At 48.8% G+C, this 69,433-nt stretch overlaps 3 protein-coding genes across 9 annotated transcripts in view; all 3 read left to right on the top strand.

The window, feature by feature from the left end:
- Window positions 1-11,762: 11,762 nt before the first annotated feature.
- On the top strand, window positions 11,763-17,019 carry LOC108499682 (tetraspanin-3-like). Its single transcript, XM_017819814.1, has 6 exons — window positions 11,763-11,967; window positions 12,547-12,621; window positions 12,920-13,015; window positions 13,630-13,782; window positions 14,709-14,792; window positions 15,590-17,019. The coding sequence occupies exons 1-6, from the start codon at window positions 11,902-11,904 to the stop codon at window positions 15,674-15,676; spliced, it is 561 nt and encodes a 186-aa protein (XP_017675303.1). The 5' UTR covers window positions 11,763-11,901; the 3' UTR covers window positions 15,677-17,019.
- Window positions 17,020-18,782: 1,763 nt separating this feature from the next.
- SKA1 (spindle and kinetochore associated complex subunit 1) lies at window positions 18,783-34,025 on the top strand. Of its 2 annotated transcripts, none has more exons than XM_017819812.1 (7): window positions 18,783-18,962; window positions 19,672-19,775; window positions 20,415-20,539; window positions 21,517-21,608; window positions 25,135-25,272; window positions 29,291-29,460; window positions 33,560-34,025. In XM_017819812.1, the coding sequence occupies exons 2-7, from the start codon at window positions 19,676-19,678 to the stop codon at window positions 33,706-33,708; spliced, it is 774 nt and encodes a 257-aa protein (XP_017675301.1). In that variant the 5' UTR covers window positions 18,783-18,962; window positions 19,672-19,675; the 3' UTR covers window positions 33,709-34,025. The 2 variants fall into 2 exon arrangements, with proteins under 2 accessions (XP_017675301.1, XP_017675302.1); XM_017819813.1 differs by lacking the exon at window positions 18,783-18,962 and adding an exon at window positions 19,011-19,133.
- A 19,566-nt stretch (window positions 34,026-53,591) lies between these two features.
- Window positions 53,592-69,433, top strand: part of MAPK4 (mitogen-activated protein kinase 4) — a 45,791-nt gene continuing 29,949 nt past the window's right edge. For 3 of the 6 annotated variants that reach the window (XM_017819806.1, XM_017819802.1, XM_017819807.1), the window contains exon 1: window positions 54,720-54,765. The gene's annotated coding sequence lies outside the window, so the exon portion shown is untranslated. The other 3 variants (XM_017819805.1, XM_017819804.1, XM_017819803.1) reach the window with 3 other exon arrangements.

Here is a 69,433-nt window from a genome sequence, read left to right as displayed (position 1 = left end):
GGTGACCCAGACCAGCCCTTTGGGTTGTTTTTTAATCCAAGGAAGAGCAAGGCAGCCCCAGAGCTTGTGGCATTTAGATGCTGCTGCCACCACTGTATGTGGTAATCACATTCCAGCAGCAGAACAGTAGAACCTGGAATTCAGGTTTTAGGAGGGTGGAGAGGGAGGGACTGATTCTTTCATTCTCCTTCAGAACATTTCTAGCAGTTGGAGCTCTGTAAGTACAAGGCTCCAGATGATTATCAAAACACAAGATTTGCAAAGAACTTGGAGCCCTTCTCTAAGGAGTAATTCATGTCCAGGCATTGTATGCTGCAGATCTTGCCCGGCTTGGAAGTGATTATGGAAAATAATTCACCACCTGCGTATTCAGCAGCTGATGCAGCTCTTGTTCTTTGGCAAAAGTTATTACTTAGGAATATCCTAAAAAGGCAAAAAATCCTCTTTCGGCTTTCTGATCTTTATCGTTGTGCAGGAGTGAGGAAAGTCAGATCTTCCAGAATGACAAATAGAAGCTCCCTAAATGAGGTGAAAAAATCAGCTTCTCTCTTACACCAGGCTCAGCATCCTATTTGCAGGTCATTCCATTGGTGGAGAGGCTGTAAATGTGCCCAACCCCCAAACAAGGCATTGACTGAAGGGTTTGTAACTACACAGTTGCCATTGTGGTGCTTCAAGCTGTGGGAGTTCTGTCCACCTCCAGTTTCGCTTTTTAGCACCTACTAATTAGGCCCGAGTGCATGGTTGTTTTGGTGTGTGTTTATCTCCTCTAGGTGAAGAGTGGCAACGCTGGTTTAGCTAAAAGAGGGAGAGGAAGGGTCAGAGGAGACTCAGGTGTTCTTGGCAGTGTCTTTTGAGGGGATTTGGCTGGGTGGGATGTGTTGATGCTCTCTGAAGGAGAGAGGTGAAATGCTGACGTTCACTTGCTGGTCCAAGAAAACAAGCTGGGAATCTGGAAACCAGATGGAAAGTTTCGTGGTCCAAAATTTCTGTATCATGTGAAGTGAACACCATCCCAGGGTGCTTTCCTTCAACCCCCCTCCTTCAGCCCTAAAGCTGTGCTGCTGAACCCAGCGCCTGCCCCTGCTCACCTTCAGCTTGATTGTCACTGAACAGACCTCTCTGCCTTCAGAGAGGGTTTGGCATCCACTGGAGGTCCTGGGCACTGGGATGTGGACTTCCTTGATCCTTCTGGGTCCCTTCCAACTCAGGATATTCCATGATTCATCACCAGAAGGCTACATGAGCTGTTCCTGCAGTGAAAATCCTGTTTGCCCGCATTTCCCATTCACTTTTAACCAAGGGTGGGCACATTCCCAGTCCTGCTTCACTTGCCCAGCAGCAGGGAGGAAGGTAAAGATAAGTTATGGCCTGGGTGGGTTTAGCAGGACCGGGGAGAGAGCAGAATTTGGTCTGTTGACAGCAACAGGACTCCCCAGGGAGAAGCAGCCCAGGAGCTGGATCCTGTACAGGGTGTGCTCTCTCCACCTGTGAGCAGTGAAGCCAGACTCTTGTTTCCCCAGCTCATCCCGAGCTCCCTCCACACCCACACATCCTTAGGTTGCATTTGAGCTGATTACAGGCCATTCAGGAGCTTTACTGACTCTTCAGAAGACGCAGCTGGGTTTTGCCTCCTTGCCACCAAGAGGTCTGAACTACAATTTCTGGGCTGGGATTTGACTCCGTAGCGTCACAGAATCACAGAATGGTTTGGGTTGGAAAGGACCTTAAACTCATCGACTTCCACCCCCCTGCCATGTGTAGGAACATCTTCCACTAGACCAGGTTGCTCAAGCAATCACAATATTGCTGTGGTATCACTTTTAAGTAGTTTTTAGTAATGGGGGGGGGGGATAAGCTTACCCATAACAAAAATGGTTTGAAATCACTCGTGCCGTTGATGGGTGGTTTGGAAATGCTTGCTCTGAAGCCCAAATCAGAGAGAGGAAAAAAATAAAAAAAAAAGGGGGGGAAGGGAAAGTTTAATCCCTCAATGAGATGAAAAATGTAGTGAAAAGCAGAGGTTGTGTTGGAGATTATTGCACCAATAATCTCCAGCTTCATTGTTATAGGTGGGGGTATTCTCCAAGGAGTCATTAGAGGTCTTGGGTGTCTGTGACCTGTTTCTCACCTTTCTTCCATCTGTTCTTAGGCAAATCCTTAATCCTGCCTGGAGCTGCCTTCTGTACCTGACAGTGGGGGACAGGCAGCTCTGCTGGGTTTTAACACTCCCTGTGATACTGGCAGAGAGATGGGAGAGCTGTGGGAGCAGCGTCCGTGGTGGAAAAAGCTGCTTAACCAAGAACTGCGATGAGGTTGTTTCCTTTTAGTACATCCAGCGAGTGAAACTGGTTTGTTCATTGGCTTTTGAAAGGGCTCAGGACCAAGTTTCCCCTTTAGATTCCTTATTTCTGTTCCTCTGATGGAGCTTCTGAGTCCCCCAGGGCTGAGGGGGATGTTTTGACCCAGCTCAAGGAGTATTGGGTAGGAAGGGGAAAGCATTGATGGTTAGAACAGGGTGATCTTTAAGGTCCCTTCCAACACAAACCATCCTGATTTCTACCTCGTTGCTGAACTGTGGTGGAAGAACAGCCACATGATCCAGAGTGGTCACAGGACAGAGCTGATGTCAGGGCTTTCTTACAGGGTCTGGACACTTTGGGGTGATCCTCTTGAGTGTGCCTTGAAAGGGTAAAGTTCCTCCTTGTTTTAGACTATTCTGCCCAAAATCAGGAAGCGGAAGTACACTGACTTCCAGGAAAATCTGCTTTGCTGTGCGCGTAGGGGCCTCACGGACAGAATGAAAACGAGGAGCTGGTGCTGTGTGGTCAGGACAGGGCAAATGTCGGGATGGGGATGTGGATTCTGAAGAGTAAGCTCAGTGGGACTGTCCCCAACGGTCCCTGAGGCTGTGGAATGACCTGCTGGAGGACACTTTGTTGAGGGGGAACAGAAAGCAGCTCTGCTGCAGATGATATGAGTGGAGTACTTCCTTCCTTTTCCCTGAAAGCACTGTCAAGCTTTACCGTGGAGCTGGCAGGGTCCCTTTGCATCAGGAGAATCCCAGCCTGCACTTCTCCTTACAGGAGGAGGCACACAGCAGCCACATGGCCCTGCTGTCCTCATCCCTTCCCTCCTAGCTGGATGACAGGCACTATTTCAGGGTGGATTAGAGGCATCTTCCCTGTCACCAGCTCCCGGTTTCCCCGGGCTTCAGGATTAGCTCCACTGTGACTTAGGTGCACCTTTGGTTTAGTCTGAGCCTGGAAGAGCTGGTTGAGAAACTAGGGTGGTTCTGGGGTTAAATATTGACCTAGAGGGTGTTCTGTGTCCAAACAGGCTACTCAAATCCAAACCAGCCTGGCACTGGCTGATAAATCCATCCATGCTCCACTGGAGTTACAGCAAGCTTGTGCCCACTGTGTTTTGGGAGAATACAAGTAAAAAGGGTGGTGCTGCTTTCTCCTTGTCATGGTCCTATTGTCCTCAGAGGTGTGTGATGCTCCATGATGGTGATCAGCAGCAGCATCCTGACCCCAAGGCAGGGATTTAAGCATTAGAAGTTGGAGGATTTTGGGCAGGATTCCCTGCTTTGTAGCGGTGTGCAGTGTCTCCATGAGGACATCCCACCCTTTATGCTTTGTAGGGTACATGCTGGCTTTTAGGGATGGGAAAATAACCCTGAAATTAGGCTTGGGGAACAGAGGAAGATGTGCTAGGGCAACTCTTAAGGAGAACATTTATTTAATATAACTTGCAAACAAGCTCATTAAACCCAAAGTCCACTCTTGAGTGTGTGAGTTTGCAGCATATAAAAACTGCAAGTAAATGTTGGGTTAGGTTTGGAGGTTTTTTCCTCCTGAAAAGGGAGATACAGGTTGTCAGGACATTTTGACTGCTGCTCATTGTTTTCATTTGAGGAAGAGAAGGGAAAAGCAAGCACTTCCCACCATAACCACGGAGCAGCCCCGGGGTGAGTTTTGAAGAAAGGCTGAAACATGTCCCATATGATGAATATTAAGGTATAACATGCTTTGAAGAGTCTCCAGTGGCTTTGTGTCTCAGAACAGTTGCCTTGGTTATGTCCCACCTCTGTACATCATGTGAGGAGACCGTGGTTTGAAGGTTTTAACTGATGGGTGAGGACTGGTGCAGGATCAGTGGGAGGTCTCTCCCGGGGCTCTTGGTGCTGCTGGAGATTGAGGGCAGCTTGGGAGGGGCTTGTAGCTTTGGTGCTCTTTGCTCCAATCCAAAGCCAACTTGCCAAGTGCAGTATTTTTTATTGTTTTGTGAATCAGTGTTTTCACAACTCGAGGGTCTGAGGAAACACAGCAAGTGTGTGTACTACTGTGAGACCCCATCCTGCCTCCAGCCCCGGGGTCCAACATCTCAAGAACGTGGAGCTGCTGGAGCAGGTCCAGAGGAGGCCACGGAGATGCTCCGAGGGCTGGAGCCCCTCTGCTCTGGAGCCAGGCTGGGAGAGCTGGGGGGGCTCATCCGTAGAAGAGAAGGATCCAGGGAGAGCTGAGAGCCCCTTCCAGTGCCTAAAGGGGCTCCAGGAGAGCTGGAGAGGGACTTGGGACAAGGGGTGGAGGGACAGGACAAGGGGGAATGGCTTCCCACTGCCAGAGGACAGAGTTAAATGGGCTGTTGGGAAGGAATTGCTGTCTGTGAGGGTGGGGAGGCCCTGGCACAGGTTGCCCAGAGAAGCTTTCCTCCACGGCTGTCCTTGCCCAGATGATGCTGTTTCAGCTCTTCTCTCTCATGCCCAGTGACAGGACCAGAGGTAGTGGGCACAAACTGGAGTGTGGGAGGACCCCTCTGGATATCAGCAAACCCTTTTCCATTGTGAGGGTGATCTGAGCAGGGGACACAGGCTGCCCTGAAAGGTGGTGGAGTCTCCATCCTTGGAGATAGCCAGAAGCCATCTGGACCTGGTCCTCAGCAACCAGCTCTGGATGGCCCTGCTGGAGCAGGGGCTTGGACCAGTTGATCACCAGTGGTCTCTGCCACTCCAGCTCTTCTGTGAGCTTGCCCTGCACTGGTGCATGTCCTGCCTGTCAGGCAGTGTCCGTGAGGGGTGTGTGACCAGGAGCTGCAGCAGGGGTGGGTCCATCCCCTCCTGGGCAGTGTCTGAGGGACACACTGCAGAGCCTGCCTTGTGCAGGTGGAGGGAGGGTCACACGCTGTCCTGGGTGAGGCCAGAGAACACAAGTATGGCAATAGCTGATTGATCATTCGGAGAAATGAATAGCATAAGCAGGGTAGGAAATGGTAGCTGAGGCCAGGAGGTGCATTCCAGCTGGCGGAGCGTTAAATCCGGAACGGGAGAAGGGAATCTGTGCCAGTGGAATGGGCAGTGCTGAGCTGGGGTTGACCTAATTGCTGGGGAGAAAACAGCTTTGTTTCGGGCCAAGGGAGACCTCCAGGCCTGGGGAGCTGCATGGTCTGTATGGGCTAAGAGGAGTTTCAGACAGGAGCTGTGAAGTGGTTGAAGTGAGCAAGGTTTTCTGAGGAGTGCCCAGTACCTTTGTGTTCACCTGAAGTCAGTCTGTAGAAAACCTGTTGCCTCCGTGGGACTGGAGTAGTGCAGCAGCCAGGGAGGACTTGAAAATCTGGTGGTGAAGGGGGAGAATAAATCTTGTAGCACAACAAAGCAGCAAGGGAGCCAGAAAGTAATCCCCCTTGTCATGCAACCTGGCTGCTGGGTAATAAAATACATTATTTATGGAGGAAATGTACAAACCCTTTCGAGCAGAGGATTTACCTGTCAAGGTAAATAAAAAACGCTTTTTGTACACAGCAAGAAAACCCCAAACCCAAAGATATGGAGTGTCTTCTGCAATAAGGAGGGGATGGGGAGCTGTAACTGAGACCAGTGTTGCTGGTATTCAGTTCTTGATATGGTAGGCATGGGAGCAGCACAGTAGAGGGAAACACTTGGCAAACTAATAATTGGAGATGATATCCCGTTCTGTCCTGTGGCACATAAAAACTGCTGAAAAGGTGATAGCATCGTAGGTGTTGGATGGGAACGCAAAACGTCAGCATCAGATGTTGCATTGGATGAGGTGCCCGTACTCAAATCACTGCTATGCAAAGACACTGCTGAAAAAAGCAGTTTCCAAGCCTTAAAATTACCTCAAACACCTCCATGGGCTGACTGTGGAGTGAAGAATTAGAAGGGAGTGGTTTGGAAAGGGTTTTTGTGGATATTCGTAAGCTCTCCCAGTATGTATGTGTAGTAGTCTGCGGCAGAAGGCAACTGGTATTACTGTTTCAGGATAAATAGTAGTATTTATCTTGTCTGGTTTTGCCTGTAAAAAGTTAATGACATGTGACAAAGTCATACCAGCCCGAGTCTCGTGCTGGAGCTGACATTAGTGCTGGCCCTGGGAAAGTCCCGTTTGATGTCTGGGGGAGAGTCTCATGGCCTCAATTTTTTACTGTGTAGAGGCTGCATCTTGCTGGACACACAGGGTGAATTTGGAATTTACACCGTTCTCAAGCTTCTCCTTTTACCCTTACAGCTTTGTTACTCTGCATTTTTAACTGACTAGTCTTTTAAAAAGGAAGTCTTATGCCAGTCCACAGTAGCAGACCAAGTCGTAGAATCAACACTCTGAAATAGGAAGGTGGTGGGAGAAACCTTTAAAAAAACCCCACAAAACCTCCAACCAACAGACACTGCATTTTAGTTTCATGGTTAGTAGTTTGGCCCCTTTGCTTTATTTTATCTGGGTTTGGCAGGGGACAAAGAGACCTGTGCTGATAGCTGCAAACAAACACAAACCTCTGTTCTCAACCATCACATACGTTTGCCTTATTAAAACAAATAAGGGAAAGTGGAAAAGTATCTGTTCTGCCTGACTGAGAGATGCAAATTTTATATCTAAATATATATAAATATTTTTTCTATTTCAGAGGGAATTTTAAGGGGCCCCTTCTATGGCTGTGACAGTGATAAGGTGTTGCAAAGTATTTGCATGGCCATAAGTCTGTAGAAAGGCAGGTGCTTATGGTCATCAGCATGCAAAAACAGTGGAACACAAAGTAAAAGTCTCGTTGTACTTTAAAAATATATAATATCTACTATTTTCCAATGGCTGTCCTGTTCTGTGTCAGTGAGACAGCCCAGACTTCTCATAACCATCCTGTCCCATTCTGTTTTGTGGGGGAGACTGAATATTCTTGGGGCTGTTTGTGCATTAGGTGGTTGTTGTATATATAGCTGTGTGTGCTGGCTGGGTTGAGTATGGAAAAGGTGTGTGAAGTCAAGAGTGGCCAGCCCAAGTCCTGCCGAAACACCAGCCTGGGAAGATGTGGTCATTACAGCTTTACTTTCTTTTCACTCAGCCCCAAGGAGTCCGTTTTTCACACCGAAATAGTTTCTCTGCTTTCTGTCAAGGACATGGAGTATCAGAAATTCTGGCATTAGGTCGCTGAAGGGCGGGAGCTGTGGTGGGTGAGGCAGCAGGGGCGGCCGCAGCTTTGCTGCTCAGCTGTGGAAAGGGGCTTTCTTGCAAAATTTCCACTCGCCCCCTCTCTTCATCTTGTCTCAGGGGAGTCGCCAGCGTTGTAACCAAGCACCAGCAGCATTTCCGGGCTTCCTGACGAGTCAGCTGGGGCAGTCTGGGGAGGAAGGGGTCAGGTCTGGGTGTCCTGCTGGCCTTTGGTGGACCAGGGGAACTGGTTCTCCCACACCCGCCCTGCGTCACTCCTTGGCTGCCCTGGGCTGAGCCTCACCCCTGCACTGTGTGATCCTACTCTGCACTGAACTCCTCTGAAACACAGCCTCCAAGCAGGACAGTAACAACAACTGTGAAGAGCAATAACAATTTCTAGTGTGAATTTCTTGGAGTAATCATGGCAACCTTGGACATAATTTTGTTTGAAAATGTGTTTGACTAATCATGAAGGAGGAGGTATTTGATCTCTTCCTCCTCAAAAGTAGCTGCTCAAACTGGCCTTTGTGTTTGTGAGATTGTTTTGGTTTTGTTTTTGTTTTTTTCCTTGAGATCCAACAGAAACCTGTTTATTCTGGTGTACTTTCCTGGGCAGATGCTTAACAATTTTCAGTCAAGGTCTAGCTTCATCAGCACAATGGACATTTCTTGTTGTACTTCTCTTCTAAAGAAGCTTCCTCTTAGATCTAGGATTGGGCTGAAGGTTTTGTGATGTTGAGGTGAAAAAACCCTCCACCAGATATTTGACCTGCCTTAAGTACTGGGAAGGCTTGAGGAGAGAGTTCTGACTTACGTTCCGATGTATTTTTCATCTTTGCTTTCAAAGTTTGTCTGTGGGACTCATCTGCAAAAATAAGTCAGGGAACAGATCATTATCGGCGATACCTTCCACTCCTGAGTGACCCTGCTCTTCAGAGTTCTTCACTTTGAATTAAAAACCATAGGTGAAGTCGTGGCTGCACCTCAGTTTGTGGGCCAAAATGGCAGCTTGCTGTAAGTCAGATCTTTACCCAAAGTCTTCTCGTTTTACCTGAGCCCATTTCCTTTTTCTACTTGGAAGCAGAAGTTTGGAAAGCAAAATAGACCTCTTGCTGGCTGTGTTTTGTCTCTGGACAGAAACCAGGCAGTCCTGAGTACTGCAATAAAACCTGCTGTGAAAGTGCTTTATATTTGATGTCCTTGAACTCAACGCTGGACCCCATGATGTTTGATTGCTGTTGTGGAGCTTTGCTAGTCCTGGCTTTAGGGGACTTCTGTGAATTGGCTTCACAATCTATTTTTTTTTTTTTTAATTTGTGGTAGCCCTTCACTTGCAACACGGTTTTTCTTAGTTCCCCGCAGTTGGTCTGTTTAGCATTTCCTGTGCTGCTTCCTTTGCGTGTTGAGCACGCTGGAAATGGGTAGAAAATGGGGAATATGAGTGAGAGATGAAGAATGTGTCTGTTGTCTAAATCGATTGCAGATGGATAATGGAAATACTGAGGGATTATTTTCTGTCAGACACCCTGTAGGAAGATTAAATTATGGAGGAAACTGTCTTTATAAGTACAAAACTACTTGTGGAGGCCGGGACCAGAGGTTTGCAGAAGAACAGGGCTGTCCATTCTCTGAAGATGAACACTCTAATGTTTATACATTCACTAAGTCACAAGGCAGTTTAGTTGTGCACCTTTTGACACGACATTGCTCCCCAATGCAGATGACTGATTTACTTGCCAAGGACATTGTTTATCCCATTTTGTACCGCAGCTGTTCAGTCTTTGCTGCCTTTCCTGTGATTTTGGGGTACAAGCACAGTGGCTGGAAGCATCACCATGTTGTGTCTGTGATCATGGTGGAGGAGCTCTGGGGCCCAGGATGTGAAGCTGCTGGAGAGAGTCCAGAAGAGGCCATGGAGATGCTCCGAGGGCTGGAGCCCCTCTGCTCTGGAGCCAGGCTGGGAGAGCTGGGGGGGTTCACCTGGAGAAGAGAAGGATCCAGGAGAGCTGGAGAGGGACTTGGGACAACGGATGGAGGGACAGGACATAGGGAATGACTTCCCACTGCCAGAGGGCAGGGTTAGATGGGATATTGGGAAAGAATTGTTGTCTGTGAGGCTGGTGAAGCCCTGGCACAGGTTGCCCGGAGAAGCAACTTTGCTTCCTTCTCTGTGGCTGTCCTTGCCCAGACGGTGCTAATTCAGAACAGAGAATAGGTGGATGTGCATCCAGCCTTTCAGGCCAGAAATACAGGATATACTTTGCTCTTTTTGTGCAGTTTAAGGCCAAGCAGGATGGAGGTGCTGTGTCCCCAGCCCCAACTTTAGTGCTGCTGCCACTTTTGAGTTCAGGAACACAGTGTTGGAGGAGGAGAAGCTGAGGCTGCTCCTCCTGGACACCTTGCTCCTCTGGTGAAGTGAGAAGGCAGCGGTGCCTTTTGAGGTAAAGTGGTCTCACCCTTTCCCTGCATTCCTGAAAAGGGGTGGGAGGAAGAAGCCTGGGTTGCTCTACACCTGCAGACAGGGAAATGGGAAAGATTTTCCTCAATGAGAGGAAATTTTAGGAACTGCTTTTAATCATTAGCACCACTTGAAAACCCAGTGCATGTGGAGAAGAAAAACAAAAACCCCCTGAGAACTGGCGATCCTGTTCCTTTTCCTGATATTATTTGTAGATGACCTGCTGCATGAACCCCAGCACAGCAGGATCTTGCATGGCATGTACTAAATGTCTCCAAGGGTTAGTTTGATCCTGTTTTCACCACTTAGTGCATATGATTCCAGTAATTCTGAGGTACAGGCATCACCCAGGAATGCGACAGTGTGGGATGGGAGCTGTCTGAAACAAAGGATGTTCCTGCACTTGGAGTTAATTGAAGGGCAGGCAAGAGACTAGGCTGGAGGGGAAAGAGCTAAACAAGGTAAGGGAATTAGTCCTAGCTCCAGCATGAGGAGTGTTTGATTTAATTAAAAGGTACAGTGCTGGGGAAGTAATGAACTGTTCCAGAGCTAGACGATGAAGTCGTGCTGTGGCCTGTTGAAAACAGACTGGTTTCCCTCAAGTTTCCAGAATGTGAATATGGATGGTGCTTCATTTTACTTGTGCTGCAGGATTATAGAGGGTAGATGAGCTTTCCTAACTCTTGAGAGGTTTTTTTATGCCATTGACGAGGTTTGGCAGGGCATGGCTGAGTCTTTCAGTGTTATTTCCAGGCCTCTACTGTGGATAAAAGTCTTCAGTCTCCAGGGTGTCACTGGTGTGCATTGGCCTCAATCAGCAAAACATCCTTCTGAGGGAGAGATTAATTTAGAGGCTGCAGAAATTTGTTTCCTGCAGGAAAAGGAGGGACCATGTTTTGCTGAGACCAGTGGTTTGCCTTAGTGGTTAATGCTGTTGACAGAGTGAGAAGGATGAATTTTTCTCAGGGGGAAAAAAAAAAGCCCCAAATCCACAACACATCCCCCTGAAGGTGTCCAAGGGAGGCCTGGATGTGGCACTCAGTGGGGCTGGGTGACAGGGTGGGGATCGGGCACAGGTTGGACTCGATGGTCTTGGAAGGCTTTTCCAACCAAAATGATTCTGTGATCCTGTAAGTTGATTCCTGCAAATGCAGCATAGGGTGGGTGACCTTGAGTGTAGTAGCAGCTAACCAAGGCAACACCAGCCACCTGGATGATAGAAGAAGAAAATATTAAAGCAAAAATATTGTGGTCCTGAGTGAGCCAGAGCTAAGATTAGTATATGTGTGAAAAGAATCGCAAGGTCAAGCTGGAAAGCTGCTTTTGAAGCATGATTGTTCTTTGTGGCTGAAGGCAGCCACGGGAGTGTCTGTGTGGAATGTGTGCAGATAAGTAACACCTGGCCTGGCTTGATAGCTCGGACCCTCATTCTGTATAAAAATGGAGTAATAAAGTTACAAGAGAGCTCTGCCTGGACAAAGTCTGTCTCCCGTGGATTCATTCGCCCAAAAGGGTGCTGAGTGAGGGACCTTTGCCGCACTTGGGTAGGCAGTTTGAGCTTGGCCTTCTGCAGAAACACTGCCTGATACGTGTTGATAGACTCCAGCATTTCAGCTCGGCTAAAGAGGTGCCTTATTAAGTAGAGGAGCGATCCAGTGAATTTTGTCTTCTCTGTGTTCAAGTTTGAATGGGTAGCTAGTTTGGTCAGTAGTTTCAGACGCAGCATTTTTTTTCCCTCTTCTTTGCACGCTGTAGTCGCTAGTTCTAGAGTTGCAATATAAATTGCACTATTGCAGAACGACACGTGTTTACTTTCCTGGGCAGATGCCTAACAAAAAAAACAGCTAATAACTTTCTTCCCTTGCGTTTCAGGCGGCAGCAGCGGGTCTGAGCTATGTTGGGGCGTACGTCATTAACACCTACAAGAGCTATGACAACTTCCTGCAGGACAAGTACGCCGTGCTGCCCGCCGTGATCATCATCTGCGTGGCTGTGGTGATGTTCGTCATTGGGCTCATCGGCTGCTGCGCCACGTTCCGGGAGTCTCGAGTTGGTCTGGGGCTGGTGAGTGTTGCACGTTCTTGAGTGTCTTCTTCTTCTTCACGCCGCTGCATGGTGTGGGAGGTGCTAGGCTAAACCTTGGGATGCAGGAAACAGAAAGTGAGACATTATTGGGACGTACACCACTGAAGCACTGCTCGTTTGCGTGAGTTGTGTACTGCTGTGACACACTGACTGATGGTGAGTGAGGCACAGCCTGAATTATTAGTGACACCAATGCCCTCTGGCGTGGACAGTCTCATGACTCTGCCTCTGATGAAGAGGAGTCTGGAAAGCACTGAGTTTTGAGAAGGTTTGGGTTGGAAGGGACCTTAAATATGTTGTTCCACCCCTCCTGCCATGGGCAGGGACACCTTCCACTAGATCAGGTTGCTCCAAGCCCTGTCCAGCCTGGCCCTGGACACTTCCAGGGATGGGGCAGCAACAGCTTCTGTTCTAAATTATTTTCTGTAAAGTACTTTGGTTGTGGAGGCCACAACAGATAACAATAACTTACTGCTATAAACTAATGTGAAGAGTAATGTGCAGTTGAATTCAAATGCTGTGGAATTCTTCCTTACAGTCTCTCTCTTGTATTTGCAGTTCTTGGCCATTATCCTGGTTATCTTTATTGCAGAGGTATCCGCTTTTGTCCTGGGATTTGTTTACAGGGAAAAGGTAAGCAAAGAATTAGCATCTCTCTCTCAACCTAAAAGTAAAGAAAAGCTCTTGCATTGTTGGATCATTTTTAATATATCCAGTTTTCTGGTGCTTCATCTCCTATCCTGCAACCTGCGGAGCAAGTGGAACCAGCAGGGGAGACAAAATATGATTCTGGTTCAGTGTTACCTGAATTTTATCCACATAGCTTGGTATTTGTTTTTGTTGGGACAAAGATCTTTTGCATTTTCTGCCAGATAAAACTCTTATGGCTCATGTTAAAACCATCTGCATATTTTTTTCTTTCTTTAAATAGGTAAAAACTGACGTGCAGGGCACGATGCGCTCGGTCTTTGAGCAGTATGATGGGAAAAACCCAGAGTCTACAGTTGTGGATTACTTGCAGGAACAGGTAAGAAAGTATTTAAATTGTCCTGGGAGTTATTTGGAAAAGAACAGTTGGGTCCTAAAGAAGGAATTTAGGCTGGAAAAGGAGGGGAGGAGATGTCTGGGGTGGTATCCTGGAACTCGGCTCTGTGTTTAGCATCTGGTTCTCCAAGGCAGCTGAGGGTGCTCCCCACTTTGCAGAGGTGATGTTTTCAGGCTCCTGGTGTGAAGTTCACATGGTGAATGATTGTGTTGACAGAGTGGCATTTGGATCAGACCAAATAAGCAGTACAAATGAGTAACTGCTGCTGAGAACACTGCCCCACGAAACAGAAAGGTGACAGAAGACTCTGTCCTGCAACTTGTCACTTTCATATTGGAGCTTTCACAAAGAGTAAACCATGAAGGATGTAATGATGTATGAAAGGAGGTTGATTTATTGTATTTGTGATTGTTTTCCTGAAGCACTGCTGCTTGTAAATCTGCTGCATACGAAGGGCACCTCTGGTCCACTATGCCTAAGAGAGGCTTAACTCAACATGAACCTTCCTATATATATATATATATATATATATAATCAATATGAATAAATGTAATACATATATTCATACATCCCTGTAACTGCCCTGTATTTGGCAGCTTCACTGCTGTGGGGTGAAGAACTACAGTGACTGGACGACCACACAGTGGTTTAATTCCACTGGGAACAACAGTGTCCCTCTGAGCTGCTGCCAGCAGGATGTGAAGAACTGCACAGGGCATCTGGATCAGCCACAGGAGCTCAACACTCGGGTGAGGATGAGGGGCTGGGGGTCACTGCTGGGCCACGATCACTCTCAGCCAGCAGGAACCACGGAGGAAAGCACATCACGCTTTAGGGATATGCCCACAGCTGTCTGGGCCAGGGGAGGAGACTCGTGTAGGATTGACCATGCTGAATCTGGAGGATGAAGATGCTCCAAGGGCTGGAGCACATCGTGGTGGAGGCAGGCTGGGAGAGCAGGGGGTGTTCAGCCTGGAGAAGAGGAGGCTCCAGGGAGACCTTGGAGCCTCTTCCCATGCCTAGAGAATACCTGTAAAGAAGATGAGATCAAACATTTTAGCAGGGTCTGTTGTGATAGGACAAGGGGTGATCGTTTTAAACTAAAAGAGGATCAATTTAGGTTAGATATAAGGATGAAGTTTTTTACAATGAGGGTGGTGAGACACTGGCACAGGTTTGTCCAGAGAAGCTGTGGCTGCCCCATCCCTGGGAGTGTCCAAGGCCAGGTTGGATGGGGCTTGGAGCAACCTGGAATAGTGGAAGGTGTCCCTGCCCATGGCAGGGGGTAGAACAGGATGATCTTTAAGGTCCCTTCCAACCCAAACCATTCTGTGATTCCATGAACTCCATAGGAGGTTTTCCAGTCTGGAGAAAAGCCCCTAGGTTGAGTTTTACAGATACCATTCCTGCTCTTCCTGTTTTTGCGTTTTGGGCACTTCCTTAAGTGACCTGAGCTAGAGGAGATTGGGAAGCAGCAAATGTCAGTGGATTGTGATTTGTCAGTGCTTCTCCTCAGGCCATCAGGTCTGGAAGACAAGAACAGAGTCCCTCGGGTCTGCAGTGGTTGATTAGGCAGGTCTTGCTTCCTTTAAGGGGTTGGGGAGGAAAAGAAAGAAAAAAAGTCCAGCTGAATTAACATCATTTAATAGGTTTTCACCTCCCTCTTTCCTGGCAGGGCTGTGCAGAGGAGCTGGAGTCTGGGCTGCAGAGCGTTATCAGCTATGCCATGCTCGTGATCCTGGGGTTCGCCATTGTAAAGGTAAATGTTTCTGTCTCCTCCCTCATGGAAAACAGTACTGCCTGCCCTTTGATCTTGGGGCTTTTTCTTCTGCCATGTCCCATCAGCCTTTTTTCTGGCTCTGAAGTAAGACTCTGTTCCTCACTTGTGTTTCCAATTGTCTCCATTCCATCTGCCTAACAATGAGGGGAGGGATCCAAAGAGATAGTAGGGGATTTGGGATGGCAAGTCAATGGAGAATCCATTTCATCATAGTATCATAGAATGGTTTGGGTCGGAAGATTTTAAAGATCTTCCAGTTCCACCCCCTGCCATGGTCAGGGACACCTTCCACTAGCCCGGGTTGCTCCAAGCCCCATCCAACCTGGCCTTCAACACTTCCAGGGACAGGGCAGCACAACACAACTGTGCCAGGGCCTCCCCACCCTCACAGACAGCAATTCCTTCCCAATATCCCATCTAACCCTGCCCTCTGGCAGTGGGAAGCCATTCCTCTTTGTGCTGTCACTCTGTGCCCTTGTCCAAATGCATGCTTAAATACTTTGCAGAACTCACTTTTTAAGTCCAGAATAACCCCAGGCTTTCACTGAAAGATAACTAGGAATTAATGTGGATGTGTAAATTAATGGGGGAAACCAGGGAGGAAAATGTTGAGCTGGAACTGTTACTGGAAATTGATATGCAAAAATGCCGCTTTCTGTAGATGTATTTCTAAGTGTTTTTTCAGTATGATGGAGTCCTCTAATATACAGGTGTTGAGTCTGGTGACTGAAACAACAAACACAGCACTAAATCTCTTGGGCACTCTCTCTTCCCAGTTCTTTGGCATGCTGAGTGTCTGTGTGCTGACTTGCAAGAAAGAAGAAAGTGGATACCAGCCTCTTTACTCGGGGGTGTTTGCTTAATAAAAGGCAAAGATCAATTTTTCTTTTGCTTCCTGATGACAAAATAGACTCGTGACCATACCACAGCTTGGATTTGTGACTTCAGATAGCACCAGATGGTGTTACAGACTCCAGAAAGAAACGTACTTCTGCCCTTCTTCCCTCTGCCCTGAAAACAGAAACGTGCAGCAGAAACTTTACATTTTAATCACTAGACTGATGGAGACTGCAGGAGGGGTTTCAGTTATCTGCACAAACCTCAGATCATTCCCCTGGCGAGGTTTAAACAGCAAAAGAAACTTTAGAATGCCAGGCTTAAATATGCTTCATAGACATGGGGATTTGTAATATGTTTTCTCTATATCTGTACAGTTGTGCAGTTTGTTTTTATTTTTTTTTCCCCTCTTTCTTACGGTCATTTGTTGTAATGCTGTTTACTGCAGAGGCTGTTAGTGCAAAACAACCCTGTGTTTAAAGTCTAGAACAGACATTTGGGTTGTTTTTTGAAGCAGCTATCAAATGTGAACAACCCCAGGTTAGGAGGGGATGTGTGTTTTGAGCTTCTGGGCTCAGAACATCTCTGTTTGCCTTATTTTTTATCTATTTCTTAGTTATTGACATTAAAAAAAATTTTTACCTCCTTTTACTGATGCTGTTATGGTTTGCCTACACAAAGACAGACTGTGTCAGTCCATTTAATGTGGGAGTTGTCAGAGTTAGGGGATGAATCCAGCATGGAAGATGGGAGTCACAGGACATGTTGTCTCCACGTGGTTGTGTAGATGGGACCGCTGGAGGGGTTAGTGCTGCTTTCACTGTCCCATGGAAGCTTTGACCACCTTTCTCCACTAGAAAATGTTTAAAAGATGCATTATTTTACAGAGCAGTTTCAATAACCTGCTGTAGCTCTGCATTCGCACATTTTCCTTTTTCCTTAATTCCACTGGATGCGGTCACTGTGTGGATTTAACATGGTCCTTGCTTTAGTTCTTTAACTTGTTTCTACGTTAATCTGTTTATCAGCTCTTAAGGATTTGGGGAGGGCGGGAACTATCATCTGTTCTGTATCAGGGAATTGTGGAAAAGCAACACAATTTTTGCCTTTTTTTTTTTCCCCTTGGAGAGATAAGCAGCCTGTCCTTACCAATAAACCTTTATATTTGTAGCTAATTAGAAAAAATTAGTTCGGGGTAAGTCTAAACTGTTATCTCCATCCCTACCCCGAGAAAGAAAAAAAGCAACGGGTGACGTTGTTCTATGGGAAACAGACCATGTATATGTTGAAAACTGACTTAATTGTTATTGAGGGCTCTCTCTTCTGTTGAATGCCGAAATAAACTGAATTTGTGTAATCAAGTAAAAAACGTGGTGGGTTTTTGTTGGTTCCTGGCGGGGGGAGAAGGTCTCTGGGGTGCAACAGGAGCGGGCGCCCCTCACGGCGGCCTCAGCCACGCCGCCTCCCTTCCCTGCTCCCCTCAGCGATCCCACCTTCCCTTCCCTGCTCCCCTCAGCGATCCCACCTTCCCTTCCCTGCTCCCCTCAGCGATCCCACCTTCCCTTCCCTGCTCCCCTCAGCGATCCCGCTCCCTTCCCTGTTCCCCTCAGCGATCCTGCCTTCCCTTCCCTGCTCCCCTCAGCGATCCTGCCTTCCCTTCAAGCTCCCCTCAGCGATCCCGCTCCCTTCCCTGCTCCCCTCAGCGATCCCGCTCCCTTCCCTGCTCCCCTCAGGATCCTGCCTTCCCTTCCCTGCTCCCCTCAGGATCCTGCCTTCCCTTCCCTGCTCCCCTCAGCGATCCCGCCCCCTTCCCGCTCCCCTCAGCGATCCTGCCTTCCCTTCCCGCTCCCCTCAGCGATCCCGCCTTCCCTTCCCTGCTCCCCTCAGCGATCCCGCTCCCTTCCCTGCTCCCCTCAGCGATCCTGCCTTCCCTTCCCTGCTCCCCTCAGCGATCCCGCCTTCCCTTCCCTGCTCCCCTCAGCGATCCCGCTCCCTTCCCTGCTCCCCTCAGCGATCCCTTCCCTTCCCGCTCCCCTCAGCGATCCTGCCTTCCCTTCCCTGCTCCCCTCAGCGATCTTGCCTTCCCTTCCCGCTCCCCTCAGCGATCCTGCCTTCCCTTCCCTGCTCCCCTCAGCGATCCCGTTCCCTTTCCTGGTCCCTTCAGCGACCCCGCCTCCCTCCTGGCTCCCTTCAGACCTCCCGCCTCCCTTCCCGCTTCCCTTCTCTGCTTCCCTCCGCGATCCCGCCTCCCTTCCCTGCTCCTCTCAGAACTCCCACCTCCCTTTCCGTTTCCCTCAGCGATCCCGCTCTTCTCTCCCTGCTCCCTCAGCGATCCCGCCTCCTTTCTCGCTTCCCTCAAAGTTCCCGCCTTCCCTCCCCTCTCCCTTCAGGGATCTCGCCTCCCCTCCCTCCGCCTCTCGGAGCTCCCGCCTGCCTTTCCCGATTCCCTCAGCGCTCCCGCCTTCCGCCCTTCTCTCCCTGCTCCCTCGGCGCTCCAGCCTTCCGCCCATCCCTTACCGCCCTCCCGCCCTTTCCTGCTCCGAGCTCCCGCCTTCCCCCCCTTCTCTCCCCTCCCGCTCCAATCGAGTTGTCTTGTCCCCGGGCTGAATTTCCTCGCCTTTTGCAAACGTAACTAACGGTGTCAGATAAGTTCTGCAACAGCAGTTGCTTAATGAAGGAAAGAACTTCTGTGTTTCAAGCAGCGCGTAGGATTACATCATCCAAATAAATATGCATCAGGCAGGCGGAGACTATGTATTAGGAGGGCGTGTTCATGTATTTTTTACTATATAGAAGTAACTTTTTACGCTTTGGCGGCTTTTGTGGAAACCTCCGCCTTGCACCCCGCGCAAGAATAAACAGTTATGTCCTTTCCAAACCACACTGCGTGTCTTTAAGGAGCTCCTAAGAGGCGCTCCCGCTCCCCTCGAGAGCTCTCGCCCTTCCCTTCGCGCTCCTCCCTCCTCAGGGAGGACGCTCCTCCCTCCTCCTGCCGCGCACGCGCCCGCCCCGTCCCGCCCAACGCCCGCCCGAGCGCGGGCGGATTCGAACGGCACCGCCCGCGGGATCCGCTCCCCGCGTCCCGCCGCTCTCCCCGCGTCCCGCCGCTCTTCCCTCGTCCCGCCGCTCCCCTGCTCCCTCTCCGGCCCCCGCGGCGCCCGGAGCGGGGGTGGCACCGGGGGAAGCCTCGCGCTGGGTCCCGCGCGTCGTGAGGAGAAACGGGCGCTGCCGCGGCCGCCGCCGCCTGTGGCAGTGACCTCGGTCCCCCCTCAGGGCGTCCTTGATCCTTCCCAGTATAGCGGCTTCCCTCAGGTATGGAGCGCGGTAAAAGCGGCGGGTGTGTCTAACAGCTGATTTAGTAAAGCGCGGCGGTTCGATAGTGTTGTAAGCGAAAAGAGAAGTAAAAGCTTCGTTTCCCTGCGTGAGCCGCCGGAGGGAGCTGTGTGAGCGCTCGGTGCAGGGCCGCGGCGTTAAATGCGAGGGGTTTGTCACGTTTTATAACCTTTTTTTATCGATTATTGCCTGTAATAGGGCTAACAATTCTATTACTGTAGACTGTAGTCGATATATAATGCTCTTTTTTGTGCCTCCATACTCTGCTAACACATTTTCTTTTTATTTTTTTTTTAACACACCTTTAAATATTAATCACTGATGTAATCTCCCTGAGAGAGACTTACAGAAGTCCTTTGGATAAAGCAGGTATTTCTTGTTGATTTCAGTAAATTTCCAACTCCTTGATTAGTGGACACTTCAATATAATTCCCGGTTTTATGGGGAGTTGCAGCACTGATATCACACACTGCATTGATCTCCGGAGTTCAGGGAAATTTATTGTCTAATGTCACTCACTTTGTGCTTCCCCTCCTGCCTTCAAAATTCAGTAAGATATAAGGGAATTACAGCGCATTTACTGCTTCATTTAAGTTCCCTTTCCTTCTTTGGCAGATCGGGGTCCTTCTGAAAACTCTGCTTTTGTGCGTAGTCTTAAATTACTGCCTTTGTTTTTGTTCCCCTTCAGCGTGATGGCGGAGGATACGGCATTCACAATGATGGAAGATCTCTGCTTACACATCAACACGAAGATTTCAAATATTAAAAAGTCCTTTCAATTAAAAAAATTAGGTAAATTAGATTAACAGTGGGGTTCGGTTTGCACCCCACTTCAAGAAAAACATTGAGGGGCTGTAGAACGGAACGGAGCTGGGGAAGGGTCTGGAGCAGCAGGAGGGGCTGAGGGAGCTGGGGGGGCTCAGCCTGGAGAAAAGGAGGCTCAGGGGGGACCTTCTGGCTCTGCAACTCCCTGACAGGAGGGAGGAGCTGGGGGGGGGTCGGGCTCTGCTGCCAGGGAACAAAGGACAGGAAAAGGGGAAATGGCCTCAGATTGTGCCGGGGGGCTTAGGTTGCATATTGGGAACAATTGCTTCGTGGAAAGGGCTGTCCAGCCCTGGCAGGGCCTGCTCAGGGCAGTGTTGGAGTCCCCATCCCAGGAGGGAGTTAAAAGCTGTGTGGATATTGCACTTTGGGACATGGATTAGTGGTGGCCTTGGCAGTGCTGGGGAGTGTTTGTGCTCTGTGAGCTCTGTTGGCTGTGTGGAGCACGACAGTTTGACTTGCTGCTTCTCCTGGGTGGGAGGATATGGTGACTGGGGTGTGTAGACTTAGTAGGTAATCACTGCTTGTGGAGGGGAGGGAAATGGGATTTTGTTTGGTTTTTTTTTTTTTTGTTGGAGATTTTGCGGCTTAACATTCTCTCTTTGACAGATGAAGAAAAATGCCTCAGACTTGGTGTCCGTAAAATAGGAAAAGACTTGATGCTCTTGAATGATCTCCTGGATAAAATGGAAACTGAAGTTAATCAGCAAGAAAAACTGAAGAATTTGCTACAAGTAATATTTTTTTTGTTGTTGTTCATAAAATACTAAAAGATTCAAAGGAATCTTTGATAAGTGTGTAGTTGGGTTTTTTCCAGATCCTCAGTGATATGTTTGGATGCACGTTCTTAGAAGAGAAACTGGGGCTTGAAACAGCCTTACTGATGGTATATTAAGCAGTTCTCTAGCTAATGAACATTAATAATTTTATTTTTCAAGGTTTATACATGGAATCATAGAATCACAGAATGGTTTGGGTTGGAAGAAACCTTAAAGCTTATCTTTTTCCAACCCCCTTGCCGTGGGGCAGGGACACGTTCTACTGTCCCAGGTTGCTCCAAGCCCCATCCAAAACCTGGCCTTGGACACTTCCAGGGATCCAGGGGCAGCCACAGCTGCTCTGGGCAACCTGTGCCAGGGCCTCACCACCCACACAGGGAGGAATTTCTTCCTAATATTTAGTCAAAACCTTCCCTCCTTCAGTTGAAGGCCATTAGAAGCATGTCTTTATCACTGACCTTGAGAACATGTTTTTATGATAATAGATACCGTGATCTAAAGAGCAGTTCAACTTATAAATATTTCCAATAGCTACAAAAACTGTTTAATTAGAATATTTATCTATTCCAGTGTGTGTCTGCAGTGCCTTCATGTGTTCAGTCTCTGGGGAATGTAGGCGAGTGTGCTGTGGTATCTCTTCCTCACTACCACCATTCCCCTGCCCAGACCTTGCTAGTTGTGTATTGTTAAAGATTTGCATTTGCCTGCTCAAACTTCTCAGGCACTTTGAGGGCAAGGGCAGACACCCCTCGCTCTGTTTCTCTGAGCTTTACTACTTTCTTTTGGGAAATGATGGGGTAAAGAGGCAAGATGACAGGGAGAGAGCAAAGGACACCTCTTAATAAAGCTGAAAATTAACTTAAATTGCCCTAATTTTACATGTTTGACGTCGGTAGGTTCAGATTTCTGATGAAGTCTCTCATCAATTTCAGGAGCTCCAGCAGGCTGCTGAGAGAGATCTAAATGAAGCACAGCACCTCCTTGAACACATTCCTCCCCACCTGCCTAAGCCAACTCAGAACTGGTATGTGGTACATGAGCGTGGGGGTGTCAGGCTGCTCCTGACAGTGTCCGGGTGCAGCATTGTGGAGCTCTGCTCCTTTCACTCTGCATTGACTCTGAAATTTTGGGAGCCAAGGTTGTATCTATCGATTCTGGATTTTGCTCTTGTCCAGGCTCGTGCTGCCACCCTAAAAAATCCACCAGGTGAAGTCCATAAAATGGCAAGTTGTTCCAATGGAAGCTTCCAGCGGCAGGTGTGATGCAGTAGAAAGCAAGGGCTTCTATGGATGTAAGCACTCCTTGCTTTAAAATCACAAACACACTGATTTTATAACTGTAGTGCCTGTGGATTGAAGGGCAGGTAAATGATCCCAAAGCTAGGTCATTAGAACTGAAGTTCACCACTGGCCTTCCAAACATAATTAAAAAAAAATCCTCTAACGTGATCATCTTTCTGAGGGGCTTTGAATTATCATCAGGGGTTTTTTATTCTCCTTTCCCTGCAGCAACCTGGCATTGATTTCAGGTAGCCATGACATCCCCTGCCTTGGAGAGGGCTGTAGTAAGAAGCTGTTCAGAATCAAGTAGCTCAAGTGTGAGAATGGCACACAAGTACGTGAGACAGCAGCTGTTATTCAGAAGGCTTCTAAGATATTGTAACTCTGCCTGAGTTTCTCAGCTCTTTCTCTGGCCTCTTGGAATTGCTTTTTATTTATGAGCGATGTTAGTGTATGCCAGGTGGGGGTTTCTTCCAAAGTCTTAATATCTGGGGATCCCAGGACTTGTTTCTAGCCTTGTACCTTGTCAGAAGGCAGTTTATCAGTCTGTTTGAATTCAGTGCTTCCAGTATGTGCCCTCAATATCTCAGCTTTATACCTTGGTCTGGTTCCTGATACCAGACAAGCCTCAGGCTGAAAACACTTCAGGAGTATTTCAGCAAAGCAAAAGGTTAAGTGTGTGGAAATAGGGTTCCAGAAGAGAAAAGTTAGATGTAATTTTAGTTGGCATGTAGCAAATTCTCATTGGTGTAGGTACTGCTTTTATTGAAACTTAAATTAGTCTTAGCTGGTGGAGAGATGACTTTTGCAGGAACTTTTTCTGATTGCAATTCTTTAGACATGAGCCCTCAGTTTGGGAGACAGTCTCTCAAAATGTGTCTAGAGCTGTCTTGTTCCTTTTCAATTTAAATGTTACTTTTTGTGTGTATGTGAGAGAATCAAAGTCCTTCAGAAATTACCGCTGGGGTTCTGCCTTTTTTGTCATAACCTACTTTCTTAATTTAGGAAACCCTTTGTCCTAAGTTTGTGTCAGCTCCTGGAAATTGTTTAGATGCAAATGAGGCTTGTTTAGTGATTGTGCCACCTCTGATATCAAAAAAATTCTTTTGGGATGTTGATTTCCCTTCCAGTCTTGTCCTGCTTGTGATCAAGAAGTTAATTGTGATATGACTTTAGCTGGTCCTTCCTGTTCTGGACAGAACCACATATGTAAAACCAGCCAAGCTTTTCTGATAATTTTCTACAGACTGTGCTCTGCCAGCTCACAGCTGCTGTTCCGTCAGTGTCAGTTTGTTGTTGGTTTCTCCTGGGGAATAACACATTTTATGTTAATGCCATTTGTCAAAGCATGCTTTCTCCTTTTGTCCTCATCTTGTCAGTTCTTGATGTTCACCGTGTTGTGCAGTGGAGGGTCAAGGAAGTGCAAGACAGGACATAATTGATCAGAATCCACCATATCGCTGCTGATATGTTTTCAGTCCTCTTCTCCAAACCTTCCTCCACTGACCTCCTCCATTTCTGTTCATTTATGTCCCCACATGTGTGGAGATGGGGGTACTAATGGACTGTTGAGTGACTGTCATGAGATAATGCAGAAAGCAGAGCCAGCACTTGAAGGCTGGTGAGACAGGCCTTGAAATCCCCAGGAGAATGAAAACACCCACGCAGATGAATTGAACGATTCATGGCTTTAGCTATTGTTTCTCTCCTGCGTTCTTTGGGTTTTCTTTTCTTGTTTACCAGAGGAATCTCACTGAAATAAAAACCAACTTCAATGTTTCTCAAAGCCCTTGTATCCCAGGTGTTTACTGAGAGCAGTTTATCACTATGCCAAGGCTAGATTTTGTAAACAAGCGTCAGTTCTTTCTTCTCGTCCTCCAGGTCATGGTGAACTGTGTCTATACCACGTCACTGCAGCAGTACAGGGTCAAGGGATTGGGTGGAAACACAAAGCAAAAGCACCTGGGGATGAGGAACCGTGTAGAACCATTGTTGCAGTAGGATGGATGCCAGGAGACTGGAGCGTGGGAGGAATGAAGTTTCAAGATGTGAACTCTCTTCCCTTTGTCCTTGTTTTTATCCTTCCATTCCAAACCCACCTCCAATACCACCCAGAATCCCCCCTGCTTCCCTTTCCCTCCTCTTTGTTGACATTCCCTGCTACCTCCAAGGATGCCAGGATTCGTTTTGTTGTTGTCGTTCTGATGTAAACAGATGTTTTTCAGATGTTTACATCGGAGTAGGTTTAGCTGTTGGTGCCTGGGGTTTCAGAGGGGCTCTGGGTTGTGTCAGGCTGCTCCCGTCCCTGTCACTGGCCAGGCCGTTTGGGAGTCCAGCAGGTGGCACTCCCTGTCCTCTCCGTGGCACTTGCCTTTCCTGGGATTGGGACGCTGAGCTTGGGTGTGTCACATCAAGTGACACCTCAAATCCCAGCCCCGGGTCAGCAGATGGGGCACTGCTGTGCCCTTTGCTGGCTGTGGGGCCCCACGTCAAAATAGAATCTCTTAGGGGAAGCTCAGATCAAAGTGGAGGATCAGTTTCTTGTGCCAGGTCAGCTCTGTACTGCTTTAGTTAATTTTGTTGCACATCCCAATAATGTCCATATGCTCCAACGGCCAAATGCATCCTCTTTGCTGTCCTCATGCCAAGGAGCCTCTAGGTGGGTGGCTGGGAAATCACTCTGGGTTTGAGGCTCTAAGCTGAGCCTTTAGAGGAAAAATAATGCTCTAATAACCACTCAGAGCAGGAAATTCTTTGACTTTGGGGATCTTGCAAAAAAAAAAAAGAAAATATTAAAAAAATCACAGTCTGCTGGATGTTGTTGAATTTCTTTACTTCAAAAGACTAATGGATGAGTCAGGCTTTCCAAGATTTGAACTTGTTTCAGAGAGCTCTGAAGTATTTCAAATCTGCAGCTCTGTGCTGTGGTTCATCTGATAAAAAGCCAGGCCTGGTGTTCTGTGAAATGTAATGGTACATTGAATTCTGAGCTGCGCCGTGCTGTGTTTGGACTGCTTCCAACTCACCTGCTAGCAGTCTTTGTAGCAGAGAAACCAAGAGCTGTATTGCAGTCACCTGAAGGGTGCAGTTTGAAATGGGAGTAGGCTTGCTTTATTTATTTCTGTTTTGCGGAATGTCATTAATTCTGTTCATCCAGCTTAACAGATGGATTAGGATTTGCATCTGTGAGTAAGCAGAGTCCATAATGTAATGGAATTCTCCTTACTACTTATCTGCTATTTATACACTTAATATTCATTCATTTCACAGCGTCACCGTGCCAACTGTGAAACACGAAGAACAAACAAAAGTGGCAGAACCTGAACCTGCTAAGAAACCTGCAAAAGAGAAAAGAGTCATTAAAGAAATACCGTTCATAATGGCAGAAGAATTTGAAGCTGTTCCTGTGTAAGTAAGCGTGGCTTTCCTTACACCCTGCCACGTCAATTTGGGTGGCAAACACAGGTTTGGGAAAGTGACCTCTTGCAGAACTGGGACTGACAGAGATGGCTTGAAACTTTAAATATTCCACAGGGTGAAACATCATGATAATAGCTCCAAATAGTTGAAATGCAGCTCTGGCAAGCCTGAAAATGAAATTAATAGAGTCTTCCCTTTTATTGGGAAGATCAGAGCTAATCAGTTAAACCCCAAACTTCTTATTGCAAAAGTCACTGTAATTGTATGAACAGAAATTTATTAGCTAACAGGTGAATTTTCTTCTTGTTTTGAGAACTTACAGAAAAAAAAAAAAAAGAGCCACGATCTCATAAGATGAAAGGTTTGTTTACAGCTAGAAGGAAAAATAATCATAAATACTGGTTTTATTTGACCCAATTATTGGTTTCTGGAACTTCAATTCTTGATTTATCAATCTGTTTTCAGATAGCAAAGGAAATCAAACTTGTTTCAAGGAGAAAATGCTTTGCACTGAAATTCCCAAATTTCTTCAATAGAAAGCTGTGGGTATTTTTCCCTAACATCGGGACCTGATTAATGGATATCCTTGTCTGAAGTCTGTCATGTGGGAATAGCTTTTTTTAAATGGCTTTTTGGGGGCAAGGATAAATATTTCTGCAAAAAAGGAGAAATTTCTCTAAGGCTAAACTGTTATTGAGGCTCTAGATTCAGTGTGTTCCCTGACAATACCCGTTTCAATATGAAATATGTTTTTGAGTCTGTATTTTGCTTGAGGCTCTCCAGTAATTTTTCCTGCAGCTTTCAAAATTTTCAGGTGAGTCGTGTCCATTTTCTTTCTTATCCTGAATGTTGAGCTAATGACAAAGGACTTCTGGTTATCTCTTAAAAGAGCATGCACCTGGTACTTTTTATTCTGCAGATCACCTCTAGTATTTTTTGTATTTACTCCCTTAGGTAGTTCTCTCCTGATAAAATTATTGGAGTGTAAAGCCGGGGCATGGGAGTCTTTGGTTTTTATATCTGCTCTGGCAAGAGAAGTAGACACAGACCATTCCAAGTAGATATTATTTTAACTTCCAGTTAAAGCTGTGGTCTTCCACATCACAGGACAGGTAGTTGTGGCACTTGGGGGACGTGGGTTAGTGGTGGCCTTGGCAGTGCTGGGGAAAGGGTTGGACTTGATGTTCTCAGAGGGCTTTTCCAGCCTACAGGATTCTGTGATCATCCTTGAAAATAGAAGGTTTTCCTCTGCTGTTCACAGACACAGAGGATGGGGACAGAGGCCAGATGGATCCTTTTCCTGCTCATTGCAGGCTTATGGAGAGGTTACATCTTAGACTGTGCTGGTGGAGCTCTAGGAATAATTTTATTCAGCTGGGAAAAGCATGTTTGCTCTGTGGAGGAAGATTTACATGAATTTACATAGATCTATTAATCTACCAGTATTACTGTTGCCTGGCAATGTTGTAGTACAAGATTGAGGGAGTACTTGTGATTTCACATACTGTTTGATCAAATCTAAGCAGCAAATATTTGTGACCCAAATTTTCTTGCACCAAACATATTCCCTTGGATGAACAAGGATTGGGTTCAGATCCCAGTTCTCCAGGTCAGCACTGGTTCTGACCTAGGATCACAGTTGGACTTGATGATCTTAAAGGTTCTTTCCAACCCAAACAATTGTGTGATTCTATTCTGTGGTCAGAGACTTGCAAATTATCTTACCCTTCAAATCTGTTCCAGAAAGGCATTTTTTTGAGGAAGAGAAAGGAAATTTCTTGGTATCCGTCTCAGTTAACATTGAGTTCAAGGCAAAGGAAGAATCTTTCTTTATTCTCTGTCTAAAATTCTCGCTGCTTTCTAAAATGTTTACGGCTTAAAATATTTTAGCATCTAGTTTCAGAAGATGGTAACTTGAGGGAATATGTTTCTCTTAGCCTAAGCATTTTTTAGGGAGCAGGTGGTGGCCATTAAGAGGTTTATCTCTTTTAGTGTGGTATATATGTGATACACTGATGCTCTTCTTTTCTCTGAGGAGGACATCACTGTGCTTTGGTTTTCATACCTATGGAAAAAAATGCTTCGAAAAAGGGCTTCTGTAGATTAAAGAAAGAAATTGGGTCACTTGTTTTGTTTTTGGTTTTTTTTTTTAAGGAAGATTTCTGAGTTTTGCTGGTTTTGGAATAGTGATGCAGATTTTAAAGTTCTTTTAAATCTAAATTAAATGTCTGGATTTGGAACTTCTCAACTTTGTATTTTTATGTTAGTGTATGTATGGACTGAAATAAATGTCAGCATTTACAGGTTTTCCAGCCATGGTTGGGTAGAAAAATGAGAGGGCCATGAAACAGCTGGAGTTTTTATGATCCTTAGTTATGCACAGAATAAAAATTCCGCTTGGTTTTGACAGAGTTTAATTTCAGACTAAAGCATCTTGGATGCCCGAGGGCCTTCTCAGAGCCCTTGTTTCTTAGGTTTAGGCAACCCAGTCCTGCTTGTCCGTTTCAGCCTCGGGATGGGCTGAGGTGCTCCCTTGGCTTCATTAAGTGTGTTCACTGAGTGTCTGTTGATAGTGGGAGCACAGGAATTTAGATTCAGGTATTTTATACCTCTGGGCTTAGAGCCTTCGCAGCTCTGCACGTTCCCCCGTGCCTAAGGGAGGCAGACAGAGCAATAAATAGCAGTTAATGCATACAGGCAAAGCCTTCCTGTGGCTGTAGGATGTGTTGTTTGTGCCGTGGCTGCATCTCAGGGGTGGTAGTGCTGCTTTTATTTCTGTGCAAAGTAGATCGTTTTTATAATTACAAAGCGGCTGCACATCCAACTTTAGATTAATCGAAGAAGTATCAATAAAGTTGAAAGCTGGCTGCCAGTAACTTCGTGGCAACTAAGTTTCAAACTCAGTCTGAACTAAGAGCAGTTACTTTGAATTCGGGAGGTTTTACACACCTCGTTTGGACCTGGCAGCGGGGACTGGCTGTTATTGAAATCTACAGCAAACACTTACTTTTAGTTGGCAGTGGTAAAAAAAAAATCCTGCCCACATTCTGGTTTGGAATATTGAACTTGTAGTTGATTAGCCACTTCCACTTTAAATTCTCTGTATGTTTTCCAAAGACCTTTGGTTTGCTGTAGCAACTGAATGATGGTAAGAGGATAATTCAGGTTGGCCTGGCTGTTACTGCCATGTTTTCTGGGGGGTCGTGTTGTTATTTCAGTTTCAGATTTCATTTTTGTATAATGGCTTCTCAGTTTGCAGCACTGTTCCTTTTCCTTAAAGGCATGCCTTTACGTCTATAAATACTGAATAGCCTTACTTGCAAATTATCCCAGTGTTCTACTTTTTCCACATCACTTTGGTTTTATCTTCTGTGCTTCCTGTACCTCTGGGCTGTTATCAACAGATCTTATTCTTCTAGTACTGGTTTTATGAAATGCTCTGAAAGTTCAAAAGTGGACCTTACTGGTGCAGAACAGTGCCTGCACAGCTCAGTAGGCTGCACAATGAAATATAGAAGACAACACAAAACTGGTAGTTCTTCAAAAAAACCCACCAAATAAACGAATGTGAGATCAAACACAGGCTATTTGTGGCGATGATATGAACCAAGCTGTGCTCTTAGGCAAACAGATTTCATTTCATGCGATGTTTTCTGTGAAGTCACTTGATTTTTCTGTGTTTGTAGTTTAAGTGGCATGCTATAAAAGCAACTTTTATTCCATTTTGAAAGACTTTTTACAGCTTAAGCACTGGATACTTCGTTTAGATTTCTAGTATTTCATTTGTCTGGTTTAGAATTTGTCGTGGCTTTTTTACCTTCAAGACTGTTAAACAATCAAGGAAATGAACAGAGTTAACCACTACATTTATTCATTAACACAAAGCGGAGGAAACTGCCTCTGACTGGGAATGGCTTGTTCAGTTAAGGCTGATGAAAGAGAAAAATAAACAAGGAACTTTGCGACTTTCTGGTTACTGATTTTTTATTTTTATTTCTATTTGTAGGTATCTGAAAGGTCGTTTAGCGTATGATCAGATTAACGCAGTTGTTCAAGAGATTAACAAGGCTGTCGTGGAGAAGTACAAGATCATGCATCGGCCTTTGAAATCTATGTGTTTTACAACCAGAAATCTCTACAACAGGTTCATACAAGAAGAAACCAGAGATACTAAAGGTATTTCTTTTTTTTTCCCCTTTTTTAGTACCTAATTCGTAACACTTGGACGTTGCAGCACAAGTATAATAATACTGGACTTTTTTTTCCAGTATTTGTGACTGAAGAGTTATCCCACAACTGATTTGGTCACTTTTTGTATGTTTTCACTGAAAACATGTCATTTCCATGGCGTGGCGTGTCGTGGCAGAAACTTTGAGTGCACAAAGATTTAAGTTTGGAATCACCACAAGTTCTGGAAACTCCCAGTTTGATAAACGAAACATATAAACTGTGTTTTCAGTTTTTAAGCTAGAATGGACATAAACTATTGAAAATTTGTTCTGAAGCTGGGAAGTCTGACTAATCAGTTGTCCCGCAGTGGCTCTGTGGGAGAGACAGGTCCATCTGACAGTCTTAAGAAGTTTTCTTCTCTTAAAAGCATAGAGGGAGTGAAAATCAGCCAAAATACCTTTCCCTCCATTGAAAAGAAAGTTTTACTTGCAGGTTAGTTTTTCCAAAAAATATGTGGCATGGTAAATCTCTGATATTAAAATCCCCTTTTTGACATTCCTTTCCTTCTGAGAACAAGTATGTAATTATTCCTGGAGGGGTGTACTGCACATGTCAAGCTTGGCCATGTCCTCAGAAAGCCCTCATGCTTCCAATTTCAGACATAAAGAGTGGAGCAAACTCTGTTCTGTCTCACAGAAAAAGAACTTTCTCTGACAACACCTTGGCACCCACCTCCCTGTTTTTGGCCTGGACAGAATGTGAGAACATTCCGCCCTGAGCACTCACTGTGTACTCAGGAGGCACTTTATGACAAACTGCAACTTGTTCTTGCTTTGGTTTTGTTGCTGTTCAAGACTCTCAGTGTTACAGTATGGTGATTACATCACTCACTTCTGGATTCTAAATGCAGCTTTTCTGCAGGGAAGGACTGTGATCTGATGGACCTGCCTGTCACTTTATTTTGAGACCTATAGGATAAGCATAGGATCATGGATTAGTTTGAATGGATTTGAAGGGACCTTCAAGATCGTCTCATTCCACCCCCCTGCCATGGACAGGGGCACCTTCCACTATCCCAGGTTGCTCCAAACCGTGTCCAACCTGGTCTTGGACACTTCCAAGGGTCCAGGGGCAGCCACAGCTCTGGGAAACCTGTACCAGGGCCTCCCCACCCTCACAGACAGCAATTCCTTCCCCATATCCCATCTAACCCTGCCCTCTGGCAGTGGGAAGCCATTCCCCCTTGTCCTGTCCCTCCAGCCCTTGTCCAAAGTTGTTAGCTTGTCCTCCAGCTCTCCTGGAGCCCCTTTAGGCCCTGGAAGGGGCTCTCAGCTCTCCCTGGAGCCTTCTCTTCTCCAGGTGAACCCCCCCAGCACTCCCAGCCTGGTTCCAGAGCAGAGGGGCTCCAGCCCTCAGAGCATCTCCATGGCCTCCTCTGGACTTGCTCCAGCAGCTCTGTATCTTTCTTACATTGGGGTCCCAGGGCTGGACACAGGACTCCAGGTGGGGTCTCACGTGTCATACAGAGGTCAGTGTTTAAAGGACTTTATTGAAATCATACTAAACACATGCAGCTGGATAACTTCATGTGACTGGCTTCTGATTTGGGCTCCAATGGTTTGATTTCTCTAGACATGTTTTACCTCAGTCTAACAATAGCTTATATTAATCTGGGATTTCTTAAAATACTTACTTCATCACTCTTAATTTTTTTTGTTTAACTGTTTCTGTCCTTAGACCTATAGTAAGGAGTTTGAGCCCATGGTTACTGGGACAGACTAAGCACTAGGAAGGCCCTCCTAGGCCTGGGATGCTGCTCCATGATCCACAGGAGCGTTGACAGCAGTGAAGAAACCTTTCTAGCAACTTGACAAAGCTACAGGTAGCCAGAGAGAAATTTCTGCCAGAAATTTGAGGGTTTTAAATCTGAAAGATTGAGGTATTTCGTTTCTTCAAGCACCCGAGAGACAGCCTTATTTTCTTGTTTGTGTTAGAAAGTTGGACATTCAGCATCTGATAGAATGTGTGTGTTTGTGTGGTAGGTTGTTTTGTTTAGGGTTTTTTTTGTGACTAATCATCCAGAAAGTCTAGAGAAAAGGTCTGGCAGGCTGTCAGGCAGTTCTTATCTGGCCAGCACAAAATGATTAAATGTCTTTATCCATTGCATTTTTCAGGATGAGTTGTGCATTCATTGATTTGTTTGCTTAAATCTCTACTGTGAGTGACCCTCTACTTAGAATTCCCAGAGTTTCCCATCCTGGGCTTATTGCCAGCTGACCTGTTCTCTGATTTCAAGATGAGAAAAGATGCTGCCTGATTTGTCAGGGTAAATTCCAGCCAGTAAGATAATTCAGGGAGTTTTGCTGGTTGTTTAGTGCATGGACCAAACCACCACCCTTCATCCAGCTCTGACTTCTTCATAAAAAAGATCCTGCTATGCTGAATGTCGCTGCCCTGAATTCTGGGCAAATATAAGAAGAAATCTTGCTGAAATTCAGGACATTCTGGTGTTCCCCTGATATAACAGACTAACTAGTATGCAGGTTATCCCTGGGCTCCTAACATTTTGGGTTTAATGCCCTATTTCCAGAACTTGTAAATGGTCTCTATCCAATGGTACTTGTATTTTAAGCAGTTATGCAGGTTTTCTTCTTTTCCTGGTAAACAAACTTCACACTTCTTATCTGTATGGGAATTCAGTGGTGTTACAAGCTCAGAGATTACAGCATAGTTTCCTGTTTGGGAGAGATCTAGGTTTGGACAGTTATTGTCTCTGAAAGATTCTACTTTCTATTAGACACGTGTCACCAACTCTCAAAGTGGACCAGTCTGTGAGAAAACACTACCTGTTATTCTTCTGCTCTGGCTAAAGAATATTCTGGGGAACATTATGCTTATAAATACTCTGGGACCTTAGTCCTTTACTGGCAGCTTCAGCTTTCCAGCTTGGATCAGCTATATTCTCTCCAGTTAAACTGGAAGGACCTTCTAATAACTTTAATGGAGCACCTCTTCTTTCTGTTGTCTTAGATGTCACTGCCTCTGCCTTAAAGGATAAATTGAGGAGGGAGAATGCTATCTTATTTTTCCAAGCTGAAACGCCCCTACTCCTGTGTCTTCCTTCTCATTAAACTTGGAGTCGCTTCCTTCTACCTCCCCTCCTTGAAGATAATTGGACATTTCCTTCTTATACCTCAATTAGCACATCCCTGGTTTCAGGTTGCTTTTCTTTCTTACAGTTTTGTGGAGATACATGGTTAAAACCTTGTGCCATGTTACAGGAAGCATTAAATATACAGTCTTTTTACTAGGTCTATAATTATCTCCTATCTGAGCAGTGGAAAAAGACTGAGTATGAAATCACAGCCATGGAATATAGCTACGGAGTGCTTAAGATTGTGGAGTCATTTAGGCTGGAACAGGCCTCTAAAAGATCACAAATTCCAACCACCATCCCAGCACCATGTTCACCACTAAAACATGTCCTCAGGTGCCTGCCACATCCTCACATTTTTTGAACACTTCCAAGGATGGTGACTCCACCACTGCCCTGGGCAGCCTGAATTGTAATGAGAATTTCCTTATGGAATTAGTTAATCAGCTACAAGAAGGCATGAGCTGCCAGCTCTGTCTGATGCAGGACCCTCCTGTGCCATTTTGTTAGAGGCTGCAGGGGGGATGCTGTTTCTGTGGTTAGTCTTTTTCTTGCGTTTCCTTAAGTAATGAAGAACTACTCTTTTCCAAATCGGATGGAGGTCAAAGGAATGGTGGGCTGCATGGCTCTGATGTATGCAGGGTTCTGTCCTCCTTTTCGCAAAGGGCCAATTCCAGAACTTGAGTTCCTGCCGGGAGACAGAGCTCACTGAGTGGGGCCTGAGGGTGATGCAGGGTGTCTGAACTTCATGGGAAGGCTGGTAATTCTCTTTCTGATGACGAATTTATAAAGTAGAACGAAGTTCCTGAGATAGCGTGAGGCCTTCCTACTGCTGATGGTAGCTTTTCCGTCAGTGTGTGGAATTGTCAGGAAAAGGTGGCGTTCTCAACTTGTGAAACGTTAAAAGTGTATCCTGTCCTTTCTCTGGCAAAATCATTATTTGTTTTCCAGGTGAATTTTTTATTGTGGAGGCTGATATCAAGGCGTTCACCCAGCTGAAGCTGGACAGGCGCTTCCACAGCATCCTGAGCATCCTGAGGCACTGCCACAGAGTGAGAGAAGTTCGTGGCTCAAACCTGGTTCGCTACATCATCTGCTAACGAGCTTCCCATGGGCCCAAGAGAGAGACATTCTGTCTGTGTGCACTCCTTTCCAGCTCTCTTGTTTCCTGAAGGGCAGGAGTGAGGAAAGAGAGGCAGTATCAAACGGCCTTGAGGTTATTTGAGTTTTGTTTTGAAAGGTTGAGGGGAACTACTCTCTTTTGGTAAGTTACAAATTCAAACCAGAAAGGCAACTGCTTACAGGCAGCTTTTAATCACATTTTCACGTCAGCACATGAAAGTTAAATGCTCTGCATGTTAATAATTTTCTTTTTGTGTTTATGAGTTGGAGATTGTAATAAAGACTCTGGGGTTACTCAAAGGAAGCATTTGTGTTTTTTTTTCTTAATGCCTCTAACCAATTTCCAGATTTCCTTTTTTTAATATTTCTTCTTATTATTCTAACTGTATGTTTTGGAGTTTTCTGCTTCAGCAGGTTGACTTTTCTTCCCGTGCCATTTACTTTGTGATTATGTAGGTTTAACTTTGAAAGTTGTAGGGAAGAAGCAAGAAGAGCCTCGGCCAGGCCCAGAGGAACCACGTCCAAGTGAAAAGTGAGCACTTTGTAAGGAGAGGTCCCACATGTGGAACAGTTATGGTAGCCTTGAAAAGGAACTTGATGGGCAAACAAGACTGAGAGACAGGTGTCTAATGTTTTAATTAGTAGTATAATTGGGGAAGATGATCAAGGCCATGTTGGACGGGGCTCGGAGCCACCTGGTCTAGTGGATGGTGTTCCTGTCCATGGCAGGGGGTGAAATGAGATGGGCTTTAAGGTCCCTTCCAACCCAAGCCATTCTGGGATTCTGTGAGACCTATTCTTAATGATTAAAACTTGCTGTTCTCAAAACATTTGATTCCTTGCTGAAACAAGATGAAGTTATATGACGGTGTTCACCCAATGGGTGGTTGCTGCTGACAGTGGTTTTTTTACACTTAGGTGGAGGCTGGGATCCTTGGGATTGCCTTTTCCTTCTGTTGGATATTAAAAACCAAAACCTTATAGTATACAACATAACCTTGGTTTTGCCTATTCATGATAAAGTCCTGAGAGTTTCATCAAAAGTTTTTTTTCTGTTCAGATATCACTGAACAGTTTTTTTCTTTTTTTAATTTTTGTTTTCCTAGTACTTGTTTTGGTCTGGGTAAGCTTGAACAGTTGTTTTCTTTTTTTAATTTTTATTTTCCTAGTACTTGTTTTGGTCTGGGTAATCTCAATTGCTGCATGACCTTTTTTTTTTTTTACCTCCTTCATATGTTTTGTTGTGGGGATTGCAGTTTGTGCTTAACTAGCTGTTGGTTAACAGCTTTCAGTCTGTTACTATGGAGTTTTTAATTTTCTAAACTATTTTCCCTCAGGCATATTCTCGCAAATGTGCTCGTTATTTTTAATTCCCTACCCTAACAGTACGTTTTCTTTTTGTTTTACTTCTCCCAAGGAAGTCTGGACTGTGGTCACTTACTGTGCCTTTCCACCTTTCTTCCTCCAAAAGCTCTTGCTGACTTGCGAGCTGGGAAAGAGCCATTCCCAGCCATCCCAGGGGCTCAGGGAGCTCCTGTCTCCTCTCTTGAAATGAGTTTTTTGGTGTTCCCAAAGCGTTTGGGGGAGAAAACATTCTCTTCCGGGAGTTGCCTCAAAATAGGGCTGTTTTCTGCTGTGTGTTTACTTACTTCTCTCTGGCCAGTGCTCCCCGTGTCGTTCACCATCAGACAGTGGGCAATGGCACTGGGTGCCTGTAGGTGTTTGGGGCAGCTCTGCCAACCATCATCTTTGCTGCTATTTCAGCTTCTGGAAATGAGATAGAACTGATGCAACACAAGAAAGGGATTGTCTTCCCACAGCCTTAATCTACTCTCCTTGAGACACAGCTCAGTTCATGATTTCACCCCTGTTGCTCTCTACCCCCAGGACAGCAGGAGCTGTGAAGAACAGGAGGAGTGGTTGATGAATATGTATCTAGTGAGCAAGGTTACCTCCTGGCCTGGTCTAGATGAAACAGGGAACCCGATGCCAGCAATAATTTGATGTGGTAAATGCCTTGGGCAGAGATGAAAGAAGAGTCTGTTAAGTTTGGCCTTGGTGGTCAGAAATCAAACTGACTCCTGTTGCCTTGTGTGCACTGTGTGGAGGTCGGAGAGTGGGGGAGATGCTGTTTGACAGTGAGAAAGCAACGTTGCACAAGCCTGGCAGCAGCAGGACTGATGAGCCACCGGACTGTGCTGCTCGGAAAGGCCTCACACATCCCAGGGGAGCTGGGTTTTGTGCCTGTCAGAGACCCACGCCTCTGCAAAACTGAGCCAAAGCCAAGCTGCTTTTTTAAAATGCTCTTTGTTCCTGTTGTTTTGCTGGTTAAAAATTAAAACAAAAAGAAAAAGGCATTTTTTTTGTTCTCCTTAATTCTTCTTTTGAAGAGGCACTAATGGAAATAATTATCTGTTGAAATCAATGCTCAGAGCACTGGCACCCCTGAGTATTTAGCGCTGCTGTTGTTTCAGGAGGCAGTGATTTCCATCTGTGAGAGCACATGTTCCCTTTCATAGTAGCCATGAGGAGGAAGAGAAAAGGAGAATTTCCTGTCATTCACGGGTCTTTTCTTACAGGGAGCTGATACTGAGCAGGGCTGCTGAGTAACTGTGTAAGGGAGCTGGGTGGTAAAGAAAGTGATTGATGTCGAGGTCTTTGACAGAGGAGTCTCCCAGCTGAGAAAGGTTTCTCTCCCATACACGATTTTATCAAATGACCATCTGAATTGTTCTCTTAATTTAAAAATCTTAGAACCTTTTTTCTAGGATGGTGCTTGCTGTGCCTCATGGGACTGAACAATCCACAATCCAGACAAACCACAGGGATTGCAGTCACAGGTCTGCTTGCCTTCCCTAGCCTGTGAAATTTGGAGTCTTTGTGTGTCACAAACAAGATGATATATATTTAAGCAGCTTATTATCCTCATAATTAGCTTTAAATGCTAACCCTTTTCCATGGCAAAGTACAGAAACAATGGTGCTTGCTAATTAAAAGGTTGATTTTTTAATTATTTTTTTTCTGTCACAGAATTTTCTGAAAATTGAGATGCAATTAAAATGCAGGAAAACTTGTTTAAACAGAACAGCTTTTAAAATGGTTGGGTTTGTTTATAGGCAGAGGCAATTAAGCATTTTATATGTACAGACAGAAACGTGGAACAAGTTTATCCCTACACGTGTTGCTTTCAAAGCTGAATGAAATTCAGCATTCTGGAAAGATTTGGTTGAAACCAGATAACTGTGTTTGCACTTTGATGTATCAGGTGGTAGCCTCAGCTTCCTCAGATGGAGAACTGCACTAGAAAACTGGTTTTCCCATTTCCTCAATTCTTCGTGGATTTACTCGACAGAGATAAACCTGTGGAATATCGTAGGGCGGAATAGCAACACAACGGCTTTAATTGTTTTTCTATCCCAGTTCAGTAGTGCATCTTATTTAATTGATGTGAGATTAATAAGTGATGATGAGTCCAGGCCTTTACGTCACTTTGTGAACTGAAGCTGCGTGGGCTCTCCTGGCATTAATTTCAGGCTGTTTCACGATCAGTAGAAGTTTTGTGGATTGATCCGTTCTGAGGTTTGCCTTTTTCACTTTCCTTTTTCCCAGATTTCAGGGGGAATTTGTTCCCACCTACCTCTTTGTGCTGGCCAGCCTCAACTCACTCCCCCCTGCTGATGCAGCTTCTCTTGCCCTGTTCAATTATGAACTAATGTTTTACGTTTGATATTTATGCAGCAGCTGAGAAACCTAAATTATTAAATTTCCCCATGGCCCGAGCAGGCCAGGAGTTGGATGAGCTTCTTCACAGATGTGAGCTGTGCTGGCTTGAAGGATTTTTCTGGTGTAGTGGTCCCTACCTGTGGGCTCATTCCTCGATAGAACCTGCCCCACTAATCATCAATAATTCAGCTGTGGCTCAGCACATCAGATTAACCTTTGGGAACACTCTGAGGTTGCTGCTCCCTGCAACCTTTGATTTTAAAGCAGCAAAATTATTAGTTCAGAGAATAACCTTGCTTCTGAAGAGTTAATTTTGGGGCGAAGGCGGTGACTTAGCGTGGCTTGGTTGTTGTGCAAGTCTGAGATTTATTCAAACTATTCAAATGTTTGATCTAATAATCCATATTTTCCTATTTGTTTTAATAGTCTGGCTCTTTTGTGATGCCTTCAGCCACGGCACAGCTGTGTGGGGATGTCGGGAGTACTGACAGAGTTGCTACAATACCCACCATGGCAGCGTAAGGGCGTTAAATCCCTGTCTAGTTACTCATGGATGATATCTGGGTGTCCCTTTCTTCCCAGTTACAGCTGGATGTGATGAATTATCCAGAAGTTCAGGATGCTGTGTTGGTGAATTTTGTTCAAATCCAATTTCCAGATGTCCCTGCTTCCCCACCTCATGCATCTAAACGCTGCCTCCCCTTCTCCTCGTGCCAGTCCTGGGATGATGACAGGCAGAGATATCCATGGAAGCAGACACTGGGGAAGGTTGGGAATGAGCTGGCCAGCAGTGGTAGGCCATAGAAGACCTGCTGGTCACAGCAGAGCACAGATTAAAGTAGGAATCCATTCTTGAAGCTATTGCAAAGTAAGCCAATAAATATAAATAAGCACTGAGTTTACCAAGCTCTTACGCTAGAAATGGAAAGCAGTCAGTCAACCTCCAAACAGCACGTGTGGGCTCAGCTTGGAGCCTTTCTCTGTGAGGTCCTGGTTGCCTGTTAGGGCTGATTAAAGAGAAGCCAGAAGCTGGAAGTGAGGATGGCTTCAAAGGCGTGATGAAAGGGAAAAGTAAGGAATTTGGGTTACTTAATGTAGAAGGAGATGTGGAACCGTTAATGGTGAGTTCAGGTTTATCCTCATGGGAGCTTGAGGGTGATAAAACATGGGAATGATGCACAACCACTGGAGTTGGGTGTGCTCGAGCCTGGAGCGAGACCTCGAAGAAGCCATCATCCATCCTCTCAGACATGTGATCTCAGAGTCTGCTAGTTCAGGCTGATTGTTCCTTGAATGGGCTTGTTCCTCCTTTGTAGTGGCAGCGGCATTCTGGACGTCCTGCCCTTCCCTCTGTGAGATCTGGGGAATAATTGCGAAGGGAGAGAAGGACCCATTAACCTTTACCGTCTGCCTCTTCTCGGTGTGATCCAGTTGGTGTTTGCCTTGATGGCGATAATTACACAGAAGTATGTAATTGCAAGACAAATGTTTAATTAAGAGCAGGTTTGTTGCTTGTCTCTCGTCTGCTTCCATCTGGGAAGAGTGTGGTTATGCCGGTCGTCTTGGCAGCCTGGATCGGACGGGGGCCTGACGGGCCCACCCTGCACCCTTGCAAAAGAGTGAGGGAATAAATGCAATTAAAAGGCTAATGGGACCCTTCGTTCCCTGCTGCTGCCATGAGAGCTTCTAATTTCTAAGTAATACTTTGCCCAAGACCCACACCTTTTGATGACACCCACTGTGGACAAACCAGGTTTATTTTATTGAAATACATAATTTGTGATGGTGTGTCCTCACGGGTCAGGTGCCTTGTAAGGAAAACTGCTCTTCCAGATGATGTAGTTATCTGCCTCCAGATGAGCTTAAATCAAAATTACATTTTCTAGCTCTTCAGCAGTGCCCAGTAATGTATTCCTGCAATATTCTAGGAGTCAGAAAGCTTTTAAACCCAAAAAACCTTAGGTTGCAAAGGCTCGATGTTTAAGCATGTCTGAATAAATTGGTCGTAAATTCTCAGCCTGTGCTGCCTCTTGGGAAGACTCATCAAGGTGAAAGTGGCCCTGTAACCTGACTGCACAGGGAATTGGCATTAAAATATTCCTCTTCTCATTGCTGTCAAGTGCAGGGGGTGTTGGGGGCAGAGCTGCCTCCCTGCCTTTCAGTAACAGCAGCGAGCATCAGCTGCTGAAATAATTTAAATATCTTTTCCCTCTGGGAAATCACATTGATCTTAATAGGGTTTTTTAATTAAATAATATGCTGACTCTTACAAGCTGGGAATGTGTTGATTTTTTTGTGTTTATTATTTGCAGCAGCGTTTCCTTCTTGTTGTCGCTCAGTTTGCTTAAGGAGACAAAGGCTCAGGATTGCTTCCGACTGGGAAACAGCCCCGGGACCTGCCCACGGGCTGCACCCAGGAGGATGGGATGTGGGAATATGTATATGAGCAGCTGCAGAAGTGTTAACCCCGCAGTGAATTGCTGGAAAGTCTTGTCACAGGATACATCCCAAACCCAGCACCAGCGCTCTCCTGGTGAACCAGCTCCACTTGAGCTCCTCACTTCTTCCCTCCAGGCAACTGGGAAATTTGGAAACGGCTGGAGTTTCACCGTTCCTTTCCCCCGCTGATAATGAAGTGGGTAATTAGGCAGAACTGCAGCGATTTCACTGATTCTTTAGAAGCTGATGAACATAAAAACGGCCTGTTTCGCCCCGCGCTGGTGAATCCCAGCTGTGAACCCCCCCCACGCTCCACGGGCAGGGCTGAACGCTGGTGCTTTGGGGCAGAGGCTGGGAGGTGCCATGGCAACGTCTCAGGCAGGAGCTGGTTGGGTATGAACCTACGTGCTCGTGCCAATTAAAATTTAAACAGCCTCCCATGCGAGGAGTGAGCCCGTGGGGTGGGACCCAGGTGTATGAATAAAATAAGAGTATTGAAGGGCTGTCTGTGCTGGTGGGCACCCAGCTCCGAGGCTCCTCCATCCCTGCCTGGCTCCGTGGCTGCTTGTCCTTCCCTCCTTGGGATGGGTTTGGAGGTTTTGAGATGCTTTGGCTGCTGCATCACCTGTGACATGCTCATGGGGCTTCTACCTGCTTTGGGACGAGCTGAGCTCCCTGCCAAGCACCTGCACGAGACCCTCAGCGTTTCCCACCCCCAAATTGCCACAGTTTACTTAAGTTATCAATATTTTGTGCTGCAACGTGAACGAGGAGGGGTTCTCTTGTGGTTATGCCTTAATGATAATGTTTGGAGCGGTTCCTAAGCATGGCTTAGTAGTATTATCCCTATTGTACAGAAGAAAGATGAGTTGTCAGGGCATTGAAGTACCTCCCACAGCCACACTGCAAGCTGATGGTTAAGACTGCAGCACAAAGTGCTTCATCCCTGTCTGCCATCTTCCCGTGGTCCCCTGAGCTTTCACCTGGCAAATCCCTTTCCAAGGAGTGATGCTTTTTGCTCATTGACTTGTCAAGCTCCACATTAAAACCACTCAGCTTCACCTTTGCCCCTTCAATTTAGGAATTCCCGATGTTTCCGCCTTAACAGAAGGAAAACCTCCCCCAATATCCAGCTTAAATCCAGCTATGGATGAGAAAAACCTCTTGTCCTCATGCCTGGCCTTGGAGGCTGCTTAGTGCGAGCTCAGGCCCCACTTTTCTCCTTCTCTAAGCCAGTCCTGCTCTCCTTCCTTGTCTTGTCTCCTCAGACAGGGATGCTGCTGGCAGAAATTGTCAGGAATCTACCTTCTCACTTTGCTCCGTGGGATTTGGTGGCCCCATTTGTAGGACCAAGCACTACAAACCTAACTCGTGGTCAAGGACACCACGCTGAGAGTGAATCTTCCACCGGCGTTGTTCGGTTGCCAGCGGTTCGCACTGTTTGATTTGGGTCCTTATCTGAGCACACAGGACCTGGATTTTCTGTGATTCTGGGTTTTTCTGCATGTTTGGACACTTTTCCTGGTAATGGTTCACTAGGGCTTTGAGGTGCTTGCGCCCAGAAGTGGGGAAGAAATGGGACACAGGAGAAGGTGAGAAATTTCACTATCTCTGTGACTCCCTTCCTCCACATCCTGTGTAGATGCTGCTGCTGGGGCTCTTCCCCATGTGTGGCCACATCTGTGTTTCTCCCATCTGCACTTCAGATTTGCTCCATTGGATGTTGTTTTTTAGCCTGATAATAACTTATTTTTTTATCGACCTTGGGAAGCTCACCTGGAAACAGAACACAGGAGAGGTGGTCTGCAAAATGTTATCAGAAGCGTAAGAAAACAGCAGAACAGCCTTTTGCTCAAAGCTGGAAGCACGCAGTGCAGAGGCGGGGGGGGATGCAGTTCTGCAGGCCTTTGTAAAGCCAACTTTTGGAGCAGATCAAGCTTAAAACGCAGGTTTTGGAAGGCTTTGCTCAGCTCACCATTGCCATGAGCTGTTTTGATGCTGGTTTCAATATCTCCCTTCATCTGCCTTCATCTGGGATGTTTTCATCCAGTCAAAGGCTGAGGTCAAGGCTTCCCAGCAGTGCAGGGAGAAGCCAGGCTGCCTTGCGTGAAGGATGGGGAGCCCACGCAGGGAATTTTTCTCTTGGTGGCTGGGGGAGGTAACTCCTATTTTTTCCACCTCTACAAAACACCACTTCAAGACACAAAGAGCGCAGAGGGAGGTCACAAAGATGGCTCAAGCAGCACTTCTTATACTTTGCTTTCCCCTGGCTTCATCTCCAGTCATCTAACCCTGGTGGGGGGTGATACAAAAGATCTACCAAGTGTTTTTTCACCCCAAAAGCAGCGAGGAAAGGATCTGAAACTGTGGCTCCTCTCTGCACCCACATCTGGGGGATGATGCCTGGGAGGGGCCCCAGGTGGCAGTGGCAGTGCTGGCTGCAGGGGAGGTTCTTACAAAGATGGTGAATCCTAATTATTCCTGTTGTCTGACCGCAGATGCAGGGAAGTGAATTTTCAGTGACCACAAAAAGGGTGCTTAGAAGTCTCCTGCTGAACCACTTCATTTCAATGCACCATTGCATCAAACTTTTTTTCCCGGGTCCAGCCACTTAAGGGTCTTTCTTGCTTGTTGTGGTCACCAAATCCTCTGTGCTCTGACCCACAAGTGTGTCCTGGGCTTCCAGGCCCTCAGTTTCTCCGGATTTTTGGCTCCTTATGTGCCCACAGCAGCCATCAGAAATCTGGCCTGTATTTCAAGGAATCTTTATTCTCTAAAGCCTTAATTAATTTTCTTTAGTCTTGCTGGGCCTAATATCACTTGAATGGCTTGCTTGCGTGAACTAGCTTGATTAACAGCAGCACCCAGACATAAAGCTCCTCTCAGCTTGTTCATCTTTTCCATGGGAGCATTTCCTGTCTTTTATAGTCCTTTGCTGAGGCCAGGCTTTAATCTGAGATGGTGGAAGCAACAATGCACACATAGACAATACACCAATAACTCATGGGGTTCCTCGGATGACGGGATAAAATTTCCCTGGCTGAAAACATCAGATTACAGGTTAATCTGCTTCACACAGAGGTCTCTCAAATCCTGCAGTGCCTTCCTCCCCCTCCTCATGCCTTGTCGTTGATACTGTGGCCTTTAGTGACAGCGATGCTGAGGTTTGAGAATCGCTCTACTGGGGAGCCTCATGAATCCTCCTTGGAACCACCAAGACTCTGCCCACAGCAGGTTTTGCCTCTGGCCTGGCAGAGGTCGAGCATCATCTGCTGCTGCTGCCCTGCCCAGGCTCCACTTGCTGTGAAAGGACTGGCTCCAGCAGAAACTCTGGAGGCTGGAGTCTCCTCGAGACCAAAGGCTCTGGTTGGCACCCATGGCCCAGCTGGTTATTCTGGTTTTGTTCTTCAGCTGGATATGTCTTGCAAGCCTGGGAGCACCGGAGAGGTTAAACCAGCAGCTGGAAAGCCTTCAGGGCTCTGAGGCACGTCCATGTGAGCTGGGGCTGCTGCTTCCTTCCACTCACACAGAAACAGCCCTGGCTGGCCCAGACCCTTTTCCAGGGATGAACCATGTCCCAGTGAGGTCAAATAGTTCCTTGTCTTTTCCTTGGGATCACCAAGAGGAAAAGCATGGGCATGGGAGCTGCAGGCTGAGAGGTGGAGCCCTAAAATCAACTTTCCCCCCAGGACAGTGAAACCTTTGCCTGCAGCCACCTAAGAAAGGGAGAGAATGGGAGAAACAGTCCACACGTCCCACTCAGCAGTGGCATTCCTACTATGACCCCCTGATCAGTGAGGACACAGGGCTCATTGGCTTATTCCAGGCACAAAAGCAGTGTCTGGAACCCACGTGGAGTCGTGGGCAGGGGGAGTGAGCAGTTGTCCCTGTGTCCCTTTTGGGCAACTCCTCCAGCAAAATCCACCTCCAGGGACCTGTGAGGCAGGAGGTGATGGGGACAGTGGAGTGGAGATCCTCAGCTACCCTGCCCTGCCCTCTGCACCGTGCCTGATTTTGGGGCTCAAGCCCTGTCTGCATACCTCCAGTGATGACCGGGGCTTGCCAGACTTGCCCAGCTCGATATGGCTGAGGGAGACCTGGCTGGTGGGGAAGGGCAGGCTCACAGCTCTGCCGTGGTTAGCACCTCATCAGCAGCCAAATTTTCCCGTGCTGGTGGTGCCCTGGAGCCTGTGATTCCGGTGGTGCCGCTGGCTGCCACGTGCCAGCAAGCCACAGCATTGCTTCCCACATCCCATCCCGGGGCTGTGTGGTGTCCCACTCCTAAGGGGAAGGGAGCTCCCAAGATTTGTAGATGCTCGAACGGTAGAAAGGAACGACAAATGTCAGAGGGTGTGCAAAAACTCACAAAGGTTTATTAGTAAATTACACACCTGGCCTGGAAATCGGTGTGCTAGTCCCTGGGCTCCCAGTGTAAGCACATGGCAGTGGCTTTGGGTAAAGGGGTGGGGTGAAAGGGAAAGGAAAAGAAAGAAAGAAGGAAGGAAAGAAATCACCAGTCCTGGTTCTAGAGTTGGTCCAGCTGACAGCATATCCAGGGTCCTGGCAGTGCCTCCCGGGCTTCACAGGGACACCTTTTATGGGTAAGTTTTCCCCTCCCTGGAGAGAAGTTTCTCACTTTCTATGCCAATTAGTTCTCATGCACAGTCTGTTCTTTCAGACCTTTCTGGAAATGGTTCAGAGGCTTTGAGTGTCTTGGGTGGTCTGGATCCCCCTACAGTCCATGCCTGTTTCTCTGCCCCGTTTCTGTCCCTGCATTGTGCTGCGCTGTGCTGATCTCCAGGAGCCAGAACAAGCATGTTTGTCACGTAAAAGTGCTGCCCTTCCTCCATATGGCCCCTTCTCCAGCCACATCCTGGTCTTCCTCACAGCATGTTATTCCCAACAGTCCTTGGTTGGCTCCACAGCCACCTGGCTGTTGGTGTTTGGGACAAACACATTATCCCCTTCTGGGACTCTACAGTTTGCCCGTGGGCTGTTGCTGAGGGCACAGTGGAGCATGGCAGCCACTGTGTGATAAGGCAAGTGCTGTTAGAGGGAAAGTTTGAGCAATTTTGGGCTAAACAAGTGTCTTATGAGCTGTTCTCCCCCAAACAGCCATGCTGCTGTCATAAGCACATTAGGTGTAGGGTATTTTCCATCTTCCCAGCTTGGGGTGGAAGAGAGCAGCTCTGCGTCGCTGCCAGCCTTGCCCTCGTGAACTCCCAGCTTAAGAGCCTCTAGAAAAGGCACACAAGTACTAATTAAAAGCTCATTTCCCAAAATACCTTGGGCATTATCTCAAATGTGCTCCCCGTGTGACATCCACGTGCTGCTCCCGGATAAACTGTGTTGGGCCAGGAGACTTCTCTGCTAGGAGTTTGTCATCAGCGCTGGCTCCTTTGCGTGCCCAGCTTCGGGGTGTTTGGGATTGAGTTGTAAATTCAAGTTGGCCCCCTATTAAAAGGCTAATGCAGATAAATACTGCCCAGCTTCAGCATGTCATGGGATCCGAGAGGCTGGGATGTCGGACAACCTCCATCGCTTCCAAAACATGTTTTTAAGCTTAAAAACACTTCAATTAGAGCAGGCAGTGCAGAGAAATAATGGCCAGCCTTTGGGAGGAGAGGGGGGGAAATTATTTTGCTGTGCACTCGGCCTTGGTGATTTCTCATGTTGGAATATTCCCAAGGTGTTTGATCTAGAGCACAAAAGGCTGGAGGATGCCTCAGCTGGGCTGGTCTCGGAGGAGATAACATCTCCTGGCACAGACAGCACAGCCTTCCCAAACCAGGCTGCTGAAGGTCACTGGAGAACTTCGCTTGCACATGTTCAAACAGCTCCTTCATTGTTACCATCCATCAATCCGTCCATCCTAGCCCAGTCCCTTGGACACCCACTGAGCCATCCCACTTAATTGGGACCTCGGGGAAGCAGTTCCCATTCTGAAGCCTGCTCCCTTTTAATTACTGGGTAAAATAATCTATGAATAAATAGGAAGACCATGACTAACTCCCATTTTTATTTCTCTTCTGCTTCCCATGCTTATCCCAGGTAATTTGCAGCAAAGCTTTAAGGAAGTCCATGCAAGGGATAACCTGGCTGCTTGTTTTCTGCAGGCTCGGTCCTGCAAAGGAACAGGAATGCAAATGCTGGGAGCTGGGAAACCACATGAATACCCAGGTGAGCAGGTGAGTTTTTCCTGGGATAGTTCCTTTGTTAAAGCTAAGCTGGGATCCAGGTATTGCGAAGAATTTGCTCCAAAGGCTGGGGGAACAGCAGTGGTGGTGTTTAATCTGGGCATCACCTGGATTTGGCATCCTGGGGACAGCCATTGCAAAAGAAAGCCATCTGCTTTTGGGAAAAAAAAAACAGCACCAGCTTTGAATAAATTCTGTTTGTTTTCTTTCTCGTGGCTGGATTTCTGCTGTGGGTACAACGAGGAATGCAGCTCATCCGGGCACCTGTATCCAAAATTGTGGTGCTGCAGACCCTGTGTGGTGCCCTCCTGGGGTGCTTGGGCTCCCCTTGCCCAGTATAGCTTTGGTGTCTGTGGCTAGAACAACAACACCGGGGGGGTTATGAGCAGACAGGGGCTGTGCTTTTAATTAGGACCTTTATGAATGATAAATGGCTTGTGTGGCCAGTGGGGAAGGAGGCTGGGCAGGGAAAGGGATGGCACACTGCTGCCAGCACCAGGAAACTGTCTCTGGGGTGGGACAGGAACAGGGAAGCACCGTGGCAAAATCTGGGCTCTCTGAGGCCTTCCCTGGAGCCTCCAGCACACGGAGCTGGAAGTCACATCATTGCAGGGGTCTCCTGCCTCCGCTCCTGGATGTTCTCAGTGTTATAGTGCACGTAAAAAATAACAGCATGAGGTGACAAACAGTGGGAAATGTGGGTGGGCAGAGAATGGCTGCTCCAGCAGCATCCCCCTCCCGTGCCAGGGTGCTTCGACAAGCTCATTCCCAAGGATTTACAGAGGTGGCTGCCTACGACACGAGAGAGGCTTCATCTTTTTTCTTTGCCTTGGCAGTTTTAGGTCAGTTTAATAAAACAGAAGGAAAAAGGAAACCTTCAAGGAAGTCGGTGCCAAGTTGGTGACAGTTTGGGAAATCAAAAGCTTTGCTCTTGACTAGTTTTGCTGCCAGTGAGGTGGAAGGAGCAGGCTGGGATCCCTCACAGCTGGTGAATGGCAGCGGTCTCTGCTCTTGCCCCATTTTGGTGGTGGGTGGGTGCTCTGACACCTGCATTAAATCAAATGTGATGCAGGAAGATGGAGGAAGGAGAGAATAGGCTTATTTCAGGACACCAGGAGAGTGCTGAGGCCTGGGTGCAGCTGTGGGGACAGGGAGGAGAGCAGCAGGGATGGGCTGTGTGGGCTCAAGATGGGGAACAAGCACTTGCAAAAAATAGGAAGTAGGTGGGATGTGCTGCTGGCACCGCCTTCATCACACAGACCCAATCCCAGGAGCTCCATGTCTGGACATCACATCTGCTCACCACTCCACTGTTCTTTGCACCAGCTGCTCCACGCCATCCTCTGCCACATTATCCAGCCCTGGATTTAGCACAGCTCCAAAGCATCTCCAACCCTTCTTCCATGTAACCCTCCATTCCTCGCAGAGCACTGGATTTGCTGGCAGGGCTGAGGGTAATACTTCACTTGTGCCTGACAGATTTTGTGCTCTGACGTCTCCTCCTTTGAAGCATACCCATTTCCAAGAGGCAGGCCCTGTTATGGGCTGTTTCCCCGGTGGACAACTCACTGGTGTGCCTTGGTTGATGTCCTGGTGCTCAGCAATGGCCTGTGCCCAGAGCCAGGGTCTCACCCCTGCTGTGAGCAGGGCAAACAACCCGCTTCATGCACGGCCAGCTTTGCTGCACCAGAATAAAGCAGAGCCAGGGCTGCAGGAGCAGCTCATTCCTTCTGAGACGTGAACTCACACCCTTGACCTCTCTTTGGGGTTCTAAAGGTAAGGGAGAAAGAGGAAGGTGTGATGCCTGCACCAAAGAGCCTGTGTTTGGTTGTGATGCCCTCAGGTGCAGTGGGAAGGGGAAGGGCAATGTGCACCAGCAGTGGTGGTGCAGCATCACAACGTGATGGGTGCAGGTGTGGGGGGCTGCTCCGTTCCATGCACGTGTCCCCACCAGCCAGGATTTACCTTCCCAGCTGCTTTGTAGACACCAATATTTAAGCATTGATTTGATTTATAACACTTTGGGGAGAAATCAGAGCGTGCATGAAGGATTGAATGGCACACATGGCGAGACAGAGTGGTTTCATTTCCCCAGACTGACACTCACAGCACTTTCCTGTCCTGCTGTTTTTAATTTCCACTTTATTTTTGTACATTAATACTACTCTGGGGCAGTTGATCACACATTACTGTCACACACTCCCCTGGAGAATTCATCTTTTCCTGATGGCATCAGTGCAAAGGCAGAGTAATTTCAGAGGAGTGACTAATCCAGAGCTAATGCAAAAGGACCACTCCAGTGGTGCCTTACACCAGTGTGTAAACCACCACTGAGGCTGCACTGGAGCTCTGCTAAGCAATGCAATCTTAGGAAGGAAAGGAAGGAAGGAAAGGAAGGAAAAGTATATGCATTATTAAATGGTATTTTTATTCTGCGTGCTAGAAATATAAACTGACCTTTACAAAGGTTTGAATGGGAAACACGGACATGGGAGGCTAGTCCTGGTCCAACCATCGATCAGCCTCTCCTCTGCTGGTATTTCTCTACATCCTTTTTTCTGCAAGAAATGTTAGGAAGTCAAAGGAGCTTTTTAAATATTTTATACTGTCCTTTCAGTTTTCTTTTCAGCCTCTGTTTAGAGAGCTGTTCACTTAGTACAGTTTGGGGTGAGGCGATGACTAAGGCACATGCTGTACCCAGCTCTCCGGGTAGTTCCGTGTGGCTGCTCAGCTGGGCTGAGATCACAGGAACACAGAATCATTCAGGTTGGAAAAGCCCTCTATCAAGTCCAACCATTCCCCCAGCACTGCCAAGACCACCTCTAACCCGTGTCCCCAAGTGCCACATCCACAGGGCTTTTAAATCCCTCCAGGGACAGGGACTCCAACACTGCCCTGGGCAGCCCGTGCCAATGCCTGACCACTCTTTCCATGGAGAATTTTTCCCAATATACAACCTGATCCTCCCCTGGCACAACTTGAGGCCATTTCCTCTCCTCCTGTGCCTTGTTCCCCGGGAGCAGAGCCCAACTCCCCCAGCTCCCCCCTCCTGTCAGGGAGTTGCAGAGCCAGAAGGTCCCCCCTGAGCCTCCTTTTCTCCAGGATGAACCCCCCCAGCTCCCTCAGCCCCTCCTGCTGCTCCAGACCCTTCCCCAGCTCTGTTCCCTTCCCCAGACACTCTCCAGCCCTTCAAAGTCTTTCTTGAAGTGGCAGGGGGTTGGGCTGTTTGGGTTTTTCCATTCCAGTTGAACAGAACAAGTGGAACCTTGGGTGAGAAGCAGGAGAGGGACGATCTCAGTGGTGTGTTTGGTACTCTGGGATCCATAGAGAGCCTGTCTGGACAGTCACTCCACTGATTACCTCAATCTGCTGACAAGGGGGTCCAGCCTGGATGAGGTCATCCTCCGTGGGCTCCCATCTGTCCTGGCCCCAGATGCCCCACAGCTCCCCTTGCTCAGCCGTGCCAGTTGTGCGCTGCTCCCGGAGCGCTGGGATTTTGTTTACTACGCACCAATTTATTCCGTTTTCAGTTTAAAATATAAAAAGCACGTGGGCTACGGCAACATAATTCGCAGCCCGCTGATTAATAATACAGCTGACGGAACGAAACTGGGCTGCAAGCTCAAAGTGCTGAGGGAAGCTGGAATTTGGTGAGCAGTGTGCGCGTGTGGGGTCGGCAGCCTGCAGCCAGGAGAGGAGACTGCTGAGGCCAGAAACACTGCTTTTTATTTTGCTGCCCCACACACAAAACCTGACTGTCGCATCACCTTTGCCCTACCCCACCGCACAGCCTTCCATCCTTAGGGATGGTCAGGACTCAGCTGGAAAGCTCTGTGAGGAAGCTGATCAGAGGAGAGCAATTCCTAAGTGTTCCCCATCTATGCAGAAGGAAGGGCGGCCCACAAAGCATCAGCTTATGAAAGCACAGTTTTTTCCCCTGTGGGTCCTGTGATGCCCCCAAAGCCCAGCAGCCTGTCTCAGCACCTCTGGAAACGCGGCCAGTTTTACACCAGTTCTTCATTTTATGGAATTAGTTACAAAAATGAGAGTATTCTCTGCCTGTTGTGTCTGTGCCTGTGAAAGCATTAACGATTCATCCCAGGGTGTGCTGCCGCAGGTCACTTGTAGGACAACCACCGGCACTTCGCGCCGTGTTCCAAGGGCTGATAAAATAACAGGGATGTGTCTGGAAAAGCTGGTGTACTGGGTGTCGAGGAGGATGTGCTGAATGTACCTGCTGGAAAATGACAGCGCTGGGCTGGCTCATGTCACTTCACTGGCGCTGACAAGTTCGGATCTGGCAGGGGATTTCTGAAACTCACTCACGCCGAGGCACTCGGGTCCCGTCTATTTCAGCAGCCAACGATTAAACTCCCTAAATATGTTGGATAAGTTCTGTAACGGGAGACAGGGTAATGTTATGCAAGACAAACATTTTGCAGTGGGTGTAACAGCATCTTTATGCAAGTGTGGTGAAATCCATCCCCAGGCAGGGTATAAGCCCCCCCCAGTACAGTCTGAATGTCACCCCCATGCATTTTGGCTTCTCTGCCTGTCAGGGGGGTGAATTTCAGGCTCCAAATAAAACGCCGCACGTGCTGTGATTAGACAATAAAAATGCTACCTCTGCCAATGACGATTAGTGGGGGAAATGGAGACAGCAGAGAGAAGCACCCTCTTCCTGAAGGCATCCAATAGTCCACGCCTGCAGCGGGAAGGCTGAATGACCACGGTTCAGGCAGGACTAGTGCTACACATCCCTGCACTTGCCTTACCTGTGCTTGTGGCTGTCTTGCACAGGGAAAGGAGAGAGCCTGGGTTAAAAACCACAGTGTGCCAGGGTGAAAAAAAAAGAGATTCTTACAGCTCCCATTACTGGCACACACTGCAGGCACCAGCGCCACCTGCTCTGATCAAGTGCGCCGGGTCCCTCCTCACCAATCACCAGGAAATTGATGTAAACACTCGGGCAGGTTTTTGAGAGCTTTGCTTCCCCCCACTTAAAAAGAGACACAATTCCTCATGCTTGAGGGTGCAGCAAGGCCCATGATTATCTGTTCAGGCTCCACAGTCCTTAATTGAGTTGCTTATCGTGTTATCATCCTGTCTCTCTCCATGCTGCTTGGAATCACGCACCTGGCACCCACCTCATGCCAGAGGGCAGCAGCTCCCGCCTCCACGTGAGTGATGGCACAACTTCCTCATGAGGGTTAGAGCAGGGGCAGGCACTGATCTCTTCTCTGCACGACCAGTGAGAGGATCCCAGGGAATGGCCTGAAGTTGTGTCAAGGGAGGTGTAGGTTGGGTATGTAGGTAGGGTAGGTAGGTAGGGTGGCTGGGCACTGAACAGGCTCCCCAGGGCAGTGGTCACAGCACCAAGGCTGCCAGAATTCAAGAATTGTTCGGACAATACTCTCAGGCACATGGTGTGACTCTTGGGGATGGTCCTGTGCAGGGCCTGGAGTCGGACTCCACGATCCTTGTGGGTCCCTTCCAACTCAGCGCATTCCGTGATTCTGTGATTCCAAACACTCCCACAGGCACCAAAACCTGCAGTTTGTGGCACAGGTTGAGTTGCACTGACACGATGCTTCACAATGATGAGGAGCAAACCACAGCACCCTGCAGTTACCGTCTTTAATCATCCTGCTTGCACGGAGCCCCTTTGCCCAGTCGACATTTGGAACTGATCCTGCCACACTTGTCCTGAGCTGGTTGCTAGGCTGGTGTGGGAGACACTCCACAGCGCTGCTCATGGCACTGCCAGAGTTTGTTGTTCATGCTGTGCCGGGGACAACTGCCAAGGTCCTGTGAGGTGCTGAGCAGCGTCCTGGTTTTATGAAGTGCCAGAAATATCCAGCCTCTTCACCCAAACCAAACTCATATCAACCAAACCGGTGTGTAGCCTTGAAAAGAAAATATAAAAAATGTGTTTATGTGCTATTATTACTAACTGAAAGAGGGAGTCACAGAATCACAGACTGGTTTGAGTTGGAAGGGGACCTCATTCCAAACCCCCTGCCCTGGGCAGGGACACCTTCCACTAGCCCAGGTTGCTCCAAGCCCCATCCAACCTGGCCTTGGACACTTCCAGAGATGGAGCAGCCACAGCTTCTCTGGGCAACCTGTGCCAGGGCCTCATCACCCTCACAGGGAGGAATTTTTTTCCTAGTATCCAATCTAAACCTACTCTCCTTCAATTTGAACCGTTCCCCCTTGTCCTGGCACTCTTGCATGTGCTCTTGTAAACAGTCTTGCCCCATCTTTCCTGTAAGTTCCCTGCAGGTTACTGGAAAGTCACAATTAGGTAACCCTGAATCCTCTTCTCCAGGCTGAACAATCCCAGTTCTCTCAGCCTTTCCTCCATCCCTCTGATCAACTTGGTGGCCTCCTCTGGACTCGCTCCAGAAATCCCTGGCCTGCTTGTTGAAATGTAACAGCGCACGGCAGTGCCAAAAAACCTCCTTGAGAGACCAAAGGTTTCAAGCTGTGGAAGCAAAGCTCTCCGATGCCCGGCTCACTCACAGCCGGTGTGGATGCAGAGAGTGCTCCCACAGCATGAGGTCTGTGTGCTCCAGCCTCACCCCATGGCCCAGGGGGTGAGTAATTTTTTGTTCTCATACAGCACTTTGCACTTTGTTGAGCCGTGCCAGTGGTGGAAACCTCTCTGCCGAACACCAGACCAGGGGCCCTCGAGCCGGAGCTGGGGGTGTCACCGTGTGGTTCTCTGCGATGAAACCTTGAACCACGATCCCAGACAACAGTCCTGATGGAGAACATCTTTGCCCAAACACCTCCATTGTCCCCCACTGAGCTCTTGCCCAGAGGACCCCAGGATGCCCTTTGATCTCTCTGGCTGTGTGTTCATCACAACCTGGGGCGTAAGCTCCACACTTGGCAAACAGGGCACATGGAACCAGTTTTCCAGGGAGGTTTAGCAGTAACTGTTAATCCTCCTATTCCTCTTTCTCCTCTGTTTCCCTCCTTGCATTCACAGGCATAAGCACCAATTCAATACCTTCCTGCTTATGGCATAAATGGATGGGAACATTCATTTTTATCTTAGACAGCAAAACAGCAGAGTGGTCTTGTCACAGATTCCTATACTACCAACAATTGTTTATACACCTCCATTTCCTCCCGTGTAATTCCCCAGGAGTTTTAATTTACCAGGGCCCTTTCTCTTTTATTTTTCCTCACCATTTCCCCTGCAGCAGGCGAGGGAGGCTTGGTTCCTCCAGCCCTAACAAAGCAGCACACTTGTCTGGAGGCGATCAATAACTATTGAGCTATCGTGCTTCCTCCACTTAGACTGTTGAAGCAGCTTCCTTTAATTGTTCTTTCACACTGTAAATATAGCATACAGCGAATTTTCTTCCTTTAAGGCTGCTCAGTGGGTCAAGCCACTCGTGGGTGGGAGGAGCTCAGCTGCCTCACCTGTGATCCATTACACCTTCTCCATTGGGAAGACCTCGGAAACAGAGGGACACGAGGACACTGCTGTGCTCCAGGGGCCAAAGCAGGTAACCTGGAATGGTCCCACAGGGACACTGGCTTGGTGCAGACCTGGAAACCCAAACATTACGGCTGAGAAGCAAATACACGTTGGGTCCAGGGAGGGGAAAGGGCAGAAAGCCCACCCTGGAGGGTCTGAGCGAGGGGGTTTGCCCCAGCCCACCCCCCTCTGCTGTGAGAGATGCCCTGAGGTGGGGGCCAGGTAGGGTCCCCCTCCCTCGGCTCCTCGCAGGGGCTATGGAAGAAGAGGGGAACCAGATCCCCTCTGGCTGCTCCTCCCGGGGGTGTTGGGGGACACCGCACCTTGGGGCGGCTCCTCCGGGGGATGGGGACTGGGGATGGGGGGCCGGACCCCTCTGGGCGGCTCCTCCGAGGGATGGCGGGGGGACACCGGATCCCTCGTGCGGCTTTTTCCGGGGATGTCGGGGCGGGGGGGGACCGGACCTTCCCGGCTTTTCCCGGGCATGTCGGGGGGCACCGGACCGCTTTGGCGGCTCCTCCCGGAGGTGTCGGGGGTGTATCCCGGCTTTGGGGCGGCTTCTCTCCGGGATATCGGGGGAAACCGGACCTTTCCGGCTCTTCCCACGGATGGTGGGGGGGCACCGGACCTTGGGGCGGCTCCTCCGGGGGATGGCGAGGGGGGAGGGAGCAGACCCCTGGGGCCGTTCCTCCTGGGGAGGGCGGGGGGGGGGAGCAGACCCCTCTAGCAGATCCTCGCGGGGATGGCGAGGTGGGACCGGACCTTGGGGCGGCTCCTCCCGGGGATGGCGAGGAGCGACAGGACCCCTCGGGCTGCTCCCCCTGGGGATGGCGAGGGGGGACCGGATCTTAGTGCGGCTCCTCCCGGCGATGGCGAGGGGCGACCGGACCCCTCGGGCTGCTCCTCCCGGGGATGTCGGGGGAGAGGGGGTGGTGACAGGGCGCCTGGGGCTGCTCCTCCCGGGGACGGCGAGGGGGGTGCCGGCCGGGGGCGCGGCTGCCGCCGGGGCTGCCGGGGGTCCCGGTGCGCGGCCCCCCCGGTCTGTCGGGCAGCGCCCGCCCGGTCCCGCCCCCCGCAGGTGCCCCCGCGCGGCGGGGGCCGGTGCGTGACGTCAGGCGGGGCGGGCGCGGTGCCGGTGCCGGCCGGGCCATGGCGGAGCGGCGGCGGAGCGGCCCCGGTGGGTGAGTGCGGCGGAGCGGCCCCGGTGGGTGAGTGCGGCGGCGGCCCCGGCGCTGCCCGCGCTGTCCCCGAGCCCCGCGGGGCGCGGTACCGGGGAGGGAGCGGGAGCGGGTGCGGGGGGGGAGCGGGTCCGTGTCCCCCGTGCGGGACCGCCCGCCGGGAGCGGTGCCGGTGTCGCCTCGTCCTTCGCCGCGGCTCAGCCGGGCGTGCCCGAGACCCCCCTCCCCGGGATGGGAACCCGCGGGAGCGCCGGCTCGCTGCTGGAGAGGGCGGGTGGATGCACAGGCATTGCTGCTACCCGGCTCTGTGCGGGCTCGGTGGGTCTTTGTGTGCCCGGTGGGGCTGTGCGGGGTCTGTGTCTGTGTGTGCCCTGTGTGTCTGTACGTGCCCCGTGGGTCTGTGCGCTATATGGGTCTGTGCGCTATATGGGTCTGTGCGCTATATGGGTCTGTGTGTCTGTGTGTGCTCCAGGGATCTATACGGGCTCTATGTGTCTGTGTGTGCTCTAGGGGTCTATATGGGCTCTATCTGTGTGTGATCGAGGGATCTATATCTATGTATCTGTATGTGCTCTAGGGGTCTATATGGGCTCTGTGTGTCAGTATGTGCTCTCTGTACGTGCCTTGTGTGTCTATATGGGCTCTATGTGTCTCTGTGTGAACTGTGTGTCTCTATGTGTTCTATGGGTCTATATGTGCCATGTATGTCTATATGTGCCCCATGGCTCCACACATCTGTATGTGCCCTATTTGTCTATGTGTCTGTACATGCCCTGTGAGTCTGTCCATGCTGTATGTGTCTGTATGTGCCCTGTGAGTCTGTACAGGCTCTGTGTGTCTGTACATGCCCTATGTGTCTATATGTGCCCTGTGAGTCTGTACAGGCTCTGTGTGTGTCTGTATGTGCCCTGTGAGTCTGTACAGGCTCTGTGTGTGTCTGTATGTGCCCTGTGAGTCTGTACAGGCTCTGTGTGTCTCTGCATGCCCTGTGTGTCTATATGTGCCCTGTGGATCTGTCTGTGTCTGTATGTGCCCAAAGTGTCTATATATACAGACTGGTGGGCTTGCACAGGTAAACCTGCAGCTGAGCTCGTGTCCGCGTGCCCAGCAGGTCCCCGGAGCCCTTCCCTGTGTCTGGAGAAATAAACCTGTTTCCCTCGCTCTCCCCCCATCCAAGGCAGGCTGCGTTTGCTCTCGGTCATGTTATTTACTCTCACCTGAGCCAGACCCTCGGGTGGAGGTGGCAGGTGCTGACAGCCCAGGCTTCAATGGCATCAGACAGGCTCGGTGTGCGGGGAAAGGTGTGTCTGGCTGCCGTGACAGGAGGCACAGCACCTCGGGAAGATCCATCCCAGGCTGATGTGGTGTGAGTACCAGAAAGTGGGGGGGAGGAAACCCAACCCTGGGGGCTGTCCCCACACAGCTGCCCGGATGCAACCTCCAGCCCAGAGGTGTGGGGCTGGTCAGGGCAGAGGGTCCCCCTGGTGTGCACCCTGAGCTCAGCCTTTTCTGGGTGTTGGAGGTGTTCAGGTACCTCTGTCGCCTGTGTCTTACCTGTGTGCTCAGGGAATGTCACGGCTGGTGAAGGTGATGTGCAATATCAGGGGCTTCTCTTGTTGAAGCAGCCGGCTTGGAGTGGACATGCAAAGCCTGGCTGCTGCTGAGGGGGTCTCTGTCTCTGCTTTCGGCTCTGTGTTGCTTGCTCCTCACAGTTAATTAGACACGACTAATCCTATCTGGCGCTGGGAACTTCCCAGCAGACACGGAGTGCTTTTCCCTCTCCTGGTCTGCAGCAGGAGCCCAGCCTCCTGCAGAACCAGACCTGGGGACCATGGGATTGAGATCTGCAACTCAGACTTGCAATGCCCTTCCTCCTTTTGGCTGGACAGGTGTCTGTCAGGTTGAAGGTGACAAGCTGGAGGTGTGTGGGTGAAGGGCTGCAGGGAAAGGGAGACCACGACTGTAGTGAGGATATTGCAGGAGTAAGGGCTAGATTTATGCTGAATATTTTGAGGAAAAATCTCACACCCAGCAGGTGAACATCAGCATTCCCCCTCCCTGCAGAGGAGGAGAGGGTAAAGGGGCACGATCATCCATGTTCTGTTGATTCCGCTGTGCTTGGGAGGACCATCTCTGTGAGCTTCTGCCCTCGCCCTGGAGCCAAAGCAAAGGATCAGGCTCCCTTGGGGACACGGGTTAGTGGTGGGCTGGGCAGTGCTGGGTTAATGTTTGGACTCCGTGGTCTTAGAGAGCTTTTCCAAGCAAAACGATTCTGTGACTGTGATTCACAGCAGTCCTTCCCTCCTCCAGCTGCAGCCCACCCTGTTAGTGAGGACTGATAAAATCTGCAATCCCAATCAAATAACCCCTGTTCAGAGAGAAGGACGTTGAGCTGCCAGCATCTTGGCCAACCTCAAGCTCTCCAGGTTGAGTCCTCCATGCAGATGGTCTCTGTTTACCTTTTCTTTACACATAGAACAGAGATGTGAAGACCTGCCTCCAGGAGCTGGATTAGCTTCTCCTTCTGCTCTGGGGTGCTGGGCAGCAGGGCAGAATCGCCAGAACTGGTGTTATGAGCTGAACTAAACTCTCAGTTTTGCAGGTGGCATGAGGCAACTTGCAGTTGAAGCTGTTTCAGTAGGTGCCGTTTGTCTGCCCTTGCTTGGGCATCTGAAGGCGACTGTTCTGAGCTTCCCCTCACCAAGCGGGGGATACAGGCACCTCCCAAATGGGAAACGTTTCACCCTTTGGAAAGCTTCATACACAGCGCAGGCAAAGGGTTTTCAGGGTGCTGGTTGTGACTTGGGTATCTGAGTTCGAGAGGTCTAAATTTAAGTGAGATAAATCTCACCTGGTGCCTGCAAACTTTGGGGTTTCGTCTTTTTGCCTTGGATCTTTCCCTTTTTTAGCATGACCCCGCTCTTCCCCAACCACTCCGCACTCTCTTGAAGCATAAAAAAAAAACCCTCTGAAACTTTCCACGTCCCCAGGTGGGGGAGAGGTGCTGCAGAAATGCAACTGCAGGGAAGCGTTTTCAGCTCATCCTCCTGCAGACACAGAAGTCTGGGTTAAAAAACCAGGCTGTTAATTTTGTGTTAATGGCTCTGAGCAGTGGTGAGTCGTCCCACCCCCTCCCTCCCCCCAGTACCTTGTGCCAACATTTAATTGCTCTCACTCTGGAGAGATGCTATCTCATTTCAAGGTTGAACTTTGCTAGCTTTGACTTGCGGAGGGGGGGGGTATTGTTGTGTCCTTGTCACAAATGTGACTCCTCACTCCCAACCCGCAGTGATGGGTCACCTCTTCACCTGCTCCTCGGGAGTATGAAGGTGCTGAGAGGCTCCTGCCGTGTACCTTTTTTTGTGGCCACCCTTGGGATGCCCCTGGTGTGACCACGTTGCCCAGGTCCCTGCCTGGAGGCAGCCACGACCTTGGCTGTGCCACGCGTAGGTGTCAGCTCGCTTTTTGACTCTTTGTGGATGTATTTCCCATTGGAAATTGGCACCTTCGAGGACCTGCTTTGGCTTTGGCTTTGCTCCCATGCATTATGCAAAAGAGATGCCCCACGCTCATCCCAAATGCTTTTCTGGCTCTGGCAGAGTTCCCTTCCCTGGCCTTGTGTGTTACATTCCGACGCGAAAACATGGTCTGTTGGACCACTGTGACATCCACTGAGCTGATTTAGGTCTTCATGCAACTGTGTCATCAGCAAGCCATCCTTTAGTTACTGCGGGTTTTCTTGTGTTACAGATCTGTGTTTAGTATAATCCCCCAGAAGGAATCGCAGATGAGACTGAGCAGCCACAAAAATCCCAAAAGACGGTGCTTTGGTGCTGTTTTCCCTCTCTGATCTCACTTACCAGCAGCCACGCTGGGGGCTGTACCAGCACACACCTAACATGCGTGGGGTTGGTTACACCTGCTGCGAGATTCATCCTCAAAATATTACGTGCCCTGGAGAATCACAGAATATTCTGAGCTGGAACACGGGCAAACGCTGGGTCGAGGCAGTAATAATGTCTTTTAGATAGATAATAACTCTTCTAAATAGAGCTAATTCCAGGAAATTCAGCTGGCTGATAGGAATTGTATTTTTAGTCTCCGGTTCGTGTATTTACCTGAAATTCCTGTCCTGCTGTTGTAGCTGGAGCAGACCCCGGGTTGCCTGCTGCTCCCGCCTTTCACCTAAATACTGTGGCTAAACGAAGTTTCTGAGTTTCAGTGGTTGGTTTTAAAATGCTTTATTTTGGCAGACGTTCCTCAGTACTGAAATTCCCGTCATTAAGGGGGTTTTAAGGGGCTTTAGGGCAGGTTGCACGGGAAGTTGTTGGGAAAGACCCTGTTTTGCACAACGGGGTGCACACGGTTAATCTGTAGGCTGGGTTTCTCTCACCCTCTTCGGTAACTGTTTTATCCCATCGCAGCACAACGCTCGCTTCCAGTTTTACTGATGGTGCCTAGTAGTGAATCTGGCAGCTATCTAATTCTCTATTCCTAGCATGCTTAAAAAGTGCCTTATTTTACAATTAATTCTGTTGGCTGTAGAGATTTAATGGATTCTTTTAGAGGTTCTCATCAGTCACCGACCTTGGACATTTCTTTTCCAGTGCCGTTTCTTTCTCCTTTTCTGTGCCTAGAAAGATCACGTTTCCATGCATTTTCCACATCTCATTTTTTGCCAGAATGGCACTTTCATTGTTTAAATCCTGCTGCTTCTCCGTGTTTGTAACTTCTGGAGTTTTTTGGTGGAAGCTTTAAGCGGCTCCCTTACTCTCAGTGATGCCAACAGCTGCTTTGGGCTTTGTGAAATTTACCCTTTCAAATTTAGACACTGCTGCCATTATTTTGGGCATGTTTCTGTGACTAGCGGGGAAACAGAAAGAAACTATAATAGAAGACTTGCATTAGACATGGCACTTCATTTTGGCTTCATCCTTGTCACATAAACCTGCTGCTACTCCATGGGCAATTAACACTGAAATGTGTGACCTGCTCCCGTGTGCCAGCAGTGACTTATCATCCAGAAGACCTACTGGTGTGCTCCTTGGCTTTGGTGTTGATTATCTTTTAGTTGTTTGCATTGTGGGATTTTTATTTGCCCCTCTGGGCGTATGGAGGTGATGAATAGTGGCAAGATGAATGTCTTTGGCACCACTGCAGAAAGAAATCACACACTCCCCATGGGTGAATTATTTTGACACACTCAACACCGAGTCTTGTGCCTCAGTGTCCTCATGCTCCTGTCCCAAATGACCACTACACCCTCCAGACCTCACCAGTTGTGCTCTCCCAAGCGGGCACGGTGCCGACTGGTGCAGCCCAGGCTTGGCACCGGGAAGCCTGGTCAGTGCTAGAGCAAGATTAAACAGTGATCTGCTTTGAGGGCTTTCCAGGCAGAATTGCATGTGAGGATTTACAGGAGCCGATTTTAGCCCCGCTGGAAGGTGGCAGGGTGACCTTGCCGTCACTCCCTGTCACCGGAGCCGGGTCAGGAGCGGAACAAGCTCCCAAATCTCGGCTCCTGAAAAATTCCCCTGGCTTGGAGGCTGCGGGAGGAAATAACGCTGCGTGTTCCTGCAGCACTTTCCACCCAAGCTGAGCCTGTCTTTAAAAAGCAGCCGGCGTGGTTGTGCTTGGAACAAGCAGCTCAGTTTCTATATTATACACAACAGTCATCTCCGTAGGAAGCCGCCCAGCCCACGCCGCTGCCGCAGCCCAGAGCTACACGGCTCCTGCTTATCCTCGGGGCGTTCCTGGGAGGAAGGGAAGGAGCGGGGGAACCTGGGGAAGGAGCTTCTCGGAGTGCCCGTGTCCGTGTGAGCAGCAGTGCCCGGTGTGTGCCTGCCTGCCGGGTCACCGCGGGGATGCTCCCGCATCGTTCCGGCTGCGCAGCCGCTCCCTGCGGGCAGAGCGGTCCCCTCCCGGGATCCGGGCTGGGTCTGCCTGGAAACCTGCGTCCTGCCCTTGTGTCCTTAGTCGTGTGTCTCCTCTTGCACCCAGGTGCTGTCCTCACCTGCTGTGAACTGCTGGTAAATAAAAACCAACTGCCCTGACCCGTGGTTTTACTTCCCAGGCTGAGTGATGGGAGACCCCGAGTCCTTATGATTTCCTAAGGAAGTGACCTGGCTGTGCCTCAGCTTCGTGTTAGGACCCCTCTGGATTCGGGGAAGAGCAAACAATCCCCTAGGCTGATACCTTGGGTGTCCATCTGTCCCAGCTGCTCGGATTGTTTGCACGATTTAATTCTTGGCTACACCTGGTTTTACAGCAGTGTTAATTCCATGGTAACTGATGCACCTGCAACAGTCAGCTATGTAAACTAAGATAAAAGGGCCAATCAAATTTCATGTTTCAGGGTAAAGGCTGGAGTACCGACTGGAGGCTTCCTAAGCCCTTCTCCCACAATCCCTTCCTAAAGGAAACTGTGCAGATCATCTCCGGACTCTCAGAGAGGCTTGTTCCTGCCCAAAAGTGAGGTGGGGCTGGGAAAATGCAGAATACCAGCTATGGAGGCATGAGCCTTTCAGGAAGGAGTTGTTCCACCTTCCCCATCTCTCACTTGGGTGTCTGTGATCCCTCTGAGAGGAGCTGAGGGTGTTCCCAGCCCCAAACCGTGTGGGTTTATGGAGGAGGGGAGGCAGGACCATGTTTGGTTGGGGTCAGGGTGGAATATCATCCTGTACCTGCTGTCACAGCACCAGTTGTACCCAGCTCCTTGCTGGGGCTCTGTGCTCCGTTAACTCCCCCTGCCCTGCCCTGTGAAATATGGAAAGTTCTGAACTATGAGAAAGTGCCTTTGGGTAGAGGCAAATTAAACCCTTTGCCTGCTGTGAGGGGGCAGGGCTGGAAATGCCAGTGTGGAAATAGGTCCTGGCTTTAAATGACTTCAAGGACAGAGAGTAGGTGCTGGGCTTCTCAGGATCTGATTGAGCTGGGACCGGTTCCAATTAAAATGAGATCAAGGAGAATGGGACGAGAAAAAAATAAAAAAAGAAGTGTCTTTGCCTTTCTGTCAGTATTGCAGCTTGAAATACTGGGACTGGGTTGAGTGCTGGGCTCTTTTCCCCGCTCCCCACAGGTGTCCTGAGAGGTTGGTGTGCTCCTGGTTTGGTTTCAGGGTTGAAGGGGCCAAATGCCCACGTCGCACCCAAAGAGTGGTGGTGGGATGGCTGGGTGGGGAAGGGTCTACACCTGAGCCCGGGAGGGTAATCCCGGGACCTGAGCTGTGTCCCTGGGGGCGTGGAACTTCATCACATCCCATCACAGGTGTGCTGGAGCTCCTGATGTGTGAACAGGAGCGAATCCTCTGTCAGAGGAGGGACACAAAAATGATCAGAGGACAGGCCAAGACCTGGGAGGGTTCACCTGGAGAAGAGAAGGATCCAGAGAGAGCTGAGAGCCCCTTCCAGGGCCTAAAGGGGCTCCAGGAGAGCTGGAGAGAGACTTGGGACAAGGGATGGAGGGACAGGACAAGGGGGAATGGCTTCCCACTGCCAGAGGGCAGGGTTAGATGGGCTACTGGGAAGGGATTGTTGGCTATGAGGGTGGTGAGGCCCTGGCACAGGTTGCCCAGAGAAGCTGTGGCTGCCCCTGGATCCCTGGAAGTGTCCAAGGCCAGGTTGGATGGGGCTTGGAGCAACCATGTCTAGTGGAAGGTGTCCCTGTCCATGGCAGGGGGGTGGAATGAGACGATATTTGACAGTCCCTTCCAACCCAAACCATTCTATAATTCCATGACTGCCTTGCATCTCTCTTACAAGAAGTGAATCTGACCCAGAGAACATTTCAGGTAATTTTTTTTTTTTTTAAGAATTGCAGTTATTTAATTTCTGGGAATTCTGATTTCTCCATGGTTTTTGTTTGTTCGTTTTCTTTTTTATTTTCTTTTTTTTAAATTCGAGGTCATATCGACTTCAGAAAGGCAGAGCCTGAAATGAGCAGGACAGCCTTAGTTTCCTCCCACATCTCCCCGGCTGAGCATGGTCATAAATGCAGAAATGCCATAAATTAGAAATAATGACGTGCTTTTGGTAAGGCAGTAAGGATGGAGCAGGCTGCTGCTGTATCTGTGAAGGCTGGCAAGGCTTGTCCTCTTGCTGAGGAAAGGTGGGAGCAGGGAATGGGTGGCCGGGATCTCTTCCTGGGGGAGCCAAAAAAGGAAGCCCTGTGAAGCAGAAGTGCCTGTGGGATGGAGAGAGTCAGGTCTTGTAGCTCGTGGAGTTGCTGTAGGCTGAAAGGGATGCTGCAGGACTGGGGCAGATGTGCATCCAGCTGCACCCAGCAGGAGCTGGAATGTGTTCTTCCCTCCTTCATGCCTGTGCCACCACTTGCTTAACTTCAGTGGGACGCAGTTTAACTCAGAATTGAACGTTTCTCTTCTTTCTCCTGTATTTGCTCACACCCGAGGTCGGTTTTGGACTCTGTGGCAACAGAATCAAGGAAATGGGAAATTTGATGAGGCTCTTTCAGAAAAACAAATCTCGAGCCGTAAGTGGTGGCCGTGAGGGGATCGCGACGAGCACGGTGCCATCTCCTCTGAGTCGTCTCCTTTCTGCTCGGATGAGGGGCAGGGAAGTCTCAGAGGGCACCTTGACGGCCTTTACGTTTGCCAGAAAATATCAGTGTTTGATATATGGCCGACTTTTTGACTTGTCTCACGTTTCAGCTTCACTCCAGTCTGACCTGCCCTTGTTATTAGACACAGGGGCATGTTCTGCTTGTTTGAAAAGGAAGCAAAAATGCTGAGGGTAACGAGGTGGCTGCACCTGCTCCCAAAATACCTGTTTGGTGTGGGGCATGTGACAGGTGCCTGTGCCATCTGTGTGTCCCTCCGGCTCCAGTGGCATCACTGCTCACCTCCAGGCAGGTGACACACAAGCGGGTTTTTGGTAAATACCAACTAATTAACAGAATGTAAGTGCTGCGGGGAAAGGATGAGGGTGGTGCAGACACAAACAAGACCCGTTAGTGGCACTGATCGTGCTGGAGTTTGATCAGAGCACTTAAAGGACCTCCTTATCTTGTGTTGTTTGGAGAGCAGAGAGGCAAATCTGCTTTTGGGAAAGGCTTTTACATTCCTGGTCTCTTTGAGTCATTAGAAATGCCGAGATCTCCCGTGTTAAAGACAGGACTGAGGATGAAAAAAAAAAAATCACATATCTCTGAGCTGAAAAGCTAATTGCTGTCTGCTCTTCAAAGGCAGCAAAATGGGCCGAGAGAGCGTGTTGTGAAGAAAAGAGGAGTAGCTTGGAGGAAATTCCGGTTATAATACTTGCAACATCTTTTCAGTGCGTGGAAACGTGTGTTTCAGCAGGTCCCAGGAGCAGTCGCGGGATTAACGCAGCAGCTGTCAGGGCGAAGTCTGGAAAATCTCTTTTTCCCCATGGAAAAGTGTGGGTTGATACCTGTGCTGCTCTCACCCGTTTTGTTTCACCGGTGCCATGAGGGTGAGGAGGCCAGACAGCCCTGCAGACCCTGGGAAGGGCGTGAGGGTGATGCCAAACACAGAACATCCCTTGCTGGGGGCGCAGGGTGCCCGTCCCCCCGTGGAGTCACCAAATCTCCCGGTGATTTGGACTCACAGCCTGGAATCTAAGCTCATTTCCTGCTCTGACCTCTTTTATCTGAATAAATCTCATGTGCCTGCTACGACTCAGACAGCAAAAATAATCTTTATTGCCACAACATGTGTGTCAGCTCTTCTTTATCCCAGTGAAGTGCTGTAAGAGCTGCAAAATGCTTCAGGAACATAAGCATTTTTGTGAGCAGTAGAGATTGAAGGGGGAGTCTCCGAGGCTCGAGTCTTTACAAACCAAACCACTCAGCCAGGTTTTCTTGGCATGATTGCTTTTGTAAAATGGTTATCTTGCCGCCCACTGGAGCCAAAAGTGAAGGAAAGGATTAAGGCTGTGAAATTGCTCCATCCTGATCGCTCTTTCACAGCCCTGGGCAGAGCAGAGGGGGTGTTTCAGAGCAATATTCAGGCAGATGCTGGGCACTGGGGGCCTAGAGCCCGGGCTGGTGCAGAGGACCTTAATTGCATTGCTCTAGCCCTGCATCAGGCCTGAAAACAGAGCAAACCAGCCCAAACCTTCACAGCCTCCCAGTTTTGCTGTGGAGCTGCTGTCTCCCTCCCCTCCCTCCCTTCTGGGCACCCCAGAGGCAGGATCATGCCTGGTTCACAAAATCCTTGTGCAGCAGGCAGTGCTTTCTCTCCCTGTGCTCCTGCAAGGTGCTATTCGGGCTTTGATACCTGTGTTCACCTCCAGCTCGTGTCTGGGTTTTTTCCACCAGAGGTGTGTTGGTGGGACATTTCTCCTCCCGGGCTGTGATCAGCTTGGACACAAAGTGCTGCCTGTGACACCCCACCCCTCCAGGGTTTGTAGGTGCTCGTGGCTGAAAGGAACAGCAAAAATCGGGGGGTCTGAAAAAAAGCTCACGAAAGTTTTACTGGGAAGTTACTCACTCGGCCTGGGAATTGGTGTGTTGGTCCTGGCCTCATGGTGTGAGCACATGGCAGCGGGTTTGGATAAAGGGGTGGGGTGAAAGGGGATGAATTGAAGAGGAGGAGAGAGAGAAAGGAAGAAAGAGAGAGAAAAAAAAAATCACCAGCCCTGGCTGGGCTGATGGTTGATCCAGCTGATGGGATATCCAGGGTCCTGTGGGCGCTGCCTGGGTTTGGTGGGGGCACCACTTTAGAGAAGTGTTCCCGTTCCTGGGGAGAAGTTCCTGGCTTTTTATGCAAATTATTTCTCGTGCACAGTCTCTCACACCTTTCTGGGAATGGTTCAGAGGCCTTGGGAGTCTTGGGTGGTCTTGATTCCTCTACAGTCCATACCAATTTCTTGGCCTCATTCCTGTGCCGTGCTGATCTCCAGGAGCTAGAACAAGGGTGTTTGTCCCATAAAAGTGCTGCCCTTCCTCTGCATGGCCCCTTCTTCAGCCACATCCTGGTCTTTCTCAATTATTACCAGCAATCCTTGGTTATTCTCAACAATCCTTGGCTGTTATTCCCAACAATCCTTGGTTAGTTCAGCAGCCACCTGGCTGTTGGTGTTTGGGACATACTCATCAGCCCCTTGTCTTCTGGGATTCTGCACTGTCTCAGGAGCACAGTCCCCACGTGGGACAGAGCAGAACCTCACAGGACTGTGGTGCATGGCTGCACCCTCTAAATTTTCTGATCCCGGTTAAGGCTCATCTTGGCATGAAGGATATCAACTTCACAGCTGTCTTAACTGTGCCTAGGCAGCAGCTTGGCTGGTGTGCCCCAAAACACGCCGGGTGCCTGCCGTGGTGGAGCAAACCCAGCAGAACTGAGCCTGGTCCTTGTCCCAGAGGAACTGGAGGACTGGCTGGATCTGTTTTCCCCACCCTCACCACGACCCCATTAAAATGTAAGGGTAAAAGTGGGAGGAATGAAAGATAATTTGCTGTTTAAGGCTTTTAATTCGTTTTTACCTCAAGCGTTAGCTGGGGTTTGCGCAAACCGCTGGCAAGGCAATTAAAGTGGCTTTTTAACGGGTTATTTTTGTAGCTTCACCATGGTGGGAGCTAAAGATCCCAGGCTGTGAGCTGCCTGGGGTGGGCGCCATCCTTTTGCTGTGCTGCTCTGATGTTAAATCCCTAATTGGGTTTTATTCACGAGCCCTGGCTGAGTCACCACGAGAGAGAAGGCACAGGGGTACGGCTGGATGGAACACGGGGAGCAAAACACCCAGGCTGCAGTCCCCAGGGCTCCAGGTTGGATCCACCCTGGAAGACTAAAGGACTTTGGGCAGTGCAGTGTCCGGTTTATTTTGGATGGTTGACGGGTATTTTGCAGAAGTAAGCTCCAAGGACAAAAAGCAATGGAAAAAAAAAAAACAAACGGATTCTCTGGGAGTTCCTCTTAAATCTTGAGTGCTGTTGGGAGAAAATGAGAGAGAGTACATGAGAGCTCTGGGCTTTCTGAGCAAGAGTGTGATGACTGTAAAGCAAACCTATTCATCCAAGTGCTGGGCAAGCCCAGTGAACTGCATCCCCTGCTGGGTCCCACGTGGTGATGGATGCCATGATGATAATGAAGTCTAATTTCAGGCTTATTCTGGGGATGTTTTCCTGAGAAATAACTCTGTCTGCAGCCCCCTGGGGGCTTGTCCCCTCTGGGAGTGCAGGTGCCCCGAGGGCACTGGGCACAAACCCCAGCACATTCATCCTGGGTCATTCATCCTGGCCTCACACTTCCCTCCCTTAGCACAGTGTGTCCTGTGCTGCTCATTCCAACATTTGAGTCCATTTCACAGCACAGCATGGGAGGAATGCAAGCTCGGGTCTGGCTCAATTAATTTCTTGTGCAGCTCGGCCAAGGGAGACCGGGGGGGTGAATCTGTTTGTCCCTGCACCGCTCATTCATTCAGCTCCTGCCTGCATTAGCGCACCTCTGCTGCCTCTGCTGTCTCTCTCCACCTGGGTTGTTTAGAGGAGTGCTTCCTAAAAATAGCCTCCTGGTTTGATGTCTTTCCGGCATTATTCCGTGCAGCTCTGAAAACCTGCCTAGGAAGGCTGTCCAGTTCATTGACGTTTCCTTAAAATACAGCTAATCCATGTAATCTCATTATAGTAGTAGGTGATTATACTGACAGCAAGCTTTAGCAGTGGTCCAGCAAAGCCTTTTATTCCCCATCTATTATCTGGGTGGCTAAAAGTCACTGGGAGTGTGTTTTGGGTTTGTTTGGTCTGTGTTTTAGGAGCAGGATTTACAGTATTTTTAGTTTAATTCTCTAGGAAATGCCCTGCATTGTTTCTGAAGGTGCTGGCACATTTCTGCCGCTGGCTTTCAGCCTTGCTGGCATCCCATGGCTGCACACCAGGGTCTCCCAAAATCTCTGGGAAGCAGTAAAACAGCAGAGACCTTTTTCCCAGAGTAGATGAGGAGAAGCTTTGCTGTGGGAAGCTTATAACGTGGGATTCCTGGTCTCCAGCCTCTCTTTGGGGGCGTGGGACCTTGTGCCCTGCTCTTTATGGAGTCAGACCAAGAAAAAGGCGGAATTTTGGGATGCTGAGTGATCCTTCCCGGCTTTGGGAAGGACGTGCCTCGCTCCCCCAGGCAGGTGGGATGTGTGGGGCTGGCTGGGCGACAGAGATGTGCACCCTGCACAGAGACCTGACCGTGAGGGAGGGCTTGTGTCTGTAGGAGCAGTGAAGCAGTTTGGGCTTGCAGGATGGCTCAGACCTGCACTCAGACATGTGCATCTTCCAGGAGACGTTGCTTCCTAAGCCTCTGTGGACTTGGATCAAGGGCTGGTCCAACAGTGGTTGAATATCACAAAGCTTATGGTGCCGTGCTGCACCTGGGCAGTCTCCTTGATGTATGATTAGTTCTCCTCGAGGTCTGAACAGCCAGGGCTGTTTAGGGTGGGTTACAGTTCTCTGTGTGCTCGGTCTGGCCGTGCTCAGTGGCCTTGCCCCTTGGTCTGGCAGCCCTGGCGCCCTGGGGGGAGCATTATTTTGGCAATGTCTGCCATCGCCCTCCTCCTCCCGAGGTGGTGGAGGTGCAGCTCCCCCAGGCCCCCAGTGTTGCTGATGGGGAAGAGAGGGGCGTGGGGGGATGTTTCTGCCTGGGGGGACAGGTTAAGCCTCCTCCCCGGGCAGCTTTGCCGGCCCTCAGTGGCTGTGGGAGCGTCTCTCCTGCTGGTGCTGGGGCTGTGGCAGCGTGGGGCCATCGCTGTGGGACTGTACTGGGAGGAGTGAGGGTGGGAACCCTTTGCCAAGGGGTTTGTGCAGACAAACACAGGTTCTTCTCCTCTCCATGGAGCCCGTCTTCATGGTTTGCCCAAGCTGAGCGTGCAGATCCGCAGGGCCCCGTCCCCCAGAATAAACTGGATGAGATTTGTCACCAGAAGGATTAAGGGGGAGGTTACAGGCCAGCTCTGGGATATCCCAGTGCGGTGTTTTGAGAGGACATCAGGCTCTCTCTTGCAGAGATACCTATCTCTTGGGGCCTGTGGAGGGTTGGAGCAGTTGCTCTGCCATTTCCCTGCTGGCACATGCTGCACATACCTCCTCTGGGGCAAATTCCTGATGCAGTCTGCTCAGCAACAATAAAAAAAAAAACAACTCTAGGGCTGTTACTGTATTTTTTTAATTTTTTTTTTTTTTAAATAACCATCCTGCTTTTGCTTGTCTTGGTCCAACCCCTCCAGTGATAACACAGGCAGAGTCCTGACCCATGGCAGTCCTGGGGAGGAAAGGCTCAGCTTTCCAGCAAAGTGCTGGCACAGGTTGGATTTCTCATCTCTTCTGTTTCTAGGGAAAAAAAAGACCACAGGTGCCAAACTGAGAGGGCAGAGTGCTTTGCCCCAGCGAGGTGCTGCATTTCTGCTCTGATTTACGGCTTGGGGAGAGGCCTTTTGAGTCATCCGTTCCAGGATCTGCTTTATTTTGGTAACGGAGATAATTCCGCTGGTTTTAAATCAACTGTGCTGTCAGCCAGCAAAAAGCCCTTGTGTGGCTCAAAAGCGGCAGCTGGCAGGGCTGGGGCCGAGGAGGGAGCGGGATGGAGGCTCCCGGTGAGGGATGGAAGCTCCTAATGTGGGATGGAGGCTCCTGGTACAGGATGGAAGCTCCTAATGTGGGATGGAGGCTCCTGGTACAGGATGGAAGCTCCTAATGTGGGATGGAGGCTCCTGGT

Source organism: Lepidothrix coronata, unplaced genomic scaffold, assembly GCF_001604755.1.
Source record: "Lepidothrix coronata isolate B3197 unplaced genomic scaffold, Lepidothrix_coronata-1.0 Scaffold77, whole genome shotgun sequence".
NCBI classification, from domain to species: domain Eukaryota; kingdom Metazoa; phylum Chordata; class Aves; order Passeriformes; family Pipridae; genus Lepidothrix; species Lepidothrix coronata.
Note: the sequence above shows the minus strand (reverse complement) of the source record. Positions and strands in the feature narration are given on the sequence as shown.

Coding starts and splice junctions, on each gene's coding strand:
- LOC108499682 (XM_017819814.1), top strand. CDS start 11,902: ATGTTCGTCATTGGGCTCATCGGCTGCTGCGCCACGTTCCGGGAGTCT. Junction 11,968..12,546: donor CTCGAGTTGGTCTGGGGCTG/GTGAGTGTTGCA, acceptor TTGTATTTGCAG/TTCTTGGCCATTATCCTGGT. Junction 13,783..14,708: donor CACAGGAGCTCAACACTCGG/GTGAGGATGAGG, acceptor CTTTCCTGGCAG/GGCTGTGCAGAGGAGCTGGA.
- SKA1 (XM_017819812.1), top strand. CDS start 19,676: ATGGCGGAGGATACGGCATTCACAATGATGGAAGATCTCTGCTTACAC. Junction 20,540..21,516: donor AACTGAAGAATTTGCTACAA/GTAATATTTTTT, acceptor CATCAATTTCAG/GAGCTCCAGCAGGCTGCTGA. Junction 21,609..25,134: donor CCTAAGCCAACTCAGAACTG/GTATGTGGTACA, acceptor TTCATTTCACAG/CGTCACCGTGCCAACTGTGA.